At 43.2% G+C, this 72,089-nt stretch overlaps 1 protein-coding gene across 2 annotated transcripts; it reads left to right on the top strand.

Annotated features, from left to right (window-relative positions):
* The first annotated feature begins 44,090 nt into the window (after positions 1 to 44,090).
* On the top strand, positions 44,091 to 64,679 carry COPS8 (COP9 signalosome subunit 8). 2 transcript variants are annotated; one of them, XM_084643124.1, is made up of 9 exons: positions 44,116 to 44,250; positions 45,016 to 45,203; positions 46,536 to 46,606; positions 48,711 to 48,759; positions 51,221 to 51,353; positions 56,312 to 56,419; positions 58,015 to 58,077; positions 60,899 to 60,940; positions 63,006 to 64,679. In XM_084643124.1, coding segments are annotated over exons 3-9 (477 nt in total). In that variant the 5' UTR covers positions 44,116 to 44,250; positions 45,016 to 45,203; positions 46,536 to 46,604; the 3' UTR covers positions 63,086 to 64,679. The 2 variants fall into 2 exon arrangements, with proteins under 2 accessions (XP_084499249.1, XP_084499250.1); XM_084643123.1 differs by lacking the exon at positions 45,016 to 45,203 and having other exon boundaries at positions 44,091 to 44,250.
* Positions 64,680 to 72,089: the final 7,410 nt, after the last annotated feature.

The following is a 72,089-nucleotide window of genomic DNA, read 5'->3' as shown; positions in this document are numbered from 1 at the left end:
GAATTTCAGTAGCCAGTGGGAAGTGGCTGTGTATTTTCCAGTGGCTCTTATTTAAAAACCTCATTGGTCTTGCATGAGCCAGCCCTTCTTTCCAGCTTTAAGATCGGCATGCCATATGCTTTGATTTTTACTGCTTTCTAGTGGTGTGGCCTGAATGAGGGACACAGCCTTGAATGTGCTTTCAGTAACTTTGGGACAGTGGCAGTTTAGCAAAGAAAGCATTCTGCAGCTGTGCTCGTTTGGAAGAAATAAGTTCAGCTCTTTTTGGAACTGGCCTTCAAAGGATCTACCTTCTGAATCTGTTCCAGACTGGAACAATAAAAGGATCACTATGATGCTAAGAACATACCGTTCAGGGGAGAGGATGCTCTCAGCCTTTTCACTTGTACTGGAACCACTTCAAAAGAGTCCAGCAGGGTCACTGGAAACAAGAAGGGACACAGGTGCTTTTGGGAAAAGGAAGTACAGGTAATCTCTTCCTTTCCTAACACACCTGCATGGAATAGGACAGCATGTGGACTTAATATTCCTTACAAGTCTAGGTGAAAGGGCTGTGGGGCTGGCTAACATATCCAAGGGCTCTTTGGAGGCATGGTCATCTAGCTTAACGGTGTCCTAGGCTCCACTACGCCCATGCTGCTGTCAGCTGCAGTTACTAGGGGCGCAGATGCTGAAGATTCATCCCCTTTCCATGAATCCATCTGATCCCAGCAGGAGGAATGGCTCATGGACACTTTATATGGATAAAATTACAGCTGCATTTACACTTTTAAAGCAGTTCCTCCTCCGTTATTCTATCTAGACCCAATTTCAGGGTTATGTGTTCCAGCTGCAACCACTACGGACATGCATCACAAGCCCATAAAACGGAACAGAGGGTACACTGCTTCTGTTGCCAAAAATTGTATGGGTATGGCGGGGGGGAGGAGGGAGGAAAGGTGCGAGTGTGAAAACCACCACAGATTGGCCTAACTGAAATTCATGACTACATGTAGAATAAAGCTGCAGTGTAATGTCTCATTGTTACTTTCACAGCATGATGAGATGAATAATTTTTCCTTCATATTTGTGGAGTACCAAATGTTTGGCCATGGATAGATTTCAGGAGCCTATAGGGCTGGGGTGCAAATTCCAAATCTAGGTACTATGGGCCAAAGGCAACAGAAAATGGAAAGAAAGGTGGATAAGTCAGCGTAGGGATCAGGGTGGCAGAAGGAAGTCACCATAAGAGTGAAGGAAATTTGAGAATCTATCTCTGAAAGCAACTAGTGGTGGCAGCCATTTTAAGTATTCCCCATTGGAATTTATTTTCAGACTTAATCTTGCCTGACTAGAAAGGTGCCAGGTTTATATCTGACAAGAAAGTTAATCTCTGTTGTATTGTCAACCACATTTTGAGTAAATACAGGGCTCTGTAGTTGCAAAGACTAGGGACATATATTTTCAGCAGAGTTCTTGGCAGATTCCTGAGGCAGCTGGTTTAAGGCTGTCGGTGTCAGTCCTGATAATCTTCACTTATAAACAGTTCTCTCACCCACACAGGTGGAAAATGAGGCATTTGTTCTCTTTGTTTTGCTGCTCCAGTTCCAGTTAACAAAATGCATGTTAGTTTGGCTGCAAAGAAGAATTCTGTGTTTACACTGGGGACACAACTGATTCCTGTCAGTAGAACTGGGCTGACATCAGAATCCAAACATCCTCTGGTCAGTGCAAGAAGAGGCATTCCTGTAATGATTTGGACTTGATGTGATGCAGTATGAATGTCATGGATAATTCAGACCAAGGGGGAAGAAAGAGAATAAAAAACACTGTTTTATTTAAACATCTTCCTTTCCCTCCCCCCCACCTTGTTTCCCCCCCTTGTGGTTTCCTGACCAACGTAAAACAGCACAGTACATATGCTAACAATAACACAATATTTTGCACATTTCCAGCCTCTTTTACCAACATATCAAGGGGTTTACAAACATTCATTAACTTTCCCACACAGGAACTATTACTATACGAGCTGAATGCCTTCCAAGGCACAAAGGTCTAAGGAAAGAAATTATATCTTGAGCATCTACCATTAGGCATCTGAGATTGCAAGTTTGGGCTAAAATATCTTGGCCAAGGTCATGCAGGAACACAGTGGCAGAGCTAAGAATGGAACCCAGGAGTCCTGATTGTCATGGCTGCTCAGAGCACTTGGACTGTGGGACCACATCTCCTTACTAAGGAGCAGGTTGTGGCATCCTTACACAAGGGTTTGATAATCTGGCCCGAGCACAGCAACCCCAGCACCAGAATCCAAGCCTTTTCATTGGTCTGTTCTTCCAAGGAATGCAGCCTGTACAATATGAACATAGCTGCCTGTTTCTTTTCTTCAGAGCCCCTTCATTAAGTCTTGTATTACAGTTTGGAAGTGCTAAGGATAGATGGTGATAGGGCTATTTCCTGAGATAGTAGAAGATGTTTCTGCCTGCCCTTTTGTTCTGCAAATGGGCATGTCATCCATGAGACCTTCCTCTGATGCACAGGGACAGCAGTTTGCTTAATAAAGAGTGCTGCTCAGTCTCACACTCAGGTAGTTTAGGAGGTGACGGAGAAGTCTGTAAAAGTCTTCCCCGAGGTTTAAGCAGCCAGCCACATGAAATATGATGTGTTGGAGAGACACCCGTGGCTAGCTTTCCTGTGTGTGCAGTAGTATTTCCAAGGAGATGACAATTACCTTAGACAACATTCCCCCCCCCCTTGTACCATACTACCGCTCTACATGTTAGTTCCTGTGGCAATCTCCAAAGCGGATTCCAGAATCACACCTAGAGAAGTGCTAAGGAAGTTTACTGATCAGCTGCTTGTTGGTACTTTCCCACCTCTCTGGGACCGAACTACTCATATTTGTAAGGGTCCTCTCTCCTGTAACAGAATGTGCAATGCACACAAGCTCTGGGAAATCTATCAGAGAACAGATATACCTGGAACTCTATGGGAGCTTGTCATGAGTTCTACAAAAGTGTCTCACAAATATATACACAAGTGTGACTCAGTTGGAGGACACAGCGGTGTAATGGCTCAGGCATAGTAGAAGATGTCAAGGAGTCTAGTCTGGGTCTAACCTGACCTTGGGCAAATCATTAACAGCTTTGTGCATCTCCCTGCTTGTGAGTTGGGTTGGATGGCTCCATCGAAAAACCCCTAGCTGGACAGAGAAAGGAGTTAGCTCTTACTGGAGGGCTAAGGGTGGAATGAGAGGAGGTCAGCCGCAACGGTGGGCAACAAAGGGAGAACAATTGGGCATTGTGAGAGATCTGCAGCTAGCTGTGGCCAGTCTCTGGATCTGTTTGCTGGCAGGGTTCAGGCTGGGGGAAGACGGGTCATCTAATGGCAAAGGATTACCGATTATTGGCCTAAGCCCCCGTATCACAGCAGGTGTCAGCATCACTGTTAGGTACCACCAACCACCATCAGGTGAGAGCTGTTTTAATGAAAAATTTCATTTTGATTAAATCCCATTGATGGCAAAGCTTTTCATGGAAAACGTTGACCGACCCTAATTGTTAATATCCTATCATTAGAGTGCAGCAGTGTGAAAAATTCCACTGTGGGGTCCTGATGTGTCATACAAATCTATTTAACTGTGAGCCTGATCGTCTATTAGAGGCATGGAAAGATGCTGCTCTTTATTGGTGGAAGTCACTGCTGGGGTTTCCAGGTATCCAGCTAATTTTTAGACTTCTCTGAAAATGCCAGCCTCTTTTCAACATGAATCACAGCATCACCAATCTAGCCCTTAATCTTGCATTGTATTTGCCATTTTTATTGTTCTGCTACTTCGTCTTCTGAACTCAAGGAGCAAGCATCCAAGCTTTTGGAGCATAGACTTGCAAACAGATGATGTGCTGATAAGTTCAATTCCTGAGCTTCCCTGGAGAATCTGTTTACGAAAAGAGAGAAACTCCTTGAAAAGAAACTCAGCAGAACATCTGGAAATCCACTAATGGCCTCCACATTTACAGTGGCAGCAGAATAGAACCTGTTTTTCTGTAAAGAAGGACCCTTGTTTGCTGTTCAGAACTCAAGGACACAATGCTGTCATGAATATTTTACATGCCTCCCAGCAATGCACTAGAATTCCATCAGTATAAACGTGAGAAAGATTTTCCATTTCCAGGGCCAAATCTTGAAAGCCACTGTTCACACCACACACACACACTCCTAGGGCAAAACACTTGTCCCAATGAATACGTGTCCCCAGCAGTGATGCAAGTAAAGAGAATGGGATGAAGGCTTCCTTGAACCTTCTCTAACCTCTTGTGCACCTGCACACTTAAAAGCTCTGCTGTCGAAAGCCCTGATTCAGGAAAGCACTTAAGTATGTGCTTAAATTCCATTCACTACAACAGGAGTTAAGCATGTACTTATGTGCTTATTGGATTGGGAGATAGCTCCAGCAGAGTGCTTTACACCAATCCGTTCTTCTGAATAAATACTCTGGTTCCACCATTTTGCTTGTCATTGAGCTTCACTGCGTGGTTGGATCTGCCCCTTCATGAAATATATTAAAATTCCCTCGTGCTCAATTGAAATTCTGCATCTAAATAGCAGCGCTGTTGTATATGGCTATTTGTAAAATCTTTTGTTTTCAAACAGAGAAAAATATGAAAAGCCACAGGGAGAGATTTTTGGTCATATTCTCTGCTAGTGTAAACTGGGACAGCTCCAGTGATGTCAGCAGAGACTTTAGCCAGTTGACTAATAATTTCATCATCATAGCCCTAAAATAAAATAGTAAAATTGGCAAAAAAACCCAACTATTTATCCATCCACACAGCAGAAAAGAGAATGATTAACAGTCATTACAGAGGAAATGCATTAAGTTTGTAAATTATCTTAAAATAAATTCCAAATAAATTCTTAAAAGTATTAAAAAGTGAAAGAAGTGAAGGAGATCAGCAGCACTTGAACCTAAAATTCTGTACTTCCCGCTTTCTCAGAGCCACAGCTTTGCCTGACTCACTAGAAAATTGGAAATATATACTGCATGTCTTCTGTTAAACAAGTATTAAGGCTGGAAGGAAATTTCTGGGGCATCAAGTCCAGTTTCCTGCTACCACAGGCAACACCATCATATAGTTGAATTAATAAACTTATCAGGCTCCATTTTAAAACCAGTTACGTTGTTTGCTACCATTGTAAGGCTGTTTGGGAACTTCACTACTCTGGAGTGGAGAAGCTATACTGAATACAGCTGGTAAAAATTCAATAGTCAGACCCTTAAAGATAAAGAGTTTTCAAAAGCACTTAACACAATAAGACAACCGAAAATTACTGCAGAAGTTTTAATGGGCCACTCTCCCTTCCTTGAATGGGCCCTTACAATATGTGCTAACTATTTGTGCTAAACAATCTGTTCCACCTTGACCTTGCATTTCGCTGTAATGCTGAGAGTACCTTTCCCTGCACTTAGGATGGAAGAATCCAATGCACCGCTACAGACTAGGGACCAAATGGCTAGGCAGCAGTTCTGCGGAAAAGGACCTAGGGGTGACAGTGGACGAGAAGCTGGATATGAGTCAGCAGTGTGCCCTTGTTGCCAAGAAGGCCAATGGCATTTTGGGATGTATAAGTAGGGGCATAGCAAGCAGATCGAGGGACGTGATCGTTCCCCTCTATTCGACATTGATGAGGCCTCATCTGGAGTACTGTGTCCAGTTTTGGGCCCCACACTACAAGAAGGATGTGGATAAATTGGAGAGAGTCCAGCGAAGGGCAACAAAAATGATTAGGGGTCTAGAACACATGACTTATGAGGAGAGGCTGAGGGAGCTGGGATTGTTTAGCCTGCAGAAGAGAAGAATGAGGGGGGATTTGATAGCTGCTTTCAACTACCTGAAAGGGGGTTCCAAAGAGGATGGCTCTAGACTGTTCTCAATGGTAGCAGATGACAGAACGAGGAGTAATGGTCTCAAGTTGCAGTGGGGGAGGTTTAGATTGGATATTAGGAAAAACTTTTTCACTAAGAGGGTGGTGAAACACTGGAATGCGTTACCTAGGGAGGTGGTAGAATCTCCTTCCTTAGAGGTTTTTAAGGTCAGGCTTGACAAAGCCCTGGCTGGGATGATTTAACTGGGAATTGGTCCTGCTTCAAGCAGGGGGTTGGACTAGAAGACCTTCAGGGGTCCCTTCCAACCCTGATATTCTATGATTCTATGATTTCCCAGATCTGAAGAAGAGCCGTATGTGACTTGGAAGCTTTTCCCTCTCACCAACAGAAGCTGGCCCTATAAAAGATACTACCTCACTCACTTGGTCTCTAATTTTTTAGAAACATGTTCAGTTTTTGGTTTTCAAAACCAAAATTTATTTTTACTGAAAACGGTTTTACCAAACTGAACATTCAGGGGTTTGGTTTTGATCATTTGAAATTTCCCTGAAAAATTCCAATTATTTTTTTCAATCACCTCTAAGTGTAACCTAAAAAGATGTTAAAAACATACATTTTGTCGAGATTAGATCAAGTTGTAAAGCATGGATTTTGAACACTACAAATATCAGTGGCATTCAGGCATGAGGTTTTGATTCTGAGCCCATTTCTATTATGTTGTAATGCATCTGATCAAGTTTTAATCCCCTTGAAGTTTTATAATCAATGTCCTCCAATAACTCAATAATTAAATGTTTAAATAAGACATATTTTCTACACGTTTCAGTTAGTTATGGTTTAACAAACCCTTCCTGCTCGTGATGCTTAGTTTAATCTATGCAAGACCTGTTTTAACAGCATGAATGGTATCTTCTCAATAGTGCATTAGGCATTTTACAAGGCAGCATAATAAAAGTCTTGTTCAGGCAGGAATTTCATTAACTTCAGTGTCCCTGTTATACTAAATGTCATTGCTATTGGTATGTAAGAGTGACTGGAGTTTGTGGTCTGAAATTTCCTTTTTTTTAAATCCAGATTTAAAAATCCTTGGACAGGCTATAAAAGGATGCCAAGCAATGAAAACCTTATTGTTATTTATTATTTCTTATTGTACCCAGCTGTTCTATATTTCAGGATTCCCTAAGGACTGTAAACGGTGCCACATCAGCAAATGAACTCTTCACTGCAAGTATTAAGTCTAACTCTTTTCCTGTAAAAGCAGGAGTGTTTACAAATGGGGTAAAACATGAGGTCTTCACGGAGAAAACACTCCCAGACAGAGGCTCACTTTGGGCAACTCCCTGCTACAGCTGTGATGATACACTGCTCTTATACAGCACTTTTCATCCACAGAGCTCAAAGTGCTTCACAAAGGAGACTAATATCATTACCACCATTCTACAGATGGGGAAACTGAGGCATGGTGTGGGGAAGTGACTTGCCCAAGGTGACGTAGCCAACCAAAGCCAGTAATATAACTCGGGTCTCTTGAGGACTGAATCCAACGCCCTAGCAGCTAGCCCACACTGCTACTGTCAGATTACCCTGGGGAGTGTGGTTATTTGGGACTATATCTGTAAGGACTGAGCTTCCCAGACAGAGTCTGGGGCAGGGCACTGTGGAGTTCTTATTATGCACAGTCAGCTGGAAGGAGACCTAGAATACAGCAGAGCTCTAGCAAGCACCTTAAATGCTGAGTGATCACTGAGCACCGCATGGGTACCAGGAGTAAAAAAAAAATAAAAGAAAGAAAATAAACTAACAAAAGGTCTCAGTGGAAGAATGGAGCACCAAAGCTAAAACCCTCTGGAAACATAGAAAGCAACTGGAGTATGTTAAAACAGCACTTCGCTCTGAACACCAGAGAAGAGGCAGGGATGGGCCAGAGAATGGTATTCACTAAATTGGTCAACAGTAAATAAAACATGTTATTCGGGAAACCCCTAAGTTACTCCACTGGAAAAAGTATCTGAGCAATGGAGATTCCTTCATGGTCAGTTCATACTAAAACATGTGACTTCAGTTTAATGGCTCCTTAGCTCCGCCCTAGAACGGTCCTCTGTGGCTCAGTACATGGAGGGTCTGCAAAGCATGAACTCACAGGTTTGGGAATAGAGTGGCCAGATGCCCTGATTTTATAGGGACAGTCCTGATTTTGGGGTCTTTTTCTTATATAGGCTCCTATTACCCCCCACCCCCGTCCCAATTTTTTACATTTGCTGTCTGGTCACCCTATTTGGAAAGAGCTAGAAGTGGGGGGATCTAGTTGCCCCCCATGACTTACCTCCTTCCTGGGGTTTTCCAGGCATATTGTGTGTGTGCGCATTTGGCCTATGATTTGTAAATTCACTCAATGGCTGACAACCCTTGCATTAACTAGGCAAAAGGGAAGAGATTCACAGAAAGTTCACGACACAAATACCTGGAGCTGAAGGCTGCCACCTTTGTGTATTTTCTGTGTGGGATGGAGCAGCCATGTCAGTCTTAGGGTATGTCTACACTGCAATTAGACACCTGCAGCTGGGCTATGCCAGCAGTGCTTAATTTGTGGCAGGGCTGAGCCATGTCACTTCTAGGCTTGGCAGTCCATAGCCCTGGCACCTCTGGGGTTGCTGCATCAGTTATGTAAAAAAAATGCTTGAGCCCCAGTACCTAATTGCTTGAGCCCTGGCACTTTTCATTACAAATTAAGCACTGGGGCCAGCTGACTCAGGCTAGTGGGGATCGGGCTAAGGAGCTGTTCAACTGCTGTGCAGCTGTTCGAGCTCAGGCTGGAGCCTGGGCTACAGGAACCTGCAAAGTGGGAGGGTCACAGAGCTCAGGCTCCAGTCTGGGCCCGAATGTCTACACTGTGGTTAAACATCCCCGCAAGCTGGAGTCAGCTGGCACGGGCCAGCCCTGGGTGTCTAACTGCAGTGTCGACATGCCCTTAGAGCCATATGACACCATGTTTTGTCAACAAGGGCCTGATCTGAAACCCACTGAAGCCAATCATTTATTATTTATCTGCATAGTGGTAGTGCCCAGAGGCTCCAGTCAGGGATCCCATTGTACTAGGGACTGGACGTACATATAATGGAGATAGTCCTTGCCCCAAAGAATTTAACAGTTAAGTGTAAGATGAGTCACGGGAAGTTTTTCCAGTGACTTCAGTAGGCTTTGGAACAACTTCTGAGTGAACGCATTGAGTGTTTAACCATCGCCTGTTGGGAGGCCCTTGTCAAATGATTTAAAGGTCTTCTGTCAACATTTTGCACAGCTCCAGGTTGCATTGCTTGCACTTCTCTTTCTGTCCCAAACCAGAAAATCAGCCCAGAAAACTTTGCCTGAAAGTCAAAAGTTGTGTGGAAAAAATAAATAACCTTGCGCCAGTTTTGGATTTTTGACTACTCACTTCAGCGGTGGGCTTGGTGTTGGATGTCATCGCAACCATTTTGTGCACCTCTAAAAAAGGTCTAATGGATCCTTCCCTCTGCCTGGTGGGAATTCAGATGTGGGTTAGGTACATAACTGCAGATTGCAGAATAATGAATTTGTGTGATACAAAAAACATAAGGGTTTAATCCTTAGCTGTGCCAAGTAAATGCTGAATGTTGCTGAGCGGGGAGCCATATGTTGTTTTCTGGTCTTGGAGCCAGTTCTACAGTGGCCTAGATCTCAGGGTAGGTTTATGGGAACCCTGAGGCTGCGCTAAACTACTCTGGTTGGTTGTGGCCCCAAGGGGCCAGTCCACAATCTGGAGTTCACCTGAATGCAGTGATAATCTGGTCACACCCCTTTCATCCCAACTGTGCCCCCAACATGCTGAGGGCCAGAAGGGGATGGTGTAAGACACAACTATGCCAGTTGTCTATCAGCCAAGGGATTCCCCCAGCTCAGGGTATCCTAGGTGGCCCATTCCATCATCTTTCCACCACTAGAGTAATGCAAAAAGGCCGGAATGAGGCCCAAGGTCTGGCTTATAGTAAAAACCCACATGGAATCACTGCATGTGCATATCAACTGCTTTCTAAACCTCTCTATTGTAGCAAGTACAATAGAACCTCAGAGTTATGAATGGACCAGTCAATGACACACCTCTTTTGGAACTGGAGTTATTCAATCAGGCAGGTAACAGAGACAAAAAAAAAAACACGCAAATACAGAACAGTACCATGTTAAACATAAACTACTATAAAAAGAGAAAGCAGCATTTTTATTCTGCATAGTAAAGTTTCAAAGCTTTATTAAGTCAATATTCAGTTGTAAACTTTTGAAAGAACAGCCAGTGTTTTGTTCGGAGTTACGAACAACCTTCATTCCTGATGTTTGTGTAACTCGGGGGTTCTACTGTATACCTAAGGGAGCCCAATTTCCATTGAAGGTCGATGGGAGGTAGGTGCCTACATTCCACAGCTACCTTTAAAAGTAGCAGCCTATATCTATTTTATAAATACAAAGAGACTAGCGGCTTGTAAAACCACCTTCATAAAATAATGCTGTGCTAAGGCACGCACGAAAACATATTAATTCTAGTAAACATGTCTTTGTTTGTGCACGTAACATAAAAAGCTCCAACTTGCTCCTAGACTCCCCCCTCTTGTGCCAAGTTCCACCTGAGTGAACTTTTATGGGGGGAAAAAAAAAATCTACAAATAGGGAGTTATAATAGCAATGTTGTCAAAGCCTTAAATATAGCACTACTGTATCAGATGTGCCAATCTCTTTATAGGTCCCTGAGCCATGGTTAGTGCATTTTGGACTCCCCACTGTACTAAACTCCATTATAATTACCTTCCTTACATGTTTATGAGCATGTATGTTTATGGGAGTAGCTCAGTTACCGTAAATAAATAACGGTGAAAGGAATAGGTTGTTACAGGAATAAACAGTTACATGGACTAAATAAGACACTGAAGTCATTTTAAATGAACAGCTGACAAAACATATAAAGGCTCTACACAACCCAAGTGTGTCTCTGACATCAGATCTCTAAAGGACCCATGAGGCTCCTGCTCAAGTAGCCACTCAGACTTGTACCTATATCTTTACTGACTTCAAATATCATCTATGTGTGCCATGGTACATGTATGGTTGCTGTGAATATTTTTAGGTTTAAATCTCAGCCACAATAGTCTGTTCACATAGGGTCACATTTTCAGCTGAGGAAAACTGACATTGCGCCAGTGACTCAAACCTGCCTTTACTGCCTCAGTTTTGTAATTTAATAACTTGCACATTAAAAAAACCAGTTTACAGAAGTAAATCAGGTTGTGGGGTCTCATTTGTGTGCAAAGATTGGGATTTCCCCCCCAAGTCAGTTTACAGATCATATTGGAACATTTGGGCCCTATGGTCATCGCTAGCGGACATGAGATAGGTACTGCTTGGCGGGCACAGCCCTTCCAAATATCCAGCCACAGACGAAAGCAGGACACAACCAAGACACACTTTCCAAACTCCAGTCTGGGCCAGATTCTGCAGCCATTGAAGTCATTAGAAGTTACCTAGGCATTAGGACAGCAGCATAAAGACAACTGAGAGACCACCCTATGTAAGGGTCAATGTCATCACTGACTGTGGCTATTTTACTGCGGTCTTAGACATGAAGCAAGATATGCGGGAGACAGAGACAATTGGAATGAAGGAGACTTTTACTAGTGAGTCAAATTCAAAGAAAGTGAGAGGATAATTTTTAATTCATTAATGTAGCATGGTGGCACCCACCTCTCTCAAGTGCCCCCTCTCCAGGTGCATGTCCCTGCACTCTTTTAGTCTGCAGGCACCCCTATGGGTGATTTCTCAGGCAGGTTTCAGTGACTCAGCCCTCCGGCCAAATCACACGCACAGTCTGTATGTGAAACAAAAAGACCCCTTCTGGGGTGTACAGTCCAACAGGGGCCTAGCCCATTACTTCCATTAATATCTCTGTGGCCCTCCCCCCCCCCAGTCTTTAAAGAGTCTGGCCCTGGTATGGGGCCATGCCCCCAAGTCTTCCTCCCTGGAGACTCTTCACCCTCTTTGGGCCTTTCTTCAGCTGGGCCACTTAACAGTTCACTTCCCACTTCAATATTCAGGGCACTTCCCCAGTGGCTAGTGGGGGGCAGGGCCACAGCCCACCTACTACTGGAGTCTCAGCCCAGGGGCCCTATGGACAGCAGCCACGTGCCACTGCATCCCCTTTAACTCTTCATTATACTGCTCAGTTTCATGGGCCACTTCCCCACAACCCCAGCTCCTTCACAAACGCTTCACCCTTACCATAGGGCTGAAGTCTTATACTCAGTCTGAGCAACCAGCCAGGAGCTCCTTCTTGCTCCCCAGGTCCCTGTCAGCATCTGCTCTGTCCACTGTCTTGTAGCTCCCTTAGCCAGCCAGAAGAACCATCTTCACTCCTCCAGCTCCAAGCAGCAACTGGCTAATGCTAGCTCTGCAACAACTTTTATATGGCCCTGCTGGGCCCTAATTGGCTGCTCCCCAGCAGACATTCTAGGCTGCTTGGAGGACCTCTCTACTGTTCCTTTCTGGGATGAGATGTGGTAGGACCCTGAGGCCTTTATCAGGGGACCTCTGGGCCTGGTCCACCTCATCACAATTAAACTAAAATTGTACTTTTGTATTCACTTTTCATCTAAAGGTTTCAAAGCCTTTTAGGAACATTAATTTTACACAGGAACACTAAAGTAGATAATAATTATTGGTCAACATTTTTCAACAATTTTTTTTAAAAGGATAAAACTTAGTTTCTTCACAATCTAAGTGCTTTGCAAAAGACAGGTCAATTTTGATGGAATTTTCCATAAAAACAATTTAAAATGCAACAAGATAACATTGTTTCATTTGGAATTGACATTTTTGTTTAATTTTGATTTTTGAAACCCAAAACAAGAAGGAAATGTTAATTATAGACAAAATCAAAATATTTTCATATCACAATGTGTTAATATAAAAAGGACAATGTTTTGCAAGATACCCATATAAAGTCATTTTGTTTGAAATTTTTCAGAGGAAAAATATCCAATTTTTCAACCAGCAATGTGAGGAATTATCATCTCCATTTTGCAGGTGGAAAATCTCAAACAAATGCTTGGATTTTCAAAGAATGATAAACAGCAGACTCCCAGTGACTCTCCCGTAGAACTCTGAAAATGTCACCCTAAGTAATCCATGTCAATGACAGAACTGAAACTAGAATGTAGGGATCCTCTCTCAATCTTCTTCTCTAACCACTAATCTAGAAATTGTAGAGGAAAATGTGGTCAAGCTATTATTACTTCCAACCTCTGACTGTTATATACGTTCTTATGGATCATGCTGATTTGTGGTGGAAGCATGACTCAACCTGAGTATTATTTTAATGCCAAATGCTATTGCTTCAAGCATTTAACATGAAGGGGGAAAATCCCCAACTTTTCTTTATTGAATAAAATATTTTATTCCATTTAGGTTTGTAGTACAGCCTGTGATAAAAGCCCTTCTCCCCAAATGGTCACACTGATGTCATATTACCAATTCAAAATCGATGGCATCCAATAAAATGCTGAGCATGGCATCTGACCCTATAAAATCTTATCTGTATTTCCAAAGTCCTTTAGGCATTTCTTTCTAACAGGCTGGTTGGGAAATTATTAAAAAGTTACGAGCTCTCCTTGATAGAAATAAATTGATATGGACAGCAGCATCTTTTCAATTAATAAGCAAAGGGTTAGAAGTGAAGCACTCCTGCATTTTAATCCACCTCTGCCTCGACTCACTATTTGACCTTGGGCAAGTCACTGAACATCACTTTGAACACATAAGAGTCTGTATAAATGTGAAGCGTTATGATCCATATTGATCATTTTGCCTTTAAAAAAAATCTATAGGAGAATTTATTTATTTTTAGGTATATCAATTTTGCCACTCCTGACAAAGTCATAGATCCCAGAAAAAGCCACATGGCCCAAAATTTGTGCATGGTTTGGTGATAATCTCAGTCCCACCTTCCAGAATTTAGACTATTTTTAAAAATATGTTTATCCAGAAACAAATAAAACTGTCTTTAACCCTTTTTGCCTGATCAGCCGTCTCTGGTTTCTTGTTCTAAATATTAATTCTAATTGCTCTGTCTACATTTTGTATTTAGACCTATGGGTTTTTAAAAATAACATTTCCCTCCTTCATCAGCATGAGCAATAATACTCCCTCTCTCTTATAAATAGATCTATAGGACTGTTGGAAGTGTCAGTGGCCAAGTTGTCTGGACTGGTTCCCTGCCACCCATGCATGGTTCCAAACAAGAAACTTGCAAAGTTTATTAAGCAGATGATTGCTAACAGAACAGTGATCGTCAAGTGAGGAGAGATTTCGAGTCCCCCCATATGCACACACACACCCCCACGCACATGCCCTTGCCCACGCCAATAGTTGACCGGCCATCCACCTCAGCAGCTATGTTCATGGATGCTGATGACATTTGCCAGCCAATAGCCAGAAGGAGCTCTGAGGAGCTGGAGTCTGACCGTGATACCTTGGGCAAGTACTTTCTGAAGTAGTGACTTAAACTAACCAGACTAAAAACAGCCTTATCTTGTTTCCATCTCACCATCTGGTTAGCTCATTGACAGCTGCAGACCCTGCTGAACCATCAGCCAATCGGTTTTGAACCGTACCACCTTACGCGAGGAAGAAGCTTGATCGCTCTGTCTTTCTGAGAACACATCAGGAAGACACTTGTTACAGTCCAGTTGAGTTGTACTCTTCCACAGGCTTGCCAGTGATTCATGGGGTACTGGTGCGGCAGCTTTACAGACACCTACCAATGCCCTAGTTATTGCACCAGCTGACTTCTGTGCAGGAGCATGGAGCGCCAGCTGTTGTGGGAAGTGGGACTCGGTGATCCACTCTGCCCTTCGTATCATCACCGGTACAACCCAGACAACTCCAGTCCATAACCTTCCTGTCCCGGCTGACATTGCTTCCCTGGCAATTAGGCATGAAAGCAGGGCCCTGGTCTCATTACTACACGCAGCCACCTATCATGATGGCTTACTTCACAATTTCATCCCAAAGCCACATGAAAAATGCTGGCTCAAGTCAAGATGCTCCTTCTCTGACAGAGTGGAGCCTCTCAGATGTGGCCTTTCTAAGGACCAGCAGCAGCAGGCAGTGCGGGACTATATTATTGACCAATGGTGCATTTCTTGGTGGTTAGACAATTCAGACCTGCATTCCCTGGCCTCTCTAAATCAGCTCTCATGTCCCTCAGGATAATGAAATGAACCAAAAAATTCTTCCTCATTACAACAGGATACATGGTGGTCATGGGTGATTTAACTTACATCTTTACTGTTGTGGCTTCTTGAGCATCCCATCCTGCCCCTGTGGAGCTCACAAACAAGCAGCCTGCCATCTGATTATGGACTGCCCTCTGTATCATCTTGGTGGCGGATGGACAAGCTTGACGTCTCCAGATGATGGTACCATGATAGAGTGGCTATATCGCTTACCCTCCACCTAATACATTGCTTGTGCCATCAGAAGCCATATGCCAGAAGATCTATAGATCTCAAAGCATTTTACAAAGGAGGTCAGTATCATCTTACAGATGGGGAAACTGAGGCACGGGTCGCTGACATGACTTGCCACAGGTCACCCAGCACACCAATGACAGAGCTGGGACAAGAATCCAGGTGTCATATGCCAGTTCTCTAGTCACTAGGCCACATTGCCACCCACAGAACAGCAATCAAATCTATGTTCGTACTCCCCTTCTGAGTTATACAAACCGTAACTTCAGTCACTGTCGCTTTAGAGCTGTCTCTTTTTCTTCCTTCATAAACTAAGGGCTGCTCTATGCTTCCAAAAAATTTTGCCAGCAAACTGTGTCAGTCAGGAATGCGGAAAAAAACCCCACCTCCCTAACTGATATAGCTGGGCCGGCAAAAGTCCTAGCATAGGCACAGTTATACTGGCAATATAGCTTATTTTTCTCTGGGAACTCTTGCTGGTATAAGCTACATCTGCTAGGCGGGTTTGCCAGCATAGCTACACTGGTTTAGCTATATCAGCAAATTCTTTCTAGTGTAGACAAGGCCTTAGATTCCTGATACCTGCTATCATCATGCTTGTCCTTTGCTTCACCCTGTTCAAGGCAGTAATATCTTCTCAAGGGGTTACACTCTTGTGAGTAATTGTTTTGGCTGCAGTACTGTGCCATACTAATATTGCATTATCTCAGGGAAACAATAATTAACTCAGCAAACAGCTGTAGCTGGAATCAATAGTTAGCACAGACTAGTGGACTCTCAAGATACCATCCAAAGTTTATACAATCAATACAAAATTTTAAGAGTTAGCTCAAGAGGATTTGGGTTCCTTGGCTTCCTTTGAGAATCCCCACCCTTTAACATGAAGCATGTTTAATATGGCCCCAATTCTACAAACACTTAAGCACAGGAATAGCTGCCTATGTGTTTACAGGAGTCTGACCTATTGGATATTTTTGGGTGGTTCTTGCACTGTAAGCTATTTAAGTGACCTCGCTATATCATATTACAGATTAAAAGGACCTATTAGGTCATCTGTCCAACCCTTGCCAATGTAGACTTCAAATGGCCTAACTGGGAAACTATCTTGCAGTCTTGTAAACCTTATGGGGACTGTAGTTTGTCCGCTATTCAGTCTATATTTTCTTTTGCTCAGCTTCATCCATTCACTAGCTCAGTCATACATAAATGAAGAACAGGAAAATGTCTGGTCCTTGTAAGGTCAAACTTTAGAATCTTTTAAATCAATTAAATAGAACAACATATTTGCAGATATTTAGCACACACTTAACCAGATTCTGTTCCCATTTACACTAGCGTAAAGCTGGAATGAATAGACAGATTTCAGTGGGAATTGTAAGTGCTGAGGACCTGTGGAAAAGTCAGGCACCCAAATCTGTCATATTTACCTTTCTATCGCTGGTATTTCTAAGAGGTCAATTATCTTGATATTTAAACTCCATAATATAATGTACCCTGCACTGGCTAAGTGTCATAGTGCGTTCGTTTAACAGGTTGCCTCTCTCCGCTGCAAGTCTTGACTCCAGACTCCAGATAGGTTCCAAGAGAAATGAACTCTGGTCTCAGCTGAGGCCCCCCCAGCACTTCTCCTCAATGGCTTCAGACTCAACAAGGACCTGACCAGACCCACTCACTCGGGCTCTAAAGCGCAAGGCCACATCAGGTGACATGTCCATGAGTTCAGACTCACAAATTTGAGGTGAAATAGTTTAAGCAGCCAAAGATACTTTCGGAGTGCAAGTTTCTGTACCATGCTCCTGACTTGAGCAGGAAGCTTTGCTGGACTTAATCTTCTCAAGTCAATTATGACAATGGTTTTGAAATGCCAGATTTCAGTGGGAGTTGAGGGCATTGAGCACAATGCGGGATGGGATCCAGTGATCTGAAGAATTTGCTCCACAGAATTTCACTTTACACAGAGTCAAGATCTTATTCAGCATCCTGAATAGGAAATCATAGAAATCATAGAATATCAAGGTTGGAAGGGACCTCAGGAGGTCATCTAGTCCAACCCCTGCTCAAAGCAGGACCAATCCCCAATTTTTGCCCCAGATCCCTAAATGGCCCCCTCAAGGATTGAACTCACAACCCTGGGTTTAGCAGGCCAATGCTCAAACCACTGAGCTATCCTTCCCCCTAATAGGAGCAGCTGGCGGGCCTATTCCTCCCTGGAGAAATTAACCAAGACTAAAAGAAGATCGTGTTGCAGTTAAGGAGTTCCCGTACAAGTCAATAGTCTTGTCAGTTAAGTGTCTACACCCACTGCTGGCCTGGGAGACTAGCACGAGAATAAGACAAAGTATATGTTAAAGGAACCAAGAGGGACATTTCATTAAACTCTTGGAGGGTTTTAGCAAGTTAGGAGGAGAAACTGAACTCTGTCTGGTATCTTTGTCCAGTAGGAGCCAAGTCCTGTGCTTAAGATCTGATCCAAAGTTCATTCATACCAATGGAAAGACTTCCACTGACTTCAGTGGGCTATGAATCGAGCCCTTATTAATTTCTCACTGTTCCACACGAAAGTTTATTAACAATACACTGATTCAAAAAATGAAGGAGGCAGTGAAAGGAAACTCAGTCTCACAGAAAAAGGACAAAGGGAACAGATAACTTGAGGGGAGTGTCTGTGCTCCTTCCCCATGACCTTCTGGTCCATCTCCATCTCCAGACATCACCAATATGACTGGTCAAAAGCTTTCCACTGAAACTTGTTTTTGATGGAAAATTGGATTGCCAACTAAATGAATGTTGCAGAAAGTGTCTGCTTTCCTTGAAAAAAATTCACTTTGTTTTCAAAAAAGCTAAAAACTTTTTCAATTTTTTGATGAAAAGTCAAAATTTTCCACCGAGTGTCAATAAAAAGGAACTGGTTTTGCTTTCACCTACATTTCCAACTAACTCTGCTCACAGCAGCATCATGGAAGTAGCGCCAGTGTTCCACCTTTGTGTCTTTTACGGACTCATTTTAAACAAAGCGATTCACACCTAAACTCCCCTAAGAAGTGCCAGCTGCTGTCACAGGAGCAGATCATAACCAATCTATTATTGGGATTTCCTCACTTTTTTTTCAATTAAATTTTAAAAAATTAAATTACATTAAAAAACAAAACAGGAAATGCTGACTAAAAAAAAATCCAATGGAGAGTTCGTTTTGATAAAAACAGTTTGACCCTGCTCCACCCCCTATCCCTATTGGCAAACGAGAGGAAATGAGGGGTTGTGACTTGCTCGCAGTCAAGGCAAGGCAGGAAAAGAACCAAACATACCTACCATGTACTCGACTGCTGAGCAATTACTTCCTGTAGCTGAGGCCAGCAGATGTGCCGGTCGTTATTCTTATCTCACCAGAAGCGTGGGACCTTCAGAAACCTTGCACATTTTTCAATTTGTGGATGAAGTCTGATGCTCAGCCGTGGCTTATTTAATACTGTAAGTGGGATCTGGGATATTCCAGTGGGAAGCACATTATTGCAAACAAGCTAATAAAAGGAATTGTACACAGTGGCTTGGAAAGCTTTTGCATAGATATACAGAGGACAGCTCAATCTGCCCTGAAGAAAAAAAATGAACTGTACCTAAGGGAAATCATTTTAACTGTTTTAACAAATGATAAAACTCTGTATTGGCTTCCTGTGTGTTTGTTTACCTCTATTTACCATTATAAAAGTTCAGCAAGGTTATCAGATCTTCAAGTTTCATCAGCCACTTGCTGTTCTAAATATTATGGGCTTGATTCTGCATTGCCCTGCACTTTCTGCAGTCACTGACAGCTGTGCACAGTGGACATAAGACCCTGCCACTCTAATATTGATAGAGTTTTGCATCTATTTTGCAGTGGTGAAATTGAGCACACAAAGTGAAGGGCAGTGGAGAATCAGGCCGTCTGTTGGTTTAACCCTGTTCAAAGAGTTGGGGATCCCTAAGGGATATGGCAATTTCATGGTTTTTAAATCCTGCTTCTCAGTGGAAATTTGACCCTAAGCCAGCTGCTGTAAGGTGTTTCCTCTGGAATTTTGAATCCTTCCCCTTTGGCGGAGTCAATATTTCACTGAAGGTCAATCTATGAAGTCCTGGTTGCCAGGGTCATGTCCTGATTATGATGGGAAGGGTGTGCATGGGACAGCTTTATGTCCTAACACAGGAAGTGATCAAGAGATAGGAGGTGAAGGCTCAACAGTTATAACAGGGACTGTTAATAGAATAGTATCAGAGGAGTAGCCGTGTTAGTCTGTATCCACAAAAACAATGAGGAGTCTGGTGGCACCTTGAAGACTAACAGATTTATTTGGGCAATAGCTTTCGTGGGTAAAAAACCCACTTCTTCAGATGCAATAACTCCCTTCTCTTCATGTGTCAGTATGATAATGCCTGCATCTGTAATTTTCACTCCATTCATCTGAAGAAGTGTGTTTTTTACCCATAAAAGCTTATGCCCAAATAAATCTGTTCGTTTTTAAGGTGCCAACGGACTCCTCATTTTTGTTAATAGAATACTATGAGCTGTGCCTGTCTTCTCTCTGGAATATTTATTCCACGTGGTGTGCTTGGCTAAGTTAAATTTCTTTCCCCATGTTTCTCTTGTCCTATGTCCACCTCACTTGCTTTTCAGACCCACCTTATTCTAGTACTTATGGAAACTATGAAGCAACAGGCCAGAAGCTTTTCTTTTTTTTTACATCGTACTTCCTTTCACAGTCCTGTCTACCGTGGCCCATGGAAATTAGAGATTGAGAGGACCTGTTCGGTTATTTTTCCGTGCCCCGACTAAAGCAAGATTTTCCCCTACAATGTAATCTCAAGAGGTTTGGCTATTCCAGTTTTAAGTGCCCCGAGTACACTGCTGTTCCAGAAAAGCAGTTTCAGTTTTATAGAACCAGATCATCAAGAGTGAAAAGCAACGCTGTTCACATGGAGTTATAGAAGCAACTTTTGAGACACATGTTCCTTCTGGACCAAATCAGAAATCTGGCTTCAGAAATGATTTTGGACTATCACACCTTTAGTTAGCAAGGAGCAGCAGAGTCACAAAGTTTCCACGATATGCATCTGAGGAAGTGAGCTGTAGCTCACGAAAGCTTATGCTCTAATAAATTGGTTAGTCTCTAAGGTGCCACAAGTCCTCCTTTTCTTTTTGCAAAGAGCAATCTGTGTTCTATGTGGGGCTATGCATAGCCTTCTTTCTAAGTACTCAGGTCCCCTTGAACCAACTGTGCCACCAGCGGGGCCATAATGGGGCTGAAAAGGTGTGGGTAAAAAGCCCAGGACCCTCATATAGGGCTAAATTCTGCTTTCGTTTACACTGGTGTAAATCCAGAGTACCATCATTGACTTTGCATGGCAGGAGTGGCCCGGAAATATCCATAAAACCACAACTTTGTCCTCCTCAATCCCTTTTAAGACTCATATCTGATAGAACACTTGGCAACGGTGAGGCAATTGGCATGCTGAGACTATTGCTTGTTACACCAAACAATTATTCCCCTTGCCCTTACCTTGCCCTCCTCCCATCCTGCTCTTTGTTCTTTCTATCTGTTCTTCCTCATCAAAGGCTAAGACTATAAGCTGCTTGGGACAAAGAGTGTACAGCGCCTGGCAAAATGGGGCTCTGATCCCTGTATTGCTACTGCAGTACAAATTAACAATAACAATAACGGACTAACTGTGGATTTACACCGGTGTAGCTGGATCCTCTCTCTCAATGGAAGCAAAGGCATCTTTGATCGGCCATATACCCTGTGTCAGGGCCAGTGCAGACGGGTCCAACTCTTCCCACTACAATGCCAAATTATCAGGTGATAAATAAACAAACTACTATTAGGCATGGAATAAAAGTGACTAGACCAATGCAGAGCTCGCAATGGTTCCCTAGCAGTACAAGCCTGCACTAGTAAGCAAAGCCCCACAATCCTGAGGAAGCCACTCTTAGGGAAGGTTGCATGACGACCATGCTAAGCCTTTTGGTGTGCTCCCTGTCTCTGAGGCTCAGAGCAGAGCTGGCTGCAGTTCGAGAGGAGGGATGTAAGGCAGAGATGGTGACCCTTGAGCACCCTAGAGGGAACCGTTAGGAGGCAGCAGAAGGGGAACTCAAAGGATGGCCATCAGTGGGCAGAGAGGCAGTTGGCCTACCAGCTAGTTGGTGCTGTATGAACCTCCTTCTGCCAGGTCCACAAAACACAACCGACCAAGTCCTCAGCTTGTGTAGATCAGCAGTCAATAGAGCTCTGCTAATTTACACCAGCTGAGGCTCTGGCCCAGAGACTTCAAAGCCCACTAAGAACATTGATCACAATTCTAATTGGGATCTGTGAACATCCATAGACCCTTCCCTAGACATATGCCTCAAGCAGAAGAGCTTTACAGGGGAAAAATCCAAGGCTTCCTTGACACAAGCCTAGAAATATCATGGGAATAATTCCTTTGGTGCTTCCACTGCTAGTTAAATACCAGGAAGTGCAAAGGGGTGTGAATATTTTAATGTTAGTTGAACATTTGAACATTTAGCTAGGTTCTGGTCTAATTTAGTTCAAGTTCTAGAGGGAGACTCGGGTTCACTTTAGATCTGAGTTGGTTCAGTAATCCCCTACATTTAATTAACTGATTAGGACGTAAGCTCTCTTCGGCAGGCAATATCTTAGTGTTATATGTGCATGCAGCAGCTAATCTAGTGGGGCCCTGATCCCTGACTGGGGCCTGTGGGCAATATAAATAATTATAAATAAGTAACTATGGAGGAACTTCAGTGGCTGGTCCCCAGTCACATGAGCAGATCTTCAGTTAGTGTGAATTGTCAGAGCTCCATTGAAGTCAACGCCAAGTAAGTTGTCATGGCTCCTCTTAGGGGACTTATTCCTTCACCCACTTACTTCCCTGGTCCTTCTCACATGAACAGAGAGCAACAATACCCAAAGTCCAAAGGTGCAAACAATTCGATGTTTATTGGGGTGAACTTCCAGCAAGCATGATTCCTTAGTTTCCTTCCTTAGTGTCCCCCTTCCCAGCTCTGATACCACAGAGCCTTACACTCGTGTCCCGGTTCCCATTCCTCCCCTTAGCAAAACAGGATTCCAATTCCCCCCCATTCCCTGTTCCCATTTCCCCCACCCACCCACTTCCTGATTGACTGCAGACTATATAGTAAAACTTGAGTTCTGCTTAGCTATACCTTAACCAATCATTTTCCTGAAATTTAACTAACCAATCCTTACATATTGTAACATGATTATGTAACCAAGAATATCCCACCACCTTAATTAGTTTACACCCAGCAAAATTAATTATACAGCAGACAGGAACAATCACAGAACCAGACAGAGATTATACAGACAAACAATAGCAAAGTGGGAACTATAATGACAAAACAATACAGAAGTGAGGATTTCACATCCCATCTATTGATAAGTGAGTTCTTGCCAGACAGGATGCTATCAAACTAAGTTTCCTTTTACATTTTCTAGGCACTTCCCTTTCTCTGGAGGCGATGGGCATTATCAGGACAGGATATGTATTCCTAACAGCCCAATAGCACCTTATTTCAATGTGACTAGTTTTGAATGTAAGGATGTGACCGTTCGCTTCCCAGCTTATGGCTGCCTCTGTTGCTTAGCCAAAGGCCTTAGCCTAAGAACAGGGCCTCAGACTGTCGCAGTAAGAGAAGGCCCTTACACCGGCATACAGTGATTTTGATTCTTTCTTTTATACCTCTATAACTAGCTAAGTGATAAGAATACACCTAAATTCTTAGAGTATAGGCTTTTACAGACAGGCCTGAATATCTATATCCTGACAGCTCCATCTGCCACAACCTACCCTCAGTAAGCAGGAACTCCCCTTTGCCCATTATCAGAGCTCAGGGTTTTCTTCACATTTCCCTTCTTCTTTGTTTCAGCTCCATGCGTGCTCAGCTTGTTTCCACTGCCAGTGTGTTCTTCGCTGACCTCAGCCTCTTGTGGATGTCCAAGGAGGGAAACACAGGATCTGGGGCCAGCATTTACTCCAAATATTTACCTCATGTGTCACCCAACTCTGCACGCAGCACTGAACTGACATGAAAAAGATTGGCAGCCGCCACTGAAGTTATGACTTGGCTGGTTTTGTAACCCAGAGAAAACAGATGCCTGGTAAATATTGTACTTTGAACGGGCGAAAAGTTGGACAATTCTATTACAATAGATGTCCGAAGGAGAGAGGAAGGGGAGGCGCCTCTGGTATCCTTCCTCTCTCCCCTCCCTCCACTGCTACATTTTGCTATCATTGGGCCTACTTGAAACCCTACATTACAAAGCTGTGACTGCCACCAGAGTCCCCCAGCTGGATTCTTCAGTTGATCGGAGGGGCGTTCGGCACTGCTCCCCAAGCCAGGGGATGAACACACTGGCCCTGCCCTGGAGAGTATTTCACTCACACTGGTAGCCAGCGCAGTCCACAAGCGCTCGCAAACTTTGGGCGCAATCCTGTACTCCTTAGTCACTTCACCCCTTCAGGGGTGCTCTAGTGAACATGGGGGAAAGGGATTACAGCAAAGGAAAAAACACAAGAGCTTAATATGGACAAAGGCATCAACTGCTTATTAAGCCAAACAGCCCAGGGCTCATTCTTGCCCTCATTACAAGCTCCAGGGCTTGATCCATGCCTATGGAACTCAATGAAAGGACTCTCATTGACTTCAGTGAACATTGGGTCAGACCCCGTGTACAGCTCAGCAATTGCTTTCGTTAGCCTGCAGTGAGGCCGCTTAAGACAATCTGCTGCCCTAGGCACTGCTCCAGCTTCCCTTAGAACAGAGGTTCTCCAGCAGGGAAGGAGACGTGCACCCCCTGGGGGCTGTGAAAGACCTTCTGAGGAGCATGGCGAGTCTTCTGTTCAATGGTTAGGTAGAAGTCGGAAGGCTAAGTGCCAGGTCACAGCACCACTCATTCAGGTTTGATCTGGCCGCCCCTCCATCATGACAGGGATGGCCATGCCAAATCTGAGTGAGTGGCATTGCATCCTGGTGGATAGGGCCACAGTACCACTCAGGTTTGGCCCAGCTGCACCAGCAGAATCTGGACCTATAGCTAGAGCAGGCCCATGGTGCACATGTTATGAGGTTTTGGTTCAGCTAGTGGGCTTTAGAATAGAGCAGAATGAACCCAAAAACTTTCTGGGCCTGAAAAACCAGTGTAACTTAAGAAATATCCACTGGGCTTTAGTCACATTGAAAATGTTTCCATCACATTTGTAAATAGAACACACAACTCAACTCGATATAACAAGGCCTAAATGTTAGAACTTCCATGGATCAGATCCTCAGCTGGTGTAAATGTTTTTTAGACTGTACATTCATAAGTAGGGTCCTACCAAATTCAGGGCCATGAAAAATGGACCATGAAATCTGGTCTCCCCCTGTGAAATCTGGTCTTTAGTGTTATTTTACCCTATACTATACTATGCAGATTTCAAGACGGAGACCAGCATTTCTCAAAGTGGGAGTCCTGACCCAAAAGGGAGTCATGTGGACAGGGGTTTGAGGGGTCACAAGGTTATTGGGGGGGGGGTCACAGTATTGCCATCCTTACTTCTGTGCTGCCTTCAGAGCTGGGCGACTAGAGAGCGGCGGCTGTTGGCCGGGTGCCCAGCTCTGAAGGCAGTGCCCTGCCAGCAGCAGTGCAGAAGTCAGGGTGGCAATACCGTACCAGGCCACCCTTACTTCTGCGCTGCTGGTGGTAGCAGCTCTGCCTTCAGAGCTGGGCACCCAGCCAGCAGCCGCCGCTTTCCAGCTGCCCAGCTCTGAAGGCAGCACCGCCAGCAGTAGCACATAAGTAAGGGTAGCAGTACCACAACCCCCCTAAAGTAACCTTGTGACCCCCCCCCCACACACACACAATTCCTTTTTCCGTCAGGACCCCAACACTTACAACACCATGAAATTTCCGATTTAAATAACTGAAATCATGAAATTTACCATTTTGAAAATCCCATGACAGTGAAATTGACCAAAATGGACTGTGAATTTGGTGGAGCCCTATTCATAAGGGTATAGACTGTTATTTCTGTACAGCTCCTAGCACAATGGATACCTGATCTCTGTTGGGATCCCTAGCTGCTACCATGATAGAAATAATAAATAGGCATGTACCCATGTATACCAGGTGAGGATCTGGCTCACGTTGTTTTGGAAAGATTCTTCTGTATCATGGGCTCTGGATTATCCCTGGCCTCTAGAAGGAATTACAGTCTCTTCTGTGCATGACAAAGCAAGGAGTGGCTTTTCCAAAACAAAGCTGAATGGAAAAGCCAGCTGTTTGCCGGAAAAGGTGTAAGGACAAAGAAGCCATTGCTCCAAAATATTCAAGTAATTGAGAATAAAGCAGCAGCATGAAATTTGATCCTCCCACCTCTGGTAGTAGTAATGTGACATTTACCATTAACTCAAAACTGAGTTAGCTATGTGGACAGACAGGTGGTATATCATTGGCAGAGAATTCCATAACAAGATGATACAAATATAAAATCTTCACTGTTTTGATGTTGCCCAAGTAAAAAAAAAAAAAAAAATAGCGTACGAGAGGTTTACATGCAGCTGTCTGAACTTCTTACCATCTATGGATCAAAGCCTGCCTTTCTAATTCCATCTATTGTTACACCCACTCAAACATGCACATAATATCCTTGTGGATTTGTTGGATGGGCAGGTGTTTATAACATGCATGCAATTACACGAGATTAACAGATTTTAAAATGAGTCCCTTGAGACATGAGCTATGCATTATACTCCCATTCAGAAGTGGTATGTTTTTTCCTGAAAAGGAAGCTTTATTTTGCATGAGGACCTTCCAGTCTTGGACTAATAGGCTGCTCCTTCTCCTTCCTGTTGCTTGGGAAGATGGTCCACCTGTCTGTCCACATAGCTAACTCAGTTTTGAGTTAATGGACCAGAGACAAGAGACACTGGGTAGCCACTGAGACCGGAGCAGATGTGGACTGGAGAAGTAGGGGCTGGCTAGCATGGAAACAGACACAGGCAGGAGCAGAAGCCAGGGCTACCCAGGGATGCAGTCTGTTGAAACAACTGGCAATGGGAATACTCCCAGCCAGGTACTGACACAGAAGCAGTCTCACCAGTCTGCTCACTTAGGAGCCTATATACCTGCCTTGGGATCACCTGGGTGGGTCCTTACCTGTGGATTGGCTGAATCCTAGTTGAATGGCATGGAGCCTATTATGAGACCTGCAGGGAATTGCCTCTGATGCCTCATCACACTCTCTGGCTCTGTGAGAGCTCATCAGGTTTAAGCAGGCTCAGGCTCATAGGTAACTCAGGCAGGCTCAGCAGTATCCCAGGTCTTCTGACTCTCCCCACAGCACCCAATCCACTGGACCACACTGCCCCTCCTGACTGGCAAAGAGAGGTCAGAATCAAATCTGGTGTCAGTGGCTCTGACTCTGTGGAATTACCTTCTTACCTCAGGTCTGAGTCTGGTCAAAGATCTTCCATGCTACAACTTCCACTTCAGCATTCCTGCCTCTTTTACTCCTCCTTCTCCTTCTACTGACTAAAACCAAGCCAGTTAACTGCAACCTGCCTTGGTGGATTATCACGGTGGTGGAACTCTTCACACAGATTCACTCCTTGGCTCCTAGAAGCCACTACTGTGATGTGTCTTTCACAAGGTTATCCAGAATTCTGGATGGAAATAATGGTCTATGCCCAGCACTCTGCCAAATCCAGGCCTGACAGCAGACTTCAGATAAATAGAGGGCATATTTAGACAAAACGAGCTAGCAGTTCTGATCTCTGCTATTCAAGATGGCATATGAGGAGGCACGAACATCTACACAGGAATGCCTGATAAGGGTGTGTGATTGGATATACAAACCCCACACTGGGCAATATGAGCTAATGTGGGCTCAGGTGGCTCTGCCCCATCACACCTGTGAGAAGCGTGAGGATTGGAGGGAGAGGAACTTAAGAAGGAGATCCCCAGTTCAGTTAATGGTAGCCTAGGGAGGAAAGCAGGCTTTCAGTGCTTGGCTGCTGCTCCTGACTCCTTCCTGAGGAAAGGGAGGACCGGATACTGATGGACCTCAAGCAGGAACCATTCCCCTCTATTACCTGTGAACTCAGATTATTTGTGTTAATTCCCCTTGTCTCCATCCATTGACAACTCTGGAAATGGAGAGACTGTAAGGCAACCTAGCTCGAGGGCCAAATCACAAGGAGAGGCAGAATATTCTTACAATAATATGATCTCCTGTACTTCAAATGCATTCGTAATAGAGCTGTTCAAAAGTGTTCAGTCAAGCATTTTTTAATTAGAACAAGCTTTGACAAAACTGAGAGGGGCGGGGTGAAATCCTGCTGAAATTCTACTTGTTGAAAATGTTTGGGGTTTTATTGAAAAAAAATCTAAACCAAAGTTCTCATTTGTGGATTTTGTTTATTTTTTTTTAAAAATGGAATTTTTTCAAAGAAATACTTCCATGAAAAAATGTTCATGTTTTGCAAAAAATAACCTCCCAACCACATCTAATTTCAAAGTCTACCTTGTGCATTTCTATAGTGTGGCTACATAATGACAGACAAGATACCTGAGCACATGCCTAAACCTTTAAGCAGACGAGTCACCTATTTGTAGTCAATTGAACAACTCACATGCTTAATATTAGGCTCATAGTTAAGTACGTTGCTGCACCCAGGGCCTAACTCTTGTTGATTTGGATATTGAGGGTCTGACTAATGAACTTAAGCTCTTTGTATAACATCACAATAGTACTGGCAAAGGAAATCCATTACATTCCACAGCTTACTTCAAACCCTTGGGAAAGGATAGGCAGGAAGATAGTTGTTTTTCTTTGTTTTGCTTGTACTGCATTCATGTTAGAGTCACATCGTTTCTTTTTCTGTTGTATACAACCAATAAAAAAAAATTGGCATTTGTCCACTTTGATTGCAGTGGCTTATGTGAAACAAGCTTTGAGGCAGTGGAAGGAAATCATGTATTTATACCTTTGATGCAGGACAGACACAACTAATATAAAACAGGATACCCAGGAGATAGGACAGGGTGTGGGGAGCCTTAACCTTGGCTTAAAAGCAACAGTCTGTTTAATTTTTATGTTGTTAACTTCCCCACTATTATCATTGAACTAAATCATTTTTTCCTCTGTATTGATTTTAGTTCCCTTTAGAAAGAGATGAAAGTGAAAAACTTCTTGTAATCAACTTTCCAGAAAATAAATTCAAATCCTGGACAGTGCACTAAAACAGAACACCTCCCCACCCCCTTGGCAATCTTTCCCAAGAACAATGATTTGATATGACTTTGAAAACAAAGAACGGGATGTCTTATTTGTTCACTATTGCAGTGGTAGATTCCATTTCTATTGTTATAGTAAAATATAATACACACATGGCATAACTGAGTTTGCAAGATTCTCATATGGTGACTGCCCTAACGGAAGTCAGCACTTAATATGAATAGAATAAATGCCACATAAAATATGTCATCTGCAAGTGTTTCACAAGCATTATGGACCAAAGGTATAATCCTGGCTCCATTCAAATCAATGGGAGTTTTGCTGTTGATTTTGGATTTTGGGGCCTATTTTCATGAGCTCAGCGCCATAGAGAGCACTGCATTTTCCAAAGCGCTCAGCAGAGAATGTGCTCGGCTCTTTGAAAGTCTGGCTACTAATCTTGGTGCCTAAATGGGAACTGAGCTTTTTAGAGAATCTAACCCTAAAAGTTGCAGGGAGCCACTAAAACAGTTGGTATTAAAGAATCTACATTTGCCAACAGATACCACAGTGTTACCTGAGACTGTTTCCTCAAGGTCCATACCAGGAGGGGATGCCTCATGGAAGGCTTGTTGTGGGTCCAGGAATCCACACTGGGTAAGTCCTGGGCAGCTGTTTGGCCTGGGAAGAGAGGCCTGCTAAATTCCTCCCTAAACACAACCCCCCAAGTTACATCATCTTTTTGCAGCTCTCTGTATGTGGTTGAGGAAGCAGACAGACCCGTATTATGGAAAGCCTGCTAGGAAAGGACATAAAGGCACAAGCCTCAACACAGGTGCCCTGGTGTCCCTCAGAGTTCTCTCAGGACAGCCAAACATTTTGTAAGCCAATCCCACAACCTGCTCTGCAGGGAAGCAAATCCCACCCTTCTGATGGGACGGTTGGAAAGAGCGCTTCACAAAGAAACTCTCACAGGTGTCTCCTCCCTTGAGCCCTTTCTCCTGCTTTTTCCAATGTGGGGGAGGCTGCGATATGGCCTACAGTTATGTGACATTTTATCAAATCTGGCCTTGTGTCAGGTGGAATTTGTAACCCTTCCCGGCCATACTATCCTTCAGTCTCAATGGCATTAAGGGGTAACTCATAAGGATCAGCTAGAAACTGACTTATTTTGCCACCTTCTGTCCCCCCGCTACAGCATGGGCAGGAAGGGGTTAAGCCCTGAGGATGCATTGTGCCTCTGGGCCCAGGGAACCTGACTGCAGGGGCTTCAGCAAACCCGGCCAGAGAGGTGGCTTAGCAGGGAGGGGGGATGGAGCAGCCCCACACTCCCTGGGGGCAGGACCCAGGGCAGGGAGGTAAGTGCTAAGCCCCTGCCTGGGGGGCTGCTGTGGAGCCTGCAGGTTTGGGGCATGAACAGGCTGGAAATCACTTCCCCACCACCACTGCAGAGCTTAGCTGAGGGGTGGAGAGGCTTCCCCATGCCAGCACTGTGTGGGGCTTTGGCCCACGCAGGGCTCGGCTCCTCCTGGCCAGCACCCTGGGCCAGAGGGCCTTGGGCTTTCCCAGGGTGCTGGCGGGGGAAGGAAGGCATCCCTGTAGCCTTTGTCTATGAGTTGGAGGCCAGGTCACATCACCTCAGTCCTTTCTCCCCTCGGCAGGGATAGGTCAGCCATCTTTCCCATGCTACCATCCCTCCCATCATGAGGGAAGAGGCAGCTTATATGCTGCTCTTTCCCAGAACTTATCCTGGTTGGCTAAGAGAGAAGGGACCCTAGTCTCACCCTACAATACAAGGTTCCTGATCCCAGGCCCTTAAAGAAAGAGTAGCCTGTTTTTTTTTTCCAGACACCCACTAGCATTCTGGAAGCATTCCTGCCACCCAGCACTGCTTTTGCCATTCCTTAAGCCCTCATCTACTCTACAGTTCCTGGAATGGAGTAACCTAGTCTCCCTGACTTCCCCTGCTGGTCATAGGGGGCCAATATAACTCTTACATTCAGGATGTACACTTGATAAAGAAAGGACATATTCTTCATCCCACGTAAAAGCCAACAGTTAAAAGTGGGGAAGGATCTAAACAAGTGCCCCGAATAGAGACATCCCCAAACTTGGGGGAAATTTGCCTCTGGATGTTGCTCCAAACATAGGCTGGGGGGAAAAAAACAAAATAAACTGATCCGATCACCCCTTAAACTTTGCACCTTGGGCTAAAACTGAAAAAGAGCCTGATCCAAAACACATAGAAGTCAATGGAAAGACATCCATAGACTCCTAGAATCATTGGATCAAGCCAAAAGCTAGCAAATGAATATGAGTCAGAAGTGATGCATGACACATAAGGACAAAAAGGAAAGGCCATTGGACTCATTAAACTGAATGACGCTGAGACTCTGGCAAGGTAACTGCTCAACTACGTATTCCTAACCAGTGCCAGGTATCCCATCCATCCCAGGATGTACTGTCGTTTCTGGAATACAGCTGGATGTGGGATACATTTAAATTGTTTGTACAACAAACGTCAGTCCCCATTATTTTTTTATTTTCTAAGCTGACAAAAATAATCACACCAACATTTAATACGATAGTACATTATGGGTCAAATCCTCAGCTGGTGACTTCAATGAATTACATCAATTTGCACCAGCTGAAGCTCTGGCCCTTTATCGACATCCAAAATACAAGCTCTCAAAAGCACTGTCACAAACACATAGGCCAGATGCTCAGCTGGTCTGACTCAGAGCTCCACTGAAGTCAATGGCGTTGTCTTGGCATACAGAAGTGGAACATCTGGCCCCTTACTGACCTATGGTATTACTTTATAGAATGCACAGTTCCTGAAACTTTTTTGCATTTTCATTTGGTTAGAATGCAGTTTTCCTTAATAAGCTCATTTATCAGCTCATCGTTCCACAACATTCAGACCAATCCAATCCGGCAGTCCCTATTTGGGCAAAATGCCTCATTCACTGCATAGATCATAACAGAGCTGGTGAAAAAATTAAATTTATTTTTTTTAAATAAACTTCCAACCAGCTGTATTTCAGAATGAAAAAGGATTGCAAGATTAGGATCTCTTGTTTCTGGTTTCCATTTGTGCAGCATCATTTGTCTGTTCACTGAATTTAGCCTTTAGCAACAAAAGACAGACTGGGGCTATTGGGCCAAACCCCTGTAACTTTATTAACATCAGTGAAGTTATGCCAAATTACACCAGAGGAGGATCTGGCCCATTGTCATTCTATTAGCCATGATTATGGGACACTCTCCACCCCACCCTTATGTGCCCTAGGAACCTCCCAGGCTCACTTCAACAAACAACCAGTGAGGCCACTGCATGATTGAGGTGCTAAGGGAGCACTCATGGAAGAGAAGGACATTGCAGAGAAGCTAAATGCATTCTTTGCATTGGTCTGTAGTGCAAAGGATGTGAGGGAGATTCCCACACCTGAGCCATTCTTTTTAGGTGACAGATCTGAGGAACTGTCCCAGAATGAGGTGTCGATAGAACAAGTTGATAAATTAAACAGTACAAATACCAGACGGTATTCACCCAAGAGTTCTGAAGGAACTCAAATATGAAATTGCAGAAATATTAACAGTGGTATGTAACCTATTGCTAAAATCTGCCTTTGTACCAGATGACTGGAGGACAGCTAATGTAATGCGGACCTTTAAAAAAAGGTTCCAGAGGCAATCTGGGCAATTACAGGCTGGTAAGCCTAACTTCACTATCAGGCAAACTGGTTGAAATACAGTAAAGAACAGAATTATCAGACACATAGATGAACATAATATATTGGAAAAGAGTCAACGCAGTTTATGTAAATGGAAATAATGCCTCACCAATATATTAGTATTCTTTGAGGGTGTCAATCAGCATGTGGACAAGGGGGATCCAGTTGATATAGTGTAGTTGGACTTCCAGAAAGCCTTTGACAAGGTCCTATGCCAAAGGCTCTTAAGCAAAATAAACCGTCATGGGATCAGAGAGAAGGTCCTGTCATGGATCAGTAACTGGTTAAAAGATAGGATACAAAGGGTAGGAATAAATGGTCAGTTTTCACAGTGGAGAGAAATATACAGCAGGGTCTCCAAGTATCTGTACTGGGACCTGTGCTGTTCAAGATATTGATAAACGATTTGGAAAAGGGGTAAACGGTGAAAAGCCAAACCTTGCAGATAATACAAAATTATTCAGGATAGATATGACCAAAGCTGACTGCAAAGAGTTACAAAGAGCTCTCAGCAAACTGGATTTCTGGGCAACAAAATGGCAGAGGAAATTCAATGTTGATAAAGTAATGCACATTGGAAAACAAAATGCCAACTATACAAACAAAGTGATGGGATCTAAATTAGCCCTTATGACTCAGGAAAAAAATCTTGGAGTCATCATGGATAGTTCTCCAAAAATATCCACTTAATATATAGTGGCATTCAAAAACGCTAACGGAATATTAGGAACCATTAGGAAAGGGTTAGGTAATAAGACAGAAAATATCATAACACAACTATATAAATCCATGACACACCCTTGAATACTGTGTGCCATTCTTGTTGCCCCATCTCAAAATAGATATATTTGAATTGGAAACAGTACAGAGTAGGGCAATGATTACGGGTATGGAACAGTTACACACAAGGAGAGATTCAAAAGACTGGGGCTGTTCAGCTGAGAAAAGAGACTGCTCAAGGGGATATGATCTCGGTCTATAAAATCAGGAATGATATGGTGAAAGAGAATGGGGAAGTGTTATTTACCCCTTCACATAACACAAGAACCAGGGGTCATCCAATGAAATTAAAGGCATCAGGTTTAAAACAAACATAAGGAACTACTTCTTCACACAACACACAGTTGTTGCCAGAGGATATTGCCAGGGGAACTCATTGCCAGGGGATGTTGTGAAGGCCAGAAGTGTAACTGGGTTCATAAAAGAATTAGATAAGTTCATGGAGGATAGTTCCGTCAATGGCTATTAGCCAAGATGGTCAAGGACACAACGCCATGCTCTGGGTGTCCCTAAACCTCTGACTTCCAGAAGCTGGGACTGGATGATGGGATGGATCACTTGAAAATTGCTCCATTCTGTTCATTCCCTCTGAAGCATCTGGTACTGGCCACTGTCGGCAAACAGGACACGGGGTTAGATGGACCGTTGGTCTTACCCAATATGGCCATTCTTATGAGTGGGAACTTTATGTGATTTATCTACATTCCCATCACCAGCACCAACACAGTCCCATGCAGCAGTATTATATACAGGGCTTCTCTTCCTTTAGCCCTTTCCCACAGGGCTGGGGACAAACAGAAATAAGCACAAACTGGGCTCAACTAGCTCCGAGTTCCCCATTGGTGCTTCCTTTCTGTCCTCCTTATACCCTTCAGCTGATGGACCAATTGGCTCATACCTCCCAGCCTGACCACCCAATTAGCTTGAACATTCCCACTCAGCCTTCTCCAGGAGAGCTGATTGATTCCTAAAGGCACATCTGCACTGGAACAAAAGGCCCGTCGGCCAGCTGGGAGCTAGGGCTGCAGAGCTAAAAATTGCTGTGCAGACATTCAGGCACCGACTGGAGCCTGGGATCTGAGACCCACCCCCCCCCCCCCAGGGTCCCAGCACTTGGAGTCAAGCCTGAGCCCACGAGACCAAGGCAGCTGACCTGGGCCAGCTGTGGGTGTTTAATTGCTATGTGGACGTACCCTAAGTGACCAGAAAGCTGGTTCACCTGCCAGCTCCCAGCATTGTCCCGCTCCCCCAAACTAAATATTTTGGATCCTTTGTAATATCATTATTTTAATGTCTCATTCTAACAGAACATAGTTTTATCTACCACCAAGAGCCGCAGTCCCTACCCAAAGGCTGAATAAAATCATACTGGAAACAGTGTGGAAATAGTTGTTGATTAAGACAGGGAGGTAGCAATGGCCTTTAGTGCAGATTTCAATGAACTCTGCAAATTTCCATCCTAAAGCAATATAGAATCATAGAAATGTAGGGCTAGAAGAGACCTCAAGAAGTCATCAAGTCCAGCCCTCTGTGCAGAGACAGGACATAGCCTAGACCATCCCTGCCAATCAGTTCTCAAAAGCCTCCAATTCCACAACTGCCTTAATATCTTTCCTAATATCTTACTTATATATATACTTACTTCCTAAAAGTCTTTCCTAATATCTTACTTATATTTCCCTTGCTGCAGATTAAGCCCATTACTTTTAGTCCTACCTTGAGTGGACATGGGAAACAATTGATCCCTGTCCTCTTTATAACAGCCCTTCACATATTTAAAGGTCTTTATCAGGTCCCCCTTCGGTCTTCTTTTCTCAAGTCCAAACATGCCCAGTTTTTAATACCTTTCCTCATAGGTCAGGTTTTCTAAACCCTTTTCTCATTTTTATTGCTGTGCTTGGACTCTCTTCAATTTGTCCACGTCTTTTCTAAAGTGTGGCACCCAGAACTGGACACAGTGCTCCATCGGAGGCCCTGCCAGTGCCAAATAGAGCAGGACAGTTACCTCCCGTGTCTTATAGATCACATTCCTGTTAATACAGCCTTTTTTGAAACTGCATCCCATTGTTGATTCATTATCCATTTGTGACCCACTATCACCCCCAGAGCCTTTTCAGCAGTGCTACCGCCTCGCCGGCTAGTTCCCATTTTGTAGTTGTGCATTTGATGGTTCCTTCTGAAGCATAGTGATTTGCACTTGTCTTCATTGAATTTCATCTTGTTATTTCAGACCAATTCTCCAATCTGTCCAGGTCACTTTGAATTCTAATCCTGTCCTCCAAAGTGCTAATGACCCCTCCCAGTTTGGTGACATCTGCAAATTTGGTAAGCGTACTGTCCATTCCATTATCTAAGTCGTTAATGAAAATATTGAATAGTACTGGACCTAGAACCTGCCCCTGCAGGACTCCACTAGATACACCCTCCAGTTTGACAGCAAACCATTGCTAACTACTCCTTGAGTTTTGTCTTTCAACCAGTTGTGTACCCACCCACCTTATAGTAGTTTCATTTAGACCACGTTTCCCTAGTTTTCTTACGAGACGGTTATGTGGGATTGTGTCAAAAGCCTTACTACAATCAAGATATACGATGAGACTACTCCAAATCATATGGACTTCCAACTTCCATTCGCTTTTCCATAGTTCCAACATTTTATATCCTTTTTTTATTTCTATATTTTCTGGCTCTATCTAGCAGGAATGAGTGCCCATACCACCTGACTCTAAAAAGGTCAGTGACCTTCATGAGCTGTGGGGTGGCACAAGCTAGTTTAGGTTCCATGGGGGAAGTGCCACATTAGACATTCATTGACTCCCTTTTGCTGAGTATCTAGCTCAGGTACCAGATAGGAATGACATTTGTGAGACTGAGATGTCCTATCAGTCCTCGATGTCCTACAGGGGAGCAGATTTTTCTCCAGCTGACTGACTGACAGTCAGCCAGGAAAGAAATTTGAAGGAGGTATCGCCCAAAGCAGGCTCTCTTTGGCTGAGAGTTCCATTCTGGTGCTGTGATTACTTCCTTAGCCCTTGATGCAAACGGTATTGCAAGAGTGCCACCAGTATGGAAAAATCTTCCTCAGAAATGAGTGGTAAGGGACTGTCAACCCTCTCAATAAAAACATGATCATAGCCAGAGCAGTTCATCCATCTCCTCACTGGGTGTAACACAGGGTGTTCCCACTGCCCTAAGTTTGCTATGCCCCCACGGGCTGCAAGTCATGAGTGAAGAGACATGCAATCCCAACAGCCAGGAGTTGCACAAAGGCAGGGAAGCAGTGAGATCATTTGCTTAAACTCCCTTCCCCTGACCAGTTCAGTTTGGGAACTCCCTGCTATGGAACTGCGGTATGCTTGTTTAGTTTTGGTTTATGTGGTTTGCTGATCTTTCCCCTGGGTAGGTGGTTATGTTGCAGAGCCAGCATCAATGGCCTTCTGAGCTATTGCATTGCTGATTTGTTAATATTATTGCACACTTTGTTCCATAATCAGTTTCTAAGTTCTATTTTAAAGCTGGATTCCATAACTGACATAATCAGGTGGACATTTAATTACCAATATGATCAATATCATCTAATTCCATATAGGTTGGAGATGGGCCTAGACCAAAACCCCAGGCCCAAAGGCTCCTAGTCTTTGAAGTTTAGATCCATAGTTACCAGGTTGCCTCTTCTATCTGTAAGCAGTGTCAGGAGGAACTCCACCCTGATACCTGGTGGTGAGGTGTGGCAAGTTGTGGAAAAGAACTTCAGGGGCCGATCTCATTTGCATAGGCACACCCACCCCGCCTAGAATGAGGCCATAGCTGCCCAAATGGTCACTTTGGCTGCTGTGGGATCCCCAGTGTCTCTGTTATTGGGGCAGAAAGAAGAAATTGTTATTACCCTGATTATGGGAACTGTGCTTGGAACTGTACTTGGCCTTTTGTTATGATGGAGGGACTCACCATCAACTAAGTGGCACTCGCTAGGCAAGGGTCATGGGTTCCAAAACTCTGTGAATTGAGAGAGGTTAGGGATAAGTATTAATACTTGGTGGCATAGGCCCCTTGGTGAGGGCCTTCCATGCTAATTGCACTTTTTCCTCTCTCCACTGTGGAATATCAGAGCTAATTTTGATTTCATTAGAAGTCTAGTTACAGGCTGCTGAGCTCACTTTGGGCTAACAGTGCACCAGCACTGAGGCTCCCCCTACTACAAGCTGAATTCGTCAAAGAGCTGAACTGACTAAGAGCTGAAATCACTGAGCATTGTGTTAAGTAGTGGGGGAGCCTGAAGATATAGTGTGGAGCAGTTTGCGGGACAGCTGGAGTGCCTTGTGGACAGGCTGGTGGAGCAGTTCGTAGGACGGCGGGAGCTGCTGGTGGGATGCGGAGCAGTTTGTGGACCGGCTGGTGGAGCAGTTCGTGGGACGGCAGGAGCTGCTTGTGGGCCGCGGAGCTGAGCTGAACGAAGGAGGTCGTGGGGCGGCTGGTGGAGTGGAGCGAAGGCCTATGGAGCTGTGGGACGGTCAGCTTCAGATCATGTAAGGTGCCTCTTACCCCCATCCCATCTCCGCCCAGGTTGGGAGGTAAAGCTCTGCAGATAAACTTTCGAACTCTGGGGCTGCCCTGACCAGGGACAGAGACTTTTGGGTCATTGGACTTTTGGGACTTTGGGTGATTTGGGGTTGCTGGACTCAAGAACCAAAGGGAAAGGGGCATGCCCCAATTTGCTTGGGGTGGGTTTTTTTGCTCATGGGTTGTGTTATGAATCCTGTTGGTGGTGTTTCCCCAACATAATGCCACATTGTTTCTCTCTGTTATTAAAAGGCTTTTTGCTACACTCAGACTATGTGCTTGCGAGAGGGGAAGTATTGCCTCTTGGAGGCGCCCAGCGGGGGTGGTATATATTTGTCCCAGGTCACTGGGTGGGGGCTCGAGCCGGTTTGCATTGTGTTATTGGAATGGATTCCCTAGATATTGAACCCGGCCCTTGTTGCTGCCAACTCTGACGGGCAGAAGAGTTACATATCTGTAAAATAAGCAGAACCCAAATCCTAGAACCAAACACACCTAAACTCTGGGGAGGTTCAGATCTAGACCCAAACGAGGCAGCTCAGGACCATTATTAACAGAGAGGATTGGTAGCTTTCCACTGAGTTAGACAGGGCCTTTTTCTCATTATTTGGAATGACCAGAGCCAGTATTCAGCCAATGCCTTGGAAATGAGCCCATCCAAAGTCAGATCCCTACTTTCCAGGTTACTCTGAAAAAAGGACAATGCATGAGAGAGAGAGAGAGAGACAGAGAACCTCTTTCTTCAAGCATTGCAGGGGCAATACAAATTTAATATTAGGTTCCAATAAGGACACAAAGTAGCCCTTGGGCTTGATTCTCCTTTCACAGTAGTGTAGAGGAGGACCAACTCAAGCGAGTTATGCTAGTGTAAATCTGGCATACATCAGATGAGAATCAGATCCCTTTTTTTTTTTAAATCTACTTTGTAAAATTCTCTTGCAACCACTACCCTCTTGTGGTGAGTTTTCATCACTGCTCCAAGTTAATTTTGTCCACTTTCTTATTTTAAAGTGAATAACAGAGATAAATACAGCATAAATACATGCTACAGACACCCAGGAACTCGTTCTGACCTTTATTGTTCCAATTGAGAAAGGAATTACTGGTATTTTATTGATTTTTTAAAAGGATATATGGTCCCCTTCTCTTTGTATGAACAGGTGCCCAGTATGAGAAGGTATTTCCCCTAACCTCCACGACTTAATTCACAGCTGGTATAAGAAGGCAGAATTCTTACCCCATTTGGTGATACGTACTGTTCAGAACCCAGGGCCTGATCCAAACCCCACAGAAGTCAATGAAAAGACTCTCTTTGACTTCAGTGGGCTTTGGGTCAGGCTCATAAGGCATCGTGGTTTGATATGTCTCCCAAAAGAACCAGCTCTGGGGAAACACACTAGTCAGCAGAGTTAATACGGTCCTGTAAGGAAACCATGTGGATGTGAATGCACTGGAGGACTTTTAGCTACACGTGCAAAGCATGCTATGAGAAATCTTGTCGACATCTCTGTTGACTGATTTTGGAGATTCAACAGTAGCAGCTGGTAAGCCTCCCTGCCTATATTAACACTGTGTACAGAGCAGAGCACACTGTCTGCATTTGGCTAATAGTCAACTAACACCAAACTCCACTTGAAGTCAGTGAGCAGTATGGGTGCTCAAGCTCAGCCCCTCCAAAACTCAGGGCCATAATGGAAGATCACTTGTGCAACCAGTGTGTTGAGTGAATCCTTCCCAATCTGGGAAAGATCATCTTTATGGACAAATGAGTCATGCAGAGCCCAAGGCAGAATGGGTGACACTTGTTCACAATGCTTTGCGTCAATATTTATAGAAGTGCCCATCTATTTTGGGTGTCCCCCATCAGACATCCTCAGCCCAAGAGCTGAGCACCTGCTGTTCCAATTGACTGCAACTGGAGTGGGGGGTGCTGCAGTACCTCTGAAACCAAGCTCCAAAGTATCTGAAGCTGGGCACGCAAAACCAGTGGACAGTTTGAAAATGTGGGTCTCATTCCCTCCATTCATTTTATGCAGTGAGAATTTTAAAGACTAGCAACATGACGACTCCCCAACATGTGCTGCTCATAATTCCCCCAAGTCTCTCCATCACTCGACACAGCAAACTCTAGCAAACTTTATTGCTCCATAATATAATACATGAATCAACATTTATGGTGAAAAGTGATCATGTTCTGCACTTCTCTGACTTCCACAATTACAGTGGGTTTAGAGATGTGTATGACAAGTGGTGAGTTTAAATGAGCAGATATAGCTGCTGTACAGTAGATCTCCTCATACAGTGACATGCACTTGGGTAAATGAGAAACCTTGCATGCAGTAGACTCATATATTTCAATTCTGTATCCAGAAAGAGGATTTCACAGATGAGCAAAAATATTATCACCCAATAATGTGGTGTGCATAATTCCACCATGGTCTGTGGCCTTCCCTAAGCAATTGGGTCCATTTAAACCACATGGCAGCAATCAAGGGGCATGGTCATATAGCATTATGGATCAACTGTCTCATATTGACTAGTTTATCAACCACCCTGACATTCAAAAAGTTACCCCTGGTATATAAATGTATTGTGGAGAGTCAGTCTATTCTAACACAGTTACGGAGAAACTGCCTCATATGGCTACCCTAGCTGCTCTTTAATAATACTTGGTCAGACCACACCCTCCCACGGTGGGTGGAGGGGTAAAGAGGAAGAAGTTGCCATGAAGTGTTCATTGCGGAGATTTAGCACTGATCATTCTGCTGGAGGGATGGTAGGGGTGTGGCCAGCTGGACATCAGTTAGGGAGGGATAACTCAGTGGTTTGAGCATTGGCCTGCTAAACCCAGGGTTGTCAGTTCAATCCTTGAGGGGGCCATTTAGGGTTCTGGGGCAGAAATTGGGGATTGGTTCTGGTTTGAGCTGCGGATTGGACTAGATGACCTCCTGAGGTCCCCTGTGATTCTAGGCCAAACTTTTCCATGTGAGGACATTAGGCATCTATGGTGGTTCTAAAACTCCAAGCACCACACTGGTGATTAGGCTCCAACAAAGCCATGGTGGTAGGGGCCCTGCAGCCAGCGGATACCCTGAGGACCACCTTAAGACAGAATCCCCCTGAGGAGGGCAGCTATGGAAATGTAATACAGTTTATAGCTGCAGGTGGCCTATTTATTCCTTTGCTGGACCAACCCCTGCCTATCTCACCCAGACACACAGATCTCATCTAATCTGCGCTGATATAAAAGGCGCTGTGTTGATTTACACTAACAGAGAATTCATAATCTATCCTGGTGAAATAATAGCATATTGTCAGAGTCCCTGATTCAGTAAATTCAGGAAAGCATTTAAGCACATGAAATCAATGGGATCCAAGCATATGCTTATATGCTTTCCAGAATCAGGGCGAGAAGGAACAGTTTAGGAGTCATGAGGCAGAAAGTAAGCCTCTGATCCACACTGCACTGACGTTAACAGAAAGATTCCCACTGACTTAAACGGGAATGAGATCAGGCTCTAGATAAGCTGACCTGACAAACTGGTGCATTACTGGAAATTTAACAAGAGATACTAGAAGAACTTGTGTCCATATGTTTGAATTTCAAAGCAGCTTCTGTAGGGGTGGCACCAAGTGCACTGAGCTGAAGAAAACAAAGAGAAAGCCAGATCAATATGGATGCTGGGGATGCAGAGCATGAAGGCAAGGTCAGCATTTATTTAGGAATACTGTGGAGTGGTACACAAGCCGGGACAGATGGTAACACAGAGCACAGCGCCACCACCTGAAGGAAAGATGAGAAGGAGAAGCCAGTCAATTAAAATTCGAAGCAGAAATCCCAGTGTAGGTTCTAATTTTCTCACTAAGCAAATGCAGCAACTGATGGGTAGAAATTCAAATAACCCTCCAATGCAGACAGCTCTCCTAAAGAAAATTGCCCCCTCGACTGTTCTTCATTCCTAATATTGCATATTGCATAGAGACTACTGATGTAAAAGTATTATGCATAGTATATTAAAGACACGGACAAAGCAGCAGCCATAAATCACCTCTCTCCAGTGTTTTATATTCTATTACTGTTCTTTATACAGCACTACAGTGCTGCATGGTGCTTTGACACAGGACGTTGAGGGGAGGGATAGCTCAGTGGTTTGAGCATTGGCCTGCTAAACCCAGGGTTATAAATTCAATCCTTGAGAGGGCCATTTAGGGATCTGGGGCAAAAATTAGGGATTGGTCCTACTTTGAGCAGGGGGTTGTACTAGATGACCTCCTGAGGTCCCTTCCAACCCTGATATTCTAGGTGTAACCCCTGCAAAAGTTACAGTCATAAGCTCCAATCTTGCAAACATGCCTATGTCTTGGTAGGATCAGGATCTAAGGACCCAGGGCCATACCATGTGGAAACTGATGAGAATTCAGAACACAGTACCTCTCAGTATCAAGCCCAAAGTTAGTGACTTTGGTGAGGCCTCATCTGGAGTACTGTGTCCAGTTTTGGGCCCCACACTACAAGAAGGATGTGGATAAATTGGAGAGAGTCCAGCGAAGGGCAACAAAAATTATTAGGGCTCTGGAACACATGACTTATAGGAGAGGCTGAGGGAACTGGGATTGTTTAGTCTGCAGAAGAGAAGAATGAGGGGGGATTTGATAGCTGCTTTCAACTACCTGAGAGGTGGTTCCAGAGAGGATGGTTCTAGACTATTCTCAGTGGTAGAAGAGGACAGGACAAGGAGTAATGGTCTGAAGTTGCAGTGGGGGAGGTTTAGGTTGGATATTAGGAAAAACTTTTTCACTAGGAGGGTGGTGAAACACTGGAATGCGTTACCTAGGGAGGTGGTAGAATCTCCTTCCTTAGAAGTTTTTAAGGTCAGGCTTGACAAAGCCCTGGCTGGGATGATTTAATTGGGGATTGGTCCTGCTTTGACCAGGGGGTTGGACTAGATGACCTCCTGAGGTCCCTTCCAACCCTGATATTCTATGATTCTATGACTTGGGTGCATTGTATTTTATATTTGTTTCCTTGGCAATGGATCAGGAGAGAAGTGAACAGTAGTTGAAAGAAGCAAGACATTAGGAAGGACAGGAAGGAGGTGAGCAAGTAAGCCTGGCACAATGGAGCTGTGAATATACTCCCAGCAGAGGGTGGTAGTATGAAACACAGTGGAATATAGTTCCTAGCATCTTATGAACCATCTTCTCCTATCCAGAAATCTGATCCAGGCAGGTTCCTGTGCAGGATGGAGCCCCAGTGACTTCACTAGGACTATGTACGGTGTAAGGTCTATCTGTGTGGGGCAGACTGTGGAGTTAGCACAAGCCCTTAATACAAGGGAGTGTAAAGATAAAGCTTTCAGTCTCTTGAGATGTCGTAATGTCACTCATTCTTGTTGCTGAAAGAGTCCCAGGGTAGACAAGACATGAATTTCCAACATGATTACAAACAAGACGGCGTGTGGGGGTGGGAGGAACCCTTAACTAAATGCAGGCCTTTTCTTTATAAATCATAAAGGAACAAATCAGAATAAAAATATACATGCTGTGGTGGAATTAGCCGATAGAGCTATGGGGTGATAGGGAGGCAGTTAGTGAGAGGATCTCGACTTTGCATATTGAGTTTTTCAGTATAGAAAAATGGAGATCTGGGTGCTAGAGACTTTAGTGTTAAATATGTTTGTGAAATGCTGGGATTGTCTAAGTATAGCATTGTATCCTTCCACCAAAACATCCCTTCTGCCCCTCCCCCACAGTACCCCCACCACCCGGCCTCCCCCAATCCCTTCAACATCCTCCTCCCCCCACAGCAACCCCCAATATCCCCCCGCAACATCCCCTTCCCCCCACAGCAACCACCCAATATTCCCCCACAGCAACCCCCAATATCCCCCTCCTGCAACATCCCTTTCCCCCCACAGCAACCCCAATATCCCCCTCCCCCACAGCAACCCCCCAATAAGCCCCACAGCAACCTCCAATATCCCCTGCAACATCCCCCTCCCCCACAGCAACCCCCCAATATCCCCCTCCTGCAACATCCCCCCCCACAGCAACCCCCCAATATCCCCCTCCTGCAACATCTCCCTCCCCCACAGCAACCCCCCAATATCTCCCTCCCCCACAGCAACCCTCAATAAGCCCCCACAGCAACCCCCAATATCCCCCTCCTGCAACACCCCCCTCCCCCACAGCAAACCCCCAATAATACACCTCTCCCACACAGCAACGTCCCCAAACACCTCCCACCGCGCCCCGCCCAGCAGTCCCCCGAGTCCTCCAGTGCATACGAGACGGGCGAGACAGAGCGGCTGCAGCTCCGGCCCGCGGCAGCGGGCGGAAGTGCGTAGCCCGCCGAGCCGGGCCCGGAAGTGGTGGGTGGCGCGCGCGGAGGGGCCGCTGCGGGCACCGAGCGGAGCGGGGCGGCTCGGGGCCGGGGCCGCGGGGGAAGATGCCAGTGGCGGTGATGGCGGACACCTCCTTCAGCTTCAAGAAGCTGCTGGAGCAGTGCGAGACCCAGGAGCTGGAGGTAGCGGGGCGGGCGCTGGGGCTCGCCGCACGCGGGCAGGGGCAGGGGCGGGAGCCGCCGCGAGAGACCGGTGGCCGCAGGGGCGGGAAGAGGGCGCGGCGGGGTGACGGTGACCAGTGGCCGCCTGAGGAGGTCGGCGCTGCTGCTGCTGCTGGTGAACCCCCCCCCCCCGCGCCCTCGCGGCTCAGCCCGGGGGCCACCGCCTCCCGCGGAGCCGCTCAGCCCGCTTCTGCCCGCGCTGGGACTCGGGGGAGCGGGGGCTGCCGCCGGCCCGCTGAGGGACCTCGCGCGACTCGCGTTCCCTCTCTGCCGTTCCCTCCCGGTGCCCCCTGTCTCGCCTCTTTAGCGTGGACCTTGTCAGAGCCCCGACTGTCCCTGGCTACGCGCGCGTGTGCGCGCACCCACAGTGGTGCCCCATCATCCTAGGCGCTACCTCAGCTGGGCCTTCTCTCCATTACCATAATCCTGCGAACAATACTAGTTCCTCCCAGGGTTTAATACCTGGGCCCTTAGAGGAGAAATCTTCTGTAGCTTTCGGCTAGAAAGCCTCTAATAAACTTGAAGCTTTCTCCTAAACTGGCTGCTTAGAAGAAGGAATATTCTCTTTTCTTTTTCCTCACATCCCAGAGCCCACTGGCTACAGCAAAGTGGTCTCCACTAATATACCTCCCCCCCCCCCCGCCTGTTTTTTGGGGTCCTACTCAGTACCTGTTTTGTGCTTGTCTGCAACCATGTGAGTATCTTGTCAATTTCACTTCTGCACAGTAACCTTCTGAATAGCAGCAGTGGACGCTGGAGAAGGCTGGCCAACTTAGTTCTACTGCACCTTGAGAAAGCTCTGTGGCATCTCCTCCAAGGTCCCTGATGTTGGGAGCAGGGAGTTGCTGGAGCTTAGTGAGCTCTTGGGAGCTGTTACAAGCCAGCATAAATTTTAGAGGAACCTCAAGGCAGCTGTAAGTTATCCCAGCATCAGATCTAGGGACATACCACTTTCCTCCTGCACTTTGAGCAGAACACTGCAACTAGTTCTCAGTCTCAGTGTATTTCAGTAGATGAGTTTGTTAAAGCCCTTTAACCAAATCAAGTAGCTGTGCAACTATCTGCGTACATGTGCTTGCTGCATTGTCCTTATATGCACAGCACAACTGAAAGTCTAACAGAATTTTCATGTGTAATGAGTTCTATATTTTCAAATTTGTAACTTTGTTTTAAAACCTTTTTCTTTTTTTCAAACTCAGCAGAGTGTATGCTGCTTATATAGTACGTGTCAAGTTTGAAGTTGCAAAGCTTGACTGGTGTGGAGTCAGTAAATAAGGAAGTGTTATTTTCTCTTCATAACACAAGAAGTGGGGTCACCAAATGAAATTAATAGGCAGCAGGTTTAAAACAAATAAAAGGAAGTATTTGTCACACAATGCACAGTCAGCCTCTGGAACTCCTTGCCAGAGGATGTTGTGAAGGCCAAGACTGTAACAAGGTTCAAAAAAGAACTAGATAAATTCATGGAGGATAAGTCCATCAATGGCTATTAGCCAGGATGGGTAGGCATGGTGTCCCGAGCCTCTGTTTGTCAGAAGCTTGGAATGGGTGACAGGCGATGGATCACTGGATGTTTACCTGTTCTGTTCATTCCCTCTGAGGCACCTGGCATTGGCCACTGTTGGAAGATAGGCTACTGGGCTAGATGGACCTTTGGTCTGATTCAGTATGGCTGTTTTTATGTTCTTGTTCTCAGTTGGTAATCGGGGGGCGGGAATGTACATTCATCTCCAAAATGGCCAAAGGAATTTTGCTTAGCCTTTGTTTAAAAAGAAACAAAACTTTCATGCAGAGACCAAGTATAGTAAAGTTCTGCCTAGAAACTAAAGGACTTGGAATGTCATGAATGAACACCTGGAGATGGGGCTTGGGTGGGAACTGTCTGGATCCTGAAGTATAGTGGCTGCTGCTAATGTCAGTGTTCTAATTGATGCTCATGTAACGAAAGACCTTATTGTAATATACCCATGCTGGGGAACAGGATTAAGGTTTCTGACTTGTTGGAATTAAAATTTTGACCTTAATATTGATGTAATCTTTTATATAATTTATAACAAAGCCAAACTGGCTGTGAACAGATGTGCGCGCGCTCTGATGTGGAAACTAGCTAATCTTATGTGAAATGTTAAATTATGGATTCTCTCCTGTTGGAATCAGAGATATTTAGTAAAAAAATTACTTCAATTTCCCTTCTTAACTGTTTAAGATGTATAATCCAATTAAGTGAGTTGGATTTGTTTTTTAAGGCCCCTGGAGGAATTGCAACACCCCCAGTTTATGGTCAGCTTCTAGCGCTATACCTGCTGCACAATGACATGTAAGTAGCTGTTACTGTCATCCTAAAAATTTAAAATATGTACAGGAATTCAGTATCATAATTAGAACTTGACCTAAACTTGACAGAACTGTTTAAAAACTGTTGTGTGTTAATTATCCAGTGCACTGGGCACAAGTATGTGAAAACAGCAGCAAATGTACAGATAAACTAATGATCTTATGATTCTCTTCTTCCTTTCCAGCTTGTCAAGAATAATAAATGCTATTTCCCTGTAAAGTTTTTTTTTTCTTCTCTCACCTGCCCCTTCTTGAAAGCCTGGGAAAACAGATGGGTCTTACAGTGTTCAGCTTACTCAGCTCTGGTGGCTCATGGCTGGTAGCTTTCCAGAGTCAGTGGCCACATCTCTGCTGAAATATCTTGTCTTCATATTCTTTGCAATTAAACCAGGGGGCTTATCTTCTCAAGTACCATAGCCATGGTTTCATGCAAGGAGAGTGTCAGTTTTTCAAGCAGACATTACCCAATCCAGTTACTTTGCCAGCTGGTGCAGATCAGGAAGCACAGCTTGTAATTTACCTCCTTCTGGGAGAGACTGTATTCAGCACTAGCTGAAGCTTCCAAATAGTCTTCCAGCGTAGCCCAATGTAGTGTGAATACTGTGATCTGTTCTGGAGATGACGGTGGGAAACTGGCACGGTCCACGTAATGAAGAAAAGGTCTCAACCTTCTAGACCAGCGCTACTCAAAGTGGTGGTCCGTGGACTGGTGCCGGTCCACGAGCCATCAGCTGCCAGTCTGTGCACACACTGGGAAAAAAAATTGCCGGTCCCCCACATCGGATAGCTTGAGAAGCACTGTTCTAGACAACCCTGGATGGAAAAAACATTTTTGGCCACTATTGGCTACCTAAATATTAGAGGCCATTGAAGCAAATGAGATTCCCCCACAGACTGCAAAGCTGTATTGCAACTGGTAGACAATCATAGAATCTGAAAACCTCTAACTAGTTCTTCTGATTGGGCATCAAAACAATCATCAGTTACTTTTAATCTTGTCTGTAATGCCAACCAGCTCTCCCTAATTCAAGTCTCAATCTGGTAAACACCAGGTAAATTGCTTAATCGTAGTCTGAAATTTAAAAGACCATATTGAGATTGGACCTATTGAGATTGGTTACATTTCAATCATATTTAACACTTTCTTACTGCTGCTGTAAAATCCTGTAAGCTTTTTCAAATGAGCCACAATATAGATAAAATCCAGAAGTCTTTGCTTCTCAGCCTTACAGTATGTGCATATGCTGTGTCACTATATTGATATGCATTGTTCTTGAGGGTGTATAAGAACTATCAGGAATAATTCTGCTTTCAGGCTTCTGAAAGCATGGGTCACATATGCAGTTTTTAGCGTTTTAAGAAGTCAGTATCTACCCATGGATACCACAGAGTGATATCAGAAATCGCAATATTTCTCTTTACTTGCAATGGAAGTAAAGAAATATCCAGCCATTGTGTTTACTATGTGGCTAAATGGTGATATTGGTATTTTGGCTGCTCATAGGAGAGGAGGGATCGGCAAAAACTTTCCCGTTAACGGGCTTGTCAGTTTTAAGTGGGCACTCTAAAGATAAGGAACAACCTTTTCCTATATTACTAAATAGCATCTTGGATTATTTAGGCTGAGCATTTTACCTCTTATTTACTTCTTGCTACTTGCATTTCACTAGGCTGAATAATGAACATAGACTTCAGTTTCTCTTTGGTGTTATCACGTGCTGCTGTTTGTGTTCACAATATTGCAGGGGAATGTTTTCATTAAACTTCAATGTCACGACGTTCTGAACACAGGCTTGCAATATGTCCTCTTATTGCATCTATTTCAAAATTACTTGCATAGTTGAATTTTTGTATCTCCCTTGATATAAAGCCATTTTACTGCAGATTTTTAAGTATTAAGATGACGTGTATAGCATAAATCAGTGTGTGATGCTATTAAATGCTTGATTTGTTCAGCCCATTAAGTGTAGCACTTACATCAGAAGACATCTTTAATATCACTGTCTTTTCGTAGGTTTCTAGCAGTAATTATCTGATGAATATAATTGTTAAAAATATTTTTAACTGATCTTTATTTTGTTTATTAGGAATAATGCACGATATCTTTGGAAAAGAATTCCTCCTGCTATTAAATCTGTAAGTACTCCCTTCAGTACAGTTTAAGACTGGAGATGGTACTGTGCTCTATTCTACATGTTTAGAGATAAGGGTTTTTCCAATATGTGGCATTTAAAATAAATCTTCACTTTTAGTCGGAGCTATGTGGTTGATGACTGGCCCAGGTTCAAAGTTTTGAGCTCTTCAACCACTTTGCCAGCAGATGGCACTGACCAGGCATGCCAGCCTGTTCCCTTTACTGATAGGTATCATCTGCATCTGTCTGCTCCTGCAAAATGCTCTCTTATTCTGTCTCTTTTGCTACCAAAATAATGAGCCTTTCAGGCCACCTCCTCAAAATACATTGGAGTTCAGCAAATCAGCAATAGTTGTTGCTGGAAACCTAGTTCCTCACGACAAAAATGGCCATCAGCAGAAAGAAGGCAAAGGACCCATTCTGAGTACTTCCAGATACCAAAAGTCAGGCAGATACATCCTGCAGTTGATTCACAATCTCAACCAACTTTTCAAAAGGTCAAAATGGTGTCTGGGAACACTTCTGTCACTGTTGGAAAGAGGAGGCTGATAACGTCACTGGATCTTATTTATAGTTATATTTACATGTGAATGTATCCCCTTATTGGCATGAATTTCAGAAGGTTCTGTCTGACTCTCCACTTGGGCTTTAGGAGACACTACAGTGTTCAGTGTAAATTACTATTCTCCCTATGATACACTGGAATGCAGTAGAATCCTAAAAGACGCATCTCAGAAGAAAGCTTTTTTTCTTCCTCCTTGCACCTCTTGGTATAATGGATAGAGGACTGAAAATAAAAGAGCCAGCAGGTATAGCAGGAACCAGACTCCACATTTTGCGTCTCATAGCTACAGTGATGTCTAACTACCAGAAACAATAGAATGCTTCCATATGAGGCACTCTCCAAGATATCTGAGATATGTGGCCACAAGCCAGACTAATCCATCATTCCAAAGTATGATTTAATGAATTCCAGTGGCTGGGTTTACAGATTACAAGTGAATACTGAAAGCTTTGTGTTGAACTACTGAATCCATAACAAGAACAGGAGTACTTGTGGCACCCTAGAGACTAACAAATTTATTAGAGCATAAGCTTTCGTGGGCGACAGCCAACTTCCTCGGAGGCATAGAATGGAACATACAGTAAGATATAGAGATATATATATATAATATATATACACACACACACAGAGAAGGTGTTCACCTCTAGGGTGCCACAAGCACTCCTGTTCTTTTTGCGGATTCAGACTAACACGGCTGCCACACTGAATCCATAGTGTAGGTTTACTGTAATGCCCTGCTTGAATTAGAACCACCTTTTGAGAAGTCAGGTCTCTAATACCAAAAATGCTTGCCTGTTTGTAGGATTTTTCTTTAGGATTTGGGTTTCTAAAGAGACAGTTGGGGACAGAAAGCTTTACATGAGGAAATAGGGAGGAAGCAGCACTGCAGTCCTCTGCCAAGAAGTCCTTGAGGTCTGAGACTGGGTAATAAATCCTTAGATACCTCTGAAAACCAATTTCCTAGTAGTGAAGGAAAGGTCAATCAGGCTTAGCCATTTGATAATAAAAGTCAACTAGTGGTCTCAGTAATATTGCTGGGTCAAACCTTTTTTTGTATCACACTTGCGACATATCTTGCCACACTTAGTAACTCCTCATTAACAGTAATTGTCACAGCAGCTTTTGCATCCTCTGACAAAACTCATGGGAGGTGATTTCCATGATCCTCATGCCCTTTTGTGGTTTGAAACAGAATTGACCTGTCCAACAGGAATGAGAATCAGATTCACCTTTCATGCTGGAGGTCTTTCCTCTTCTTATCACCCAGACTGCTGCCTATTTCTATTCTAATATGTAATTATTAGTGACATGTTGCTCTGGAGACTAGTTAGCAAGATCCACTTTCTTGGCTACGTAGAAGAATCTCTATTAATTGCTTCTTGTATTTATACAGCTGGTTTCTAACTTGTCCACCTGATTGCTTTCTGTCTATATTTGTTAGCATATTTATCTGTTTGTACCCTTAATCATCCAAAATTAGTCCACTTTTAAAAAGTGTGGTATAATTGTGATGTGTGTGTTTCTTGCTCCCTTCTGCACCACATTTTTTGGATGGTGACGGGGGTGTAGAAAGATGGAATAAGCAAATAACACACTTTACTGTGTGGTGCTTGTCTTTTGAAGCGTTACCTGCTTTGTCAGTGTAAAAAAAAAAATTGGAATTGTTTGAACTGGATCATCACTCTTATACCGGTATCAGTGACATATGTGGTACCATACTGTCTGACTCTTAATATCAGGATTATTGTGGTATTTCATTCTAATTGTTGTTGTGATGCCTACTTATTCAGAGAGGGAAAAAATATACTTCCAGCAAAATGCAATTAGTAGTGGAGTGGTCATGGCAGAGAATAATACATATGTTCTGTTTTGATTGCTTGGTTGCTTTGTCACTGTAGGCAAATTCTGAACTTGGTGGAATTTGGTCAGTAGGACAAAGAATTTGGCAGAGAGACTTTCCAGGAATCTACACAACAATCGGCGCACATCAGTGGTCTGAGACTATTCAGCCAATCATGGAAGCACTTAGAGGTACAAAAATACTTGTTAATTTTTTAAACACAGATTAAGGGCAGAGAAGTTTAATTTGAATTTGTTTTGTTGGCCATATCGGACTATATGCTACCATTAACCCTTGCTCAAGACTCACTGTGCAGTTCTAGGAGGTTGTATTTTGGCTTGGATTTTTAGTGTATGCTAATTTGCTGTCAGAACAATTTTGCTTAGATTGTGTATTCCTTGGCGCAAGGACATTCAGCCAAGCACTTTGACAGTTCTTGATAAATAGAAATATGCTTTCTGGAGTAACTGAGCAAATACCCAGGTGTTTTTGTTTTTGTTTAAGTAGAGCAGTAAATATTGAAAAATCTGAATCTTGAACATTTTGAAGAAATTTCTTTACCCATATAAGTTATTTATGAAACCAATATGTTTTGTACTCTCAAAATAGTCTATCAATCTGTTTATACTACTGATTTAAAATTTCATTTGAAAACAAAATTAGGCCCTGATCCTGCAGTGTGTGCTGTGCAAGTAAAACCTTTGCTCATGTAGAACTCATTGCAGTGCTGGGCCAAATTTTGTTTACAAATGAAATATTAATTAGTACTGTAAACAGATGAATAAAATATTTTGAGTGTACAAAAGCTACTGGTTTCATAAATAACTCACTTGTGGAAAGAAATGTCTTCAAAATGTTCAAGATTCAATAAGTCTGTGGGCTTCATTGTTTTGGGAATATACTATTCTTGACAGGTTTCAGAGTAGCAGCCGTGTTAGTCTGTATTCCCAAAAAGAAAAGGAGTACTTGTGGCACCTTAGAGACCTGCATGAAAAACCCCCAAGCTTATTTTTACCGGCTTAGGTTAAAACTTCCCCAAGGTACAAACTATTTTACGTTTTGCCCCTGGATTTATTGCTGCCACTACCAAGTGTCTAACAAATATATAACGGAAAGAGCCCTCTTGGAGACGTTTTTCCCCCCAAAATCCTCCCAAACCCTACATCCCCTTTCCTGGGGAAGGCTTGATAAAAATCCTCACCAATTTGCATAGGTGAACACAGACCCAAACCCTTGGATCTTAAGAACAATGAAAAAGTAATCCGGTTCTTAAAAGAAGAATTTTAATAGAAGAAAGTAAATGAATCACCTCTGTAAAATCAGAATGGTAAATACCTTACAGGGTAATTAGATTCAAAACATAGAGACTCCCTCTAGGAAAAACCTTAGGTTGCAAAAAGACACAAAAACAGGAATATACATTCCATTCAGCACAACTTATTTTATCAGCCATTTAAACAAAACAGAATCTAACGCATATCTAACTAGATTGCTTATTAGCCCTTTACAGGAGTTCTGACCTGCATTCCTGCTCTGGTCCCGGCAAAAGCAACACATAGACAGAGAGAACCCTTTGTTTCCAGGCAAATAGACAGAAAACCCCTCTAGTTGCTCTCAGGTTAAAAAAAAAAAAAAAACCTTCTTCAGGTCTATGAAGACCTGTGAATTTCCCTGCAGGAGGTTAAGTACCCTGCCTTTAGGTAGAGAAAACTCCGGCTCACAAAAGACAATTCCGTTTTGTCTCTGCTCTGGCCCCCAAGCAGACACAAAAAAACCTCTTAACTGCTTTCAGCTTAAAACCTGCTTTCCAGCAGCCCAAGGGAAAAAAAATTTCCTTTTAAAATCTGTGCTTCTGTTTCAAAAAATCTCAAAATGTGTTAGTCTCCAAGATGCCACAAGTACTCCTTTTCTTATTACTTCTTGAATATCCCTCTCACTCGGGGGTGGCCAAAGGAGCCAGAATTTACCTGAAAAGAAAAGGAGGACTTGTGGCACCTTAGAGACTAACCAATTTATTTGAGCATAAGCTTTCGTGAGCTACAGCTCACTTCATCGGATGCATACCGTGGAAACTGCAGAGGACATTATATACACAGAGACCATGAAACAATACCTCCTCCCACCCCACTCTCCTGCTGGTAATAGCTTATCTAAAGTGACCACTCTCCTTACAATAAGAAAAGGAGTACTTGTGGCACCTTAGAGACTAACCAATTTATTAGAGCATAAGCTTTCATGAGCTACAGCTGAAGTGAGCTGTAGCTCACGAAAGCTTATGCTCTAATAAATTGGTTAGTCTCTAAGGTGCCACAAGTATTCCTTTTCTTTTAGCGAATACAGACTAACATGGCTGTTACTCTGAAACCTCTCCTTACAATGTGTATGAAAATCAAGGTGGGCCATTTCCAGCACAAACCCAGGTTTTCTCACCCCCCCCCCCCCCCCAAAAAAAAACAAACCCACACACAAACTCACTCTCCTGCTGGTAATAGCTCATCCAAAGTGACCACTCTCCCTACAATGTGCATGATGATCAAGGTGGGCCATTTCCAGCACAAATCCAGCCCCCCCCCCCCCCCCACAAACTCGCTCTCCTGCTGGTAATAGCTCATCCAAACTGACCACTCTCCTTACAATGTGTATGATTATCAAGGTGGGCCATTTCCAGCATAAATCCAAGTTTAACCAGAACGTCTGGGGGGGGGAGGAAAAAACAAGGGGAAATAGGCTACCTTGCATAATGACTTAGACACTCCCAGTATCTATTTAAGCCTGAATTAATAGTATCCAATTTGCAAATGAATTCCAATTCAGCAGTTTCTCACTGGAGTCTGGATTTGAAGTTTTTTTGTTGTAAGATAGCGACCTTCATGTCTGTAATTGCGTGACCAGAGAGATTGAAGTGTTCTCCGACTGGTTTGTGAATGTTATAACTGGTTAAACTTGGATTTATGCTGGAAATGGCCCACCTTGATAATCATACACATTGTAAGGAGAGTGGTCAGTTTGGATGAGCTATTACCAGCAGGAGAGTGAGTTTGTGTGTGTATGGGGGTGGGGGGGTGAGAAAACCTGGATTTGTGCTGGAAATGGCCCACCTTGATTTTCATACACATTGTAAGGAGAGTGGTCACTTTGGATAAGCTATTACCAGCAGGACAGTGGGGTGGGAGGAGGTATTGTTTCATGGTCTCTGTGTATATAATGTCTTCTGCAGTTTCCACAGTATGCATCCGATGAAGTGAGCTGTAGCTCACGAAAGCTTATGCTCAAATAAATTGGTTAGTCTCTAAGGTGCCACAAGTCCTCCTTTTCTTTTTGCGAATACAGACTAACACGGCTGTTACTCTGAAACCAGAATTTACCTAGGTACATTGCCAAAGAGCCACAGTAATATGTCAGCAGCCCCCCATCAGCTCCTCTGCACCTGCCAGCAGCCCTGCTGATCAGCACCTCTCCCTCCTTCCCCATGCCTCCTGCGGCATGCAGGAGGCTCTGGGGGGAGGGGGAGGAGCGAGGGTATAGTAGGCTCAGGGACGGGGGCAGAAAGGAGTGGGGGGGCCTTGGGGGAAGGGGTGAAGTAGGGGCAGGGCCTGTGGCAGAGTCAGGGGTTGAGCTGTGAGCGCGTGCACACACACCCCCCCAGGCACACTGGAAAGTTGTCGGCTGTAGCTCCAGCCCTGGAGTTGGTGCCTATGCAAGGAGCCGCACATTGACTTCTGAAGAGTCGCATGTGGATCTGGAGCCACAGGTTGGCCACCCGTGATCTAACTGAATAATTGAAATTTATACAGAGGGTATCACAACCACATTGTGTTGAAGGGATATTTCCAACTTGTTAAGAATAAAAATCAACCTTGAAGATTGTCCCATAGCCTTCAGAGATCTTAACTGACGGATTTCAAATATGAAGCTCCAATATAAAACCTTTACAGGAACACATCAGTTTCAACATTAGATTTAAATGATTTCTTCTAATAAACACCGTGATGTACCATAAATAGAATGATGGGCCTCTTTTGCTTTCACATTATAGTCTAGTTTTAATTGCATATCTGGAATGCTGATGATCAAGCTTCTGATATGACACACCTTTCAAAATAAGTCCCTCTTATTGGATTCCACAAGCTTGACAATGTCCCTTTAAAATTAGTCTTGCAGCTAGCAGGATTTTAAGGAATCTTATTTGGAGTTTGCCTAACGTAAGCAGTTATGGGCAAAGATTCTACTTTTTTTCTTTTTTGAAAATTAAAGACACTTAGTGCAGATGTTTCTGAGTGGTAACATCTTGTTTAACACTAATGTACTAATAGCTTTTCACTGCAAGAGGGCACTAGAGTCTGAAAATATTTTTTTGCCGGCTATTTCACTATCCCCTCTCAAAACATGAATTCCAGTTCATTCTTTGGGCTAATAAGGAAACAATTTGATGTAGTGTTACTTTGGAGCCATATTGGGATTAAAGCATCATTTAAGACATGAATCTGTCATTTATTTAAACATTTATTATTTATTTTTAATTATTGAATAATTATATTTAAACTGAAATTAGTAATTGACTTTTTAGAATTTTGCAGAAATAAAATTGTATAGCTAATTAGCTATGAACATTTCAGTTTTACTTACAGTAAAATTGGAAGCATTTTAGCACTTTCTGGAGTTGCACCAAAATGTTTTAAAATACTAAGATGATTTTCAGAACATGTTATCCAGATCCTGTCATTCTGAATGAGCCTAGTCCTGGGTTCAAGAGCAAAGTGACTAGACTGTACCTCATGCCCTTTGTGCTTAAATGTTAACTGTTAAGGCACAGGGTTGGGAGTTAGGTGATCTAGGTTCTGTTCCTAGCTCTACCACAGACTTGGGCAAGTTCTTTTAATCTCTTTGCCTCAATGTCTCTATCTGTAAGTCATGATACTTACTGCTTGCCTCAGGTGTGTTGAAGCTCCACTAATATTTACAAAGCCTCTTTTAAGCTTGCACTCAATGGAACATACTGTGTAAATATAAACTATTAGTATTAAGCACAAGATTTGCAGAAATGTGGCTCTCCACTGTTATGTGAGGAAACACAAAGCATTTTCAGACTTGCTGTGTGTTTTGAAGACTGAGACAATTGTATCTTTTAAAAATGTGTTCCCCTTAATAGATGCAACTAGGAGACGAGCTTTTGGACTGGTTTCTCAGGCATATACCTCAATAATTGCAGATGATTTTTCAGCCTTTGTTGGACTTCCTGTAGAAGAAGCTGTGAAAGGTAAGCTTACTGTTTTACTTTCTAGATTATCTTTGAACAGACAATTTTGTTTTGAGGCTGAGACCAGAATTAAATTGACCAACTAAAGAATCCCATTATAAAATAAAAGGGGTTTAAGAACACTTTCCCTTCCTTACACCAAAGTCAAGAAAAGGTCAGAGGGCCCTCTGTATTTAGAAAATTCATCATTGTAGGCCTAACAGATTTTGGTGAAAATGTTTCAAATAAATTGAAGGAAAACTGGAGATAAAGTTGACCTTTATGAAATTTTAATAATGGATTCTTGTACGTTCCTGATTTTTAATGGAGTGCTGTTCGACAGCTTGGGTCTGAAGTCTTGTCTGTAAAAGAAAACCTTTACAAAACCTAAGTAATAGGATTTCCATTAATGTAAATCTGTTCTTGGAATTTAAATATTTCAAAGCAGTGTTACAATGTGAATATTGCCAACAACTGCTTGTACCAGAGAATCGGAAAGTGATACTGGTTAGAAACCATAGTGACATTTCCTAGTCTGTATTTCACTCATCTTGTCAGATTAAAATAAAGTAAAATTAAAACATAAACGTATACATTAAATAACATTTCAAAAAAATTTCCATTTTAATAATCTAGGAATATCTGTAACATGTGAAGTACATCATGTGGAGTAGGTTTCACCCTGCTCAGTTCTCTGCTCAATGAGGTCCCACTTCTGCCGCTGCTGCTCTTGTAACTCCTTTTAAGGCAAAGGGATGGGGAGTAGAGGGGTAAAGCAAAATAAAGTGGGGGGGAGGATCCAAAAATATACGTAAGGTTGAGATTATTATGAAAGCAGATGATTACTGAGAAGGGAAACAGTAAAAGCAAATTCCTTAATTTTTAGGATGGGAAATGTATTTGAGTTCTCCAATTACCACCATTTACTAGGTTAGGATCCACAATAAACCTTCCTCCTTTGAAATAGCGGAGGAATTCCATTTTTCGTAAGAGTGCGAGAAGCCCACGCTGCAGGACAAGAAATGAAAGTAAAGCTTTGCATCAGGCCTGACTGAATAAGTCTCAGGATACTATCACTTCTACAAAGGTCATGCATTTGTACAACTAAATGTCTCCAGCAGTGCATCTTGTCATAAGCTCTTCTGAGAAATAAATCTTTAAAAAGTTGGATTGCAGAGTAAAAGTGTATTCAGACATTTTCCAGTGAGTGGGAACTTTGGATTATTTGATACTGGAGTCAAACACACAGGATATCATTTCTCCCTCACCCCTTTCCCTTCAACCTGCCTACCTGTTTCCCTTTAGCTGATCACCGCCTAAATAAACCTAGCATCTTCCCCCTCCCCAACCCCCCCCAAAAAGTGGATCTAACATGACATTTGCTGTCATCACTTTGTTCCCATGTTCCTACCCTTTCCCTCACACTGTCTCTGTATTGTCTGTTTAGATTGTAAGCTCTTCAGGGGAGGGACCATGTCTGTGTTGTGTTTATACAGCGCCTAGCAAATGGGGTGCTGGTCCATGGCTGAGGCTCATAGGTGCTATGGTAATACATATAATAAATTGTAATAATAGTAATTGTTTCGTTCTTATGAATTTTTAAAATGCATTTTCAGGTGTGTTAGAACAAGGATGGCAAGCAGACTCAACAACTCGTATGGTAATGCCTAAAAAGCCAGGTAGGTGGAGCTGTTATTCCATGATGCATTTTGGATCTGGCTTGATATTTCTAGTATTGTATCCTTTAGTGTAATTAAAATTATGCCTAATATAATTTGAGTTTGTTTTGTATAGCAAGGGCATCTTGACACAGGAGATTAGGGGAGCGGCTTCACAGAGCTTATTTTTTGCCAATGACATTATGCTGTTCCGTAAAGATAAATACTAACTGGAAAGAGACCTAGGGCTGCATTGTAAGAAAATGGTATACAGATCAGCCAACAAAAGATGGAACACGTGCAGTACTTAATTGAGAGGGACAACAAGAAGCCAGTAAAATTAGTTAGTATGTGCGACAGTTGAAGTACCTCGGTTCAATGTTGAGCCATTCAGAGAATGTGACTTGAATAGTGTTTGGTATAAATGAAGAGAGTTGATGGGAATTCTCTGCAATAAGAGTATGCCAAGTAAACTACAGAGCAAAGTGTGTAAGATCATGATTAGGCCAGCCACGGTGTATGGGTCGGAATTCTGGCCAGTAAGGGCGAGAGAACTACTTCTGCTTCATGCTGCTGAAATGAGAATGATCAGGGGAACACTTGGGTAAGACCAGAGCTGGTACGTTACGTAATGAAATGGTACAAGCTGGGAGGCAGAAAGTCTCCATTATGAAAAAGCTGAGGGAGTATCGACTTAGATGGCCGAGTCCTGTGGGATGATGTGGGTTACATTGGACAGGGAGGGCAAGAGCTAGTAATTGTGGGACAAAGATGACAAGGAAGACCTGGAAAAGGATGGTTCGAAATGCTGAAGGAGGACATGAAAGTTGGTGTCAGCTTGGAATATGCTCAAATAAATTGGTTAGTCTCTAAGGTGCCACAAGTACTCCTTTTCTTTTTGCGAATACAGACTAACGGCTGCTACTCTGAAACCCTTCCTTCCTTGGGTGCAGCCCCCAGGCAGGGTACAATGCTGAGAGCACAGGATGAGGTACTGTGCAGCTCTAGTATCCAAGTTTTAGCTACTGCTCTGCACATAGCCTCCCCACCCAGCCTGCAGCATCTCCCCCTCCTGTGCGGTCCAGGTGCACAGGCAGGTTTGCAGGGCTGCAGCCCCAGAAGGAAGCACTGGGATGTACTGAGCACAGGCTGCAGGAACGTTTGCAGGGCTGTAGCTAGGAAAGACCCATCCCAGCATCTCCCTTCCTGGCTGCAGCCTAGCAAACCTGCCTGCAACTGGGGTCTCTCTTCCAAAAAATATTGTGAATAAATGGCATGCCATTGCTAATATCCAAATCCCATTAACATTAAACTCAATGGGACGGGACTGGTTCCTGACAAAATGTTGCTGTTAACCAAAAGTTAATACTTACTTCATTTTACACAAAGTAGATTCTATGTTCAGTATGAACAGTGCTGGGTGTAAAAAAGAAAGCAAACTCTTTGTGCAGATCCTTCAAATGTGTAAGGAGGCAGACAGTGGTACGGTGTAGTTCAGCATGATCATGTATTTATGTGTCCGTGTTTTGAGACAAGATTATACACTCCACTACTTTTTTTAAATCGTAATTGTGATATGGTATTGAAAAGATAAAGCAAGTTTTTGCAAACAGCACACTGGGAAATGCTTGTCTTTAACAAAAGTAATGCTAATTAATTTCTATTTATGTAAAAACTTGAGTAAAATTTTGCAAAGAGCAGAGAGTGCTGTTCTAAACTTCTTAAATACTAGTTTTAAACAGCACCATAAAAACAAGGAAGAGAGGTGATTAGATCGGCCAGAATATATCTTGCTCCTAAAATGTACTGTTACATTTAACGAGCTAGGAAAAAGTCCTACTGTCTTGGGCTCCTGAACAATTAAAATCCTGCTCACCCGAACAAAAAATAATGATTTAATGTGTTCCAGACAAGGTGGTGAAATTCACTTACAGTCCTGGGTGTATTGACTGACCTGAGGTTTGAACACACACCACCTGACTCAGCTGAACAGGCGTATCCTCCATTTTTTCCCCCTGTGATATGATGATGTTTACAGCAAAACAGTTTGCAACCCACACTGTGCTAACTAGTGCATATAACTAAAAGTGCTGCGTGGGGCTGAACTTCCATTGTGAGACAAATGAAATCGGCAGGAGGCCAGTCGTCATTTTCAGTCTGTCATTCACTATGCTTAGGAGTTTAAATGGACCGATATTATACTATACAATAAAAATTTCCATGAAAGAAAATAGTAATAGGTTTGTTTCTAAGGGCTTGTCTTCACTACGGGGGTAAGCTGACCTGAGTTACGCTACTCCAACTACATGAATAACAGCTGGGATCGACATAGCTTAGGTCGACTTATCCCGGTGTCTTCACTGTGCTGCTTTGACAGCAGACGCTCTCTGGTCGACTTCCCTTACTCTTCTCAGAGAGCTGGAGTACCAGGTTGACCGGAGCGTGCTCTGCCATCAATTTAGCAGGTCCCGCTTCCTGCTGCATCGATCTCACCATAGTGAAGACCAGCCCTATGGATTATAGAGTTTTAGACAATTTTGGCTTAGTACATTAGAACTTTGCATAATGACAGGTTTCAGAGTAGCAGCCGTGTTAGTCTGTATTCGCAAAAAGAAAAGGAGGACTTGTGGCACCTTAGAGACTAACAAATTTATTTGAGCATAAGCTTTCGTGAGCTACAGCGCACTTCATCACATCCAATGAAGTGAGCTGTAGCTCACGAAAGCTTATGCTCAAATTTGTTAGTCTCTAAGGTGCCACAAGTACTCCTTTTCTTTTTACATTAGAACTGTATTTTTAGCAGAATGGGTCCCTTAACATTTCCATTGCATTTTTCCTTTAGGGGCACTGGAAGCTTCCTTTAACAGATTTATTCCTTTACCAGGTATTTGCTCATTTTGATTTATTTTAAAAAGTGTAATATAGATAAATACACAATTTGCCTTTATGAAACTCTTATGTGCCCTTTACATACGTAAACAAAACAAATAGCTAACTCAGCATCACCTTCCCAGCAATGTCAAATGAAACACAACCTCCAGCAAATCACTCACTGACCAGGCAAAATTAACCCCCTCCTCAGCTTTTCTCTCCCACAGACGTCTGAGTGAGGGTGAGCACTGTAGCATGCCCAGGAACCAGTAAAACCCAGGCTAGTTCAGACCAAGTAGAGAACTGGTTCCAGAATAGAAACACCCTCTGAGAACTGCCAGTCCCCTCTCTTAAATTGAGAAGGATCCAGCTCAAGCATCTCAGTTGTGATTGTCATAAGGAGAGTTACCTCTCAAGTAGGCAAGTCCCAAGTGTTTAAATGGCTTTATAGCCTCTGTATGATGCAAAGAATGTATTATCTTAAACTTTCCTTTAGACAAAAAATTTGAAGTGACTCTTCCAGCTTCTTCCTCCTCATTTTATTTTTTTTAATTAAACTGAAGGCTTCATAATGGATTAAACTGTACAATTTTCATTGGTGATGCTGGCACCTAAAACTCTGTTCTCCATATGATACAACTGAGTATATTCAGAATACATCTGATTTGATGGTTTGATACATGTATTATAGATTCCAAGTGAACTTACATTTAGTGGAGGTTTGTCTTTCCAAGCCAGTGTGAAGTCTCTCATTTAAAAAAACATGCTTTCAAAAAGCAATAGCCTTCTGTTTTCCCCCATCTGGAAGTGGGGTGCTTTGCATATTTGGGGTTGAGGATTCATTTTTTTTATACAAAGGCTAGGTGAATATCTCCCCAGTGTACTTTCCCTCAGAGAAGACCTTACAGGAGGAATCACTTCTATATAACACATTGTTTCTCTTCCTTCCCTTTCCTCAGTTTTGACTCCTTGTGTTGTTTTCCTTTCTTCACACTGTTTTTCATTTCTCCTCCTAATTATCTCTTGCCTCTATTCTTGACGGTCCCTTCAGTTTATTCTCATTCTACTCTCCTTTTCTCTTACCCCTAAATTTCATTCTCTGTTTCTCTTAATTTTCCCTTCCATTTTCAGTTATCCTCCTCTCTAACCTGCACTTCACCCTTACCACTAGATAACTCCGCATTCTTGTAGAGTTGGTACATGTACTATGGCTGCCTTCTCTTGCCAGCCATCCAGTGCTTTTTCCACCCTGCCTTGATTAGGTATGTCTCACTTTACCTTAGAGACAAAGCTCAGCAGACATGCTCATTATTGCTGCTTCTAGAGCAGAGGTGGCCAAACCGCAGCTCACAAGCCAGAGGCGGCACTTTACAGTTTGTGGCTCACAGAGCCCCGCCTCCCTTACTCCCTTCTACACCTACCAGACTGGGATTGGGGGTTGCTCAGGGCTTCTGCCCTGCATCAGGGTGGTGGGGCCTAGGGGCTTCTGCCCTATGGGAAGACGGGTCTCAAGCCTTCAGCTGAAGTCCCAGCTGGTGCACCCTGGAGGGCTGAAGCCCCACGCCCTAGCTGGCACGCCTGGCTCTCGAACTTCTGAAGATTATTGTATGTGGCTGAGAGGGTTAGTAAGTTTGGCCACCCCTGTTCTAGAGGAAGGCAGAATGCAAGCAGACCTATAGGAACTTTACTGTAGGTGAAGATGCTGCAGGAGTCATTTCCAGAGTTCGCAAACAGACATGATGTGCTGGAAACTTGGCAGTCCTTCAGTGTATGCCAATAGCTCTTGAGGAATGAAGAGGTCTAGAAGTAGTGATAGATGTATCCTAGCTATTCGTAACTTTTGTTGCAGTTGTGGTGTGTTATGGGCCAAATAAGCAATTCCTTCTCCACAACACAACAAAGAATATATGAGGAGATCGCGAGTAGGAGTGTGAGTCACTCTCGGGCTGATGAGGAAACAATCTGAGGAATTTAGTATGCATTTTTCTTTAATGTCAAGGTTGCTGGGATGGGTGATGTTGGGCTTTGGTTTGCCTCCTTAATTTTATTAATGCTGTGTGTGTTTGTGTTCTTTATAGAACCTGCTACAGTTCCACCAATTCCTAATGAACAACAGTTGGCCAGATTGACTGACTATGTGGCTTTTCTTGAAAATTAATGACCCCAATCCTGTGTTCAAGACAGAACCCGGAAATTCTGTGTACTGGCAGTTCTACTATCTAAAACTTACTTTTTATCCTGTTTGTTGAATGTTGCAGCCTCCCACTACTGGAATATGTTGATAAAATATATATAGTATATATTTTGTTCCTATATGTGTTTTGCCAAAGCAAAGTTAGTAGTTGAAATAGTCCTTAACTCCAATAATATTTATCCATTAGGTACACAACAGTATTACATGTTAAGTTTTATTCTCTTATGACTCTCAGTGGGAAAAGACATATCTCTCCAACTGTACTGATATAGTCTATTGCAAAGCAGCAAGCAGAAGGAAAGAAGAGTTTCCATCAGCAAAGGAGATAAACATAATCATTAAGTCCTTTGTACTTGTGGCTTTGATGCTTCCATTGCTGGCAGTGGAATACTTACCAGGAAAATCAGTCACAAATGGATTAAGTATAAAGAGGGGAAAGTTATTCTACCTGCATCTGTAAAGGGGAAGCCTTGCAAAGTACAATAAATATTTGGTTGTGAACTATAAGTTACATTAAGTTACAGTAACTGTTACTGTACTTTCCTGCAAGATTCCTTCCATTTATGGTGAGATTTTTATAACTGGTTACTCTTGTATCCATCATTGCTTACCTATTTTTGAGTTGTCTTATTTTCCCTAGGGTTAGTTTTGAGTGCTCTATGAAAGCTATTTGTAGGCTGGTGTACTTATTTTTTTTTTTTTTTTTACCGCAGACTGATATTTTTAATATACCTGGGGCACCTAGAGAATACATTTCAGAAAGTTGCTGTGGGAGTTGGGGGAGGCAAATGTTCACTTCACTTGCTCTGAAAAAGCATTTGGTTTTGGAAGGCTTAACTTTTAAAAGCAGCCACTCTTGGGGCACTCAGACCAATATTTTGCCCTGTAACTTGTTAGAAAGTTATGCCGTGATTCTCAATACTACTCTAAAGCCTGGATCTACTTGTGTCATAGGCTGGTGATGGCTTCACCGGAAGGAGTTTTTTGCCTGCCTTTCTACCTTTCTGGACTGCTCTTTTCATTGGAAAAGAATTTAAAAATTAGATGCCTTTGAATAAAAGAAATCTATGGAGGATGGGCTGGAGTATGCTGCACCATCAGTTCGAGTAGCATACGTCCCGTACTGCTGTATGAATCCTTGAATTCAAAATGAACTTCAAAATTGGAAAGGAAACAACTTACATTCCCTTGCCTGATCCTAATGTTTAAAAAAATGGAATCGGGGCACATAGTGGTGCTTTAAAGGGCAGTGCATGCCTTTACCTTCCTCTCTCCTTTCATTTGGTTGTCAACATATTCAGTGGCTTGTCACTTGAAGATGGCAGGTTCCTGTTATCTGTAGTGACATTCTCCCAGTGTGTGCTACCTACTGTACATTCTTTTGTTTTGGGTCCGAGGGAAAGGGGTTCTAAATTGTGCGCTGTTGCTTTTAGACCCCCTTTTACATGTAACCATTTACGTTCAAAAGATTATTTATTTGAAGCCCTTCCAAGTCTTGGATCTCTATAAATATTGATGCAAATATAATTTCAGTGATATTAAAACATGTTTACACTAAGCTTGTGTACCTGATTTCATTTCCTTCAAAGAGTAAATGTTCAAATCTGATGGCTAGCTGATCAGTTTGAATGGTAAAGCTGTATGAAGGTTAATATTGTACATTATGCTTATGCGGTTATTTAATGAAGATTTATACATAGCATAAAGTGCCCTGTGCATATTCCCACTCATGGGATGCTCTGACTGGTGAAGTCTTGAATGGTAGAATTCTAGATAGCAGTAGCTGTTGGAGCACTCACTCATCTCCTTTGCCCCACCCTTCAGTGAACATCGAGTGTTTCAGGCAATGGTATAAACGGGGTGTGGTTCTCCAGCTATCTCAGTTCTGTCTAACCACGACCAGCTAAACAGATTTGTGTGGAGCTCAGGAATCCTTCCAGATCCATGATTAGCTGGCTAATTTAGATCTTAGTTAAGTGTTAGCTTAATTAGGGGTAGTAATATAGTTAATTGGGTGGAACTGAAGAAGAAACACGTTTTCAAAAGATGTTTCCAATGCTCTTGGATCCAGGTGAGCCAATTCCAAAAAACGAGGCTTGAGGCACCGGTGAAACAAGAAGGTACTATGGCACCGGAGGCTGGTAGCAGTGTGGCACTGCAGAAGATAGTAGTCAAGGCACAGGTTCATAGATTGGATCCAGCCTCTGTTCAGCCAGAGAGGATCAATTTACAGTAAAGGAACAAGAATATGATGTACCACAACAGACTCGGATATGTATTTCTCCAGAAAGCAGAGATCATGTAGAGGAATTTAGAATTTCTCCTCTTTTGCTATCACCTAAAATGCCTTTTGGTTCTTCAGAGAAAATATTTTCTCCAATTTCCCTTCTTCAGCCAAGGGTATTACTGTCTCCAGTTATGTCTGAACTAAGAATAACCTGAGAGTGGAGGAAGAGTATGGAACATGGAAAGGATCTGTAGAGGATGTATTAGAGACGAAGATACCTATATACCTTGAATCCATCTGGGCAAAGATATATACCATCAGATCTGACTATGGGTTTCTGGCCTGACTAGCAAATACCACCTTGGATTTGATGGTAACAATTACTTTCTCCAGCACCTTACTAAGAATTTGCTATGTATGGGACTATTTCTCCACTTAGCTTCAAAGAGGAGGTATAATTACTGGACCTGAAGGGTACTGATCCAGTAAAACCTATAAGCCTTGCTGTGTCTCCTACATCAGGGAGAGAATTATCGGAAGAGGAGGAATTAATGGAGTGGTGAGTCAGATCCAGACTCTGGAAGAATGACATCCCCAGATGAGAATGTAAGGGGCAAGTGAGCCTCGCGCTTCAGACAATACAGTGGCATTCATGAGTTAGTGGATCATATGGTGAAGACATTGGATATTCCCTCTATTTCAGTTGAAGAATTATCACATTCCATTTTTATATATTGGGAGCAGCCACTAGACAAAGGATTACTCTTCCCTTATTGGAAGGGTTGTTCCAACTAGCAAAGGCAGTCTGGAACAATCAAAGAAGGCTGACAAATTGTACCAGTTTTCTTGAAAAGATTTCACCATGTTTCACACCCACTCATGTCCCAGTTCATTGGTTGTAGAAGCAGCTTTACAAAGATCAAAGGTGCTCAGTTGCACTCCACTCCCCCTGATGTAGAAGGGAAAAGACTAGATGTCATTGGTAGGAAAATGTTTTCTACCACCACTTTAGCCATGCATGTTTCAAATTGAGGTTGTCACGGCAAGGTAACAGTATCGTATCTGGGGGGAAATATTGTTCATCAGTATCTGAGGAACATAAGAAATTAGCAAATGCACTGCTCTTGGAATGGTAGCATGTTGCTAAATATCAATTCAGATGCTTCAGCCATCGTTTTAAGAAGGCATACATGGATCAGATCAGCAGGCCTACCTCTAAGAAGATGATTGAAGGGGAAGGTCCATTTAGCGTACAGACAGATGGAGCACTAAAAAGATGAAAAATCTGAGATCTACAGCTAGATCTCTGGTCTTTATGAATAAGAGATCGTTCACAGCTCCAAACTTTAGATACCAAAGATAGTATGTTGTCTTGTACATTGATTCCTTAATAATGCCAAAGAAGGAATTATTCTCAGCCTCAAATATCATGTCTCTCAATATTAATATCAGAAGAAGTAGTCTTACAAGCCCATAATAATGGAAAGAATCACTTTTGTCAAATGTGATTCCTACAAGGTCTCAGATTTGACATAAGGATTTGGAGTTATAAAACAGCCCAGTTGGACATGGTTCACCCAGAGTTTGGGTACTGTTTGTCCCAGTTTCCCACAAATGGCAGTTAACATCACACAGGTGGATCCTGCATGTTATTGTATGTGGCTAAGCAATTCAGTTCAAGACTTTCCCTTTCCCTTTTCTTTCCCCTCCACTCCCCCCCACCCCCCCCCAAAAAAATCCACCTCTTTCATCCCTGGCCAGGGGCTGGCCTCAGATATTTATGAAGAGTAGAGATTCAGTCTGTAGGGGAGTTAGGTTTGGTAGAGGTAGTATCATTAGATCAGGGAGGAAAAGGTTTTTAGTCATTTTCTAATTTCAAAGAAGGATGGGGGGGCCTTAAAGCCAAAATAAGGCAAAGAAAATTAAGCACCTCTAGAAAGAGAACATGCCGGAATTTCTAACTTCTATAATCCATTCTCTCCCTCTCAGGATTGGTTTGTAGCTCTAGATTTAAAAGATTAATATTTCCATATATTTAGACCTTGTCACTCGAAATACCTGAAGCTTATGGTGGCAGAGGTTCATTTTCATTGTAAAGTTCTCCCTTTTGGCTTGTCTGCAGTAGCCAAGGTGTTTTTAAAAAGTCAATCTGTAGTAGCAGTGTTCCTCAGAAGGTAGGGGATGTTTGTTTATCCATTGTCAATGATTGGCTAATAAAAGCATCATCCAGGGAAGATGTCTGTCTTCATGGAAAACAAATGTTTCCTCTTTGCCAGTCTGGGATTACAAATAAATGGGGGAGAAGTCACGTTTAATCCCGTTTCAAAGGAACTTGTTTATTGGGGCAATGCTAGATTCAACTGTGGCAAAAGCTTTCCCTCCCAAAGAGATTTATAAAGATAAAAATGTTTATAATTATCCTTTTTTCACTCTCCACAATAACTGATTTTTGTTTTTTTACTGTTCCTGAGTCTGTTGGTGTCAGCCATATCAGTGATGCTATATGTTCATCTTCAGATTAGAAATCTTCAGCTCAGATTAGCAATAAATTAGGACCAGGTTTAGAAAACATGTATCATGAACTAGTAATTCCACAGCAGGTGTTAGCATTATTAATATGTTGGGCAAATGTTCAAAACGTAATGAAGGGTATGCCTTTCCATTACCATTCTCCATCGGTAATACTTACCTCGGACACATCTACGCTGGCATTGGGGGAGGGGGATATGTACAATAGGCTGTTAAATCTCATTGATCACTAAAAGAAAAGGATTTTCACATCAAAGTGTTAGAGCTGAGACCAATCACTTTAGCTTTAAAGTCATTTCTACCTCTGGTCAAACACAAGGTAGATCAGGTGGTTACAGACACTAGGGCAGTGTTATATTATCTGAACAAGCAAGGGGGGCTTATTCCTTACAGTTGTGTGGAGGCAACGACCTTTGGAACTGATGACTAGATCAAGATGTTCATCTAATAGCAATCCATGTAACGGAGGGGTGAAACATGCTTGCAGACTATTGGAGCAGGTCAGATGCACAAGTGGCCTTTGAAGGATAAAACAGAAAAATACCTCTTCACTTTATGGGGGACTCTGACAATAGACCCCTTTGTATCCAGCAGCAAGAGGAAGTGTAAGAAATTTTGCTTGAGAGCAGGCAGAAATGGGGAATCAATATTGGATGCCTTCCTAGCACATGGGGCTCACAACTTAATGTTTCAACCTCAGCCTGGACCAGTCCACACAAGACATCCACTTCCTGGACACTACGGCGCTAATAAGCGATGGTCACATAAACACGACCCTATACCAGAAACCTACTGACGGCTATGCTTACGTACATGCCTCCAGCTTTCATCCAGACCACACCACACAATCCATTGTCTACAGCCAAGCTCTAAGATACAACCGCATTCACTTCAACCCCTCAGACAGAGACAAGCACCTACAAGATCTCTATCAAGCATTCCTAAAACTACAGTACCCACCTGTTGAAGTGAAAAAACAGATTGATAAAGCCAGAAGAGTACCCAGAAGTTACCTACTACAGGACAGGCCCAACAAAGAAAATAACGCCACTAGCCATCACCGTCAGCCCCCAACTAAAACCTCTCCAATGCATCATCAAGGATCTACAACCTATCCTGAAGGACAACCCATCACTCTCACAGATCTTGAGAGACAGGCCAGTCCTTACTTACAGACAGCCTCCCAACCTGAAGTAAATACTCACCAGCAACCACACAACAGAACCACTAACCCAGGAACCTATCCTTGCAACAAAGCCCGTTGCCAACTGTGTCCACATATCTATTCAGGGGACACCATCATAGGGCCTAATCACATCAGCCACACTATCAGAGGCTCGTTCACCTGCACATCTACCAATGTGATATTTGCCATCATGTGCCAGCAATGCCCCTCTGCCATGTACATTGGCCAAACTGGACAGTTTCTACGTAAAAGAATAAATGGACACAAATAGACGTCAAGAATTATAACATTCAAAAACCAGTTGGAGAACACTTCAATCTCTTTGGTCACTCGATTACAGACCTAAAAGTGGCAATTCTTCAACAAAAAAATTTGAAAACCAGACTCCAACGAGAGACTGCTGAATTGGAATTAATTTGCAAACTGGATACAATTAACTTAGGCTTGAATAGAGACTGGGCGAGGATGTGTCATTACACATAGTAAAAACTATTTCCCCATGTTTTTTCTCTCCCCACCCCCGGTTCCTCCGACATTCTTGTCACCTGCTGGAAATGGCCCACCTTGATTATCACTACAAAAGGTTTTCTCCCCCCCGCCTCGCCTCCGGTAATAGCTCACCTTACCTGATCACTCTGCTTACAGTGTGTACGGTAACACCCATTGTTTCATGTTCTGTGTCTATAAAATCTCCCCACTGTATTTTCCACGGTATGCATCCGATGAAGTGAGCTGTAGCTCACGAAAGCTTATGCTCAAATAAATTTGTTAATCTCTAAAGTGCCACAAGTCCTCCTTTTCTTTTTGGGGGTACAGACTAACACGGCTGCTACTCTGAAACTTAATGTTTGATTTCTCTCCATTTCCTCTCACACAGAAAGTGATAAATACAATAAGACAGACAAAGCCGAAGACATTGTAATGGTGCCAGCATGTCCCAGACAATGAGGGTATCCAGACTTAATTCACCTGTTTGGAGAGCTAATGTAGCCCCTGCCACTGGCACCGGACGTGTTGTTGTTATAACAGGGGATAGTTTATCACCCAGCTCATCAGTCTCTCCACCTAGCAGCATGTCTGGGGATGTTAGAAAACAGTTGTGCCTTGGAGGTGCAGAATGTATTGAATTCCAGGAAAGAGTCCATGGGACAGTTCTAGCCAGACGTGGAAAAGATTTTTATTGTGAATTTCCATGTATACAATATGATATATGCGCAGCACCAATTAGTGATGTACCTGAAAAAGTAGATCTTTCACTATCTTCAGTAAAGGTTCATCTCTGTCACATCAGCGTGTCACGTACCTGGGGGGAGGGGAGGAGAATCATTGTTCACTAGTGATGCAGTTAGAGGGTTCGTTAAGGGCCAAAATCATTTATTCCGTCCAATAAGATACACTATGCCATCTTGGGATTTAAACGTAGTGCTCTCACAATTGATAAGACCTCCCTTTGAGCCTGTAATTTATTTCCTCTGTCTATTAGAAGTGTTTTAATAGCCATTATCTCTGCAAGATATGTAAGTTAACTACATTTCTAATGACTGATCTGCTTTTTACTCTTTTTCATAAAGACGGGGTAGTTCCTCACACACACCCAAAGTTTTTACAAGACCTCATATAAACTAGTTTAAAATTTTATAATTTTTTCCCCAGCTCGTGAGGGCAAAGCTACGTAACATGGATGTTTAGACAGGACTAAACAATTTAGAGTATCCCAACAATTGTTTATTGCTTATGAAAGAAAGAACCAGGGAAAAGCTATTTCTGTACAATTGTGTATTCAAAGAGCTTATGAATTGGAAGGGTGGTCCCTTCCCCAGAGAGTTAGAACACATTCTACTAGGCTGAACGCAGCTTCCGTGGCTTTTTCTAAACACAGTCCTCTAGCAGAAAAATGTAGAGCTGCAACAAGGAGTTCTGTTCACGCATTACTAAAGGCTACTTAGATTTAGAATCTAGATCTGATGCGAGATTTGGCAAAGCAATTCTGCAGTTCTGTAGTCTGACCATCCAGGGTGAGTCTACTGCTTATTAATCTATGCCATGAGTGGGAATATGGAGAGGACGTTTGAAGGCAAAATTAATGTTACTTGCCTGTAACTGAGGTTCTCTGAGATGGACTCACCAAGCTTCTCCACTGCCTCGGAGTCATACTTACCAAAAGTGCTTAAAGTCAAGGAGGGAGGAACTGAATGGTTGGAGGTGGATGGAGCACCACACCCCTTTTATACCTGTGGAAGCAGAAAAAGAGAAGGTCATGTGAGACAATATCAAAAGCCTTACTAAACTAAACTAAAGAGACATCACATCTGCCTCTTTTCCTCCACGCCTCAAGGCTTGTTACCCTGTCCAAAAAAAAAAAAAAAAATTATTAGGTTGGTTTGACATAATTTGTTCTTGACAAATCCTTGCCTATTACTTATCTTCTAATCATCTAGGTGTTTGCAAATTAATTTGTTTGATTGTTTGCTCCATTATCTTTCCCAGCACCAAAGTTAAGCTGACTTAATTCACAGGGTTTTCCTTATTACCCTTTTTATAGATAGGTACTGTATTTGCCTTCTTCCAGTCTTCTGGGTTCTCTCCTGTCCTCTATGAGTTCTCAAAGATAAGCACTAATGGCTCAGAGATCTCTTCAGTCAGTTCCTTATGAATTCTAGGATGTATTTAATCAGGCCCTTGAAGAGATCTAACTTGCCAAAGCAATTCTTCACTTGTTCTTACCCCATTTACACAGATGTTTGCTATTAGTCAACTGAACACTTGTCAGGGTTCCTTCCCCACTCTGAACTCTAGGGTACAGATGTGGGGACCTGCATGAAAGACCCCCTAAGCTTATTCTTACCAGCTTAGGTTAAAAACTTCCCCAAGGTACAAACTTTGCCTTGTCCTTGAACAGTATGCTGCCACCACCAAGTGCTGTAAACAAAGAACAGGGAAAGAGACCACTTGGAGACGTCTTCCCCCCCCCCCCCCAAATATCCCCCCAAGCCCTACACACCCCCTTTCCTGGGGAGGCTTGAGAA

This window comes from Lepidochelys olivacea (genome assembly GCF_965140295.1).
Source record: "Lepidochelys olivacea isolate rLepOli2 genome assembly, chromosome: 11".
Lineage (NCBI taxonomy): Eukaryota > Metazoa > Chordata > Testudines > Cheloniidae > Lepidochelys > Lepidochelys olivacea.
This window is presented reverse-complemented; position numbering and strand designations above follow the sequence as displayed.

Coding starts and splice junctions, on each gene's coding strand:
- COPS8 (XM_084643123.1), top strand. CDS start 44,173: ATGCCAGTGGCGGTGATGGCGGACACCTCCTTCAGCTTCAAGAAGCTG. Junction 51,354..56,311: donor AATCATGGAAGCACTTAGAG/GTACAAAAATAC, acceptor TCCCCTTAATAG/ATGCAACTAGGAGACGAGCT. Junction 58,078..60,898: donor GGTAATGCCTAAAAAGCCAG/GTAGGTGGAGCT, acceptor TTTTTCCTTTAG/GGGCACTGGAAGCTTCCTTT.